The sequence below is a fragment of the Rosa chinensis genome, chromosome 5, assembly GCF_002994745.2.
Source record: "Rosa chinensis cultivar Old Blush chromosome 5, RchiOBHm-V2, whole genome shotgun sequence".
NCBI lineage: Eukaryota > Viridiplantae > Streptophyta > Magnoliopsida > Rosales > Rosaceae > Rosa > Rosa chinensis.
Window position 1 is genome coordinate 28,508,435 of NC_037092.1, and position 70,975 is coordinate 28,579,409.

The following is a 70,975-nucleotide window of genomic DNA, read 5'->3' on the forward strand; positions in this document are numbered from 1 at the left end:
GAGAAGCCCAGCTATATATGATCCCCAAAGGCTATTAGTTTGAAATTTTAGCCTAGTTTTAGTCATTGGGCCGGGGCATTTTGGATATGTATCATTGCAGTAATGCTACTTGTTTGAGTTGTTTCACTATATGCAAAAAATTCTGCATCCCGATGATTCAATAGAGCAGTCTCTCACAATGATTTCGGCCTCCCATTCTTGTCAAATCTCACTTCATTGTGAGAGGCTGCCCTGGATGTAGGAATTTGTTTTTGATCTATATTTCGTTTTGACGGTTTTGTGGTAGAGAGTCCAATTCCTATGAATCCGACCATACATTAGCCAACATTAGCCACATATGGTTCCAATGGGTATAGAGATTAATTCACATTGGTGTTTGTGGTTTCCGGCCACCATTCTTATATAAAAATCGGGCACTTGGTAACTCTTTAGTGTGTGAGCTGTGATATCAATCATATACTCATTATTTCAATTAGGATTACAGCAATTGTTAATTGATTGCCGTATCAATATATGTTATTGAATTGTAATCGTACGAATGATTAGTGGATGTTAATTAGAAGTTAATATTTCATTATGTTTTTGTCCATTTACCCCATTTTTAAGGATTTTTTTTTCACTTACCTCATTAAGTTTTTTTAATTCCCTATTACCAAAAACACTCTAAGGAAGTATTTCCTAACACCCCATTAAGATTTTTTTTAATACCATTTTACCCTTACGTACTCCTTTGTGACTTAGAGAGAGAGAGAGAAGCCATAGGAAACTTCGCCGAAGCCCGTCACCGGAATCCAGTCATCGGTCTCCGGATTTCGGTAACTAGTCGCTGGATTCCAGCCAACTTTCGCCGGAATTCGGTCACGGGGCACCGCCTACCGAAATTCTTTGAAAACATCGCTAGAGATCCCCAAAGAGGTCATTAGAGATTTCATAGGTCGCCGGAAAGGTTTATTGCCCCAATAGACGTCTATTGCCCCCCAATAGAACTTTCGGTAGCCGGAATAAGAATTAATCTTCCTAAAATTAGACAAATAAAACATTGATTAAAGAAATAAAATGAAGAGATTATATCAATTTAAAAACCTCTATTGCCCCCCCAATAGACATTCAAAATATTTTTTTCCTTTCCTTCTGTCCCATTACTTAAAAAAAAAAAATTGCTTAGGGCACCCAGAAAATGATCTGGGCACCCACCGCTGCACCTTTCTTCGCCAATTGCAGGCCATAGATTGTTGTTTTGATCCCAATCAATTAATTGAAACCGGAGCATGAAGATGTCTGAATGTCAAATTAAGCCCTCGGTTGCTGTTGTGAAGAGACCGGCGAGATGGAGATCAAGACATTTGTTGGATCGTCGGAATCTGCAAGAGAGAGAGAGAGAGAGAGAGAGAGAGAGAGATGACGATTCAGATCGGCTCAGCTACCGGAGTCGAAGAAACGACTACTTGAACAGCATCGTTGCTTTCTGATGGATCAGCGCTGGGAAACGCTATGAATCCTCTGCCTCCGCCTCTGGATCAGCGCCCGAAAACGCCGCAGTCGTGGAAATCCACCGGTGTCGTGCTCCTCGGGAGAGAGAGAGAGAGAGAGAGAGAGAGAGAGAGAGAGAGAGAGAGAGAGAGAGAGAGAGAGAGAGAGAGAGAGAGAGAGAGAGAGAGAGAGAGAGAGAGAGAGAGAGAGAGAGAGTGGCAGTGGTTGAAATTTCTTAATTGAGTTGAGGGCAAAATGGTCATTTATTGTCAAATTGTGTAGATGGGAATAAAAATCTGTTATTGAGGTAAGTGAGATAATTTTGGTGCTTTGGGTCAAAGACCCTTATGTTTTATATATGTGATGCACGTAACACTATTTAAATTTCTTTTGTGAGAAGGGATAAATATTTTAAATTACTCGTCTACTTATTTGATATTTGATATGTTACCAAAGTGGGTATTCTTTTCAATCATGTCTTGGGCACGAATTACTGGGCTCAAGGAAGTTGGGCTTCGAAAAGATGTGCTAACCCAAACTAGATTGGGCTTCAAAAAGATGAGTTGGTTCTAGTTAAATTGTGGCTAGGCTTTCAAAAATATGCATCAGCTCTAATCTATGAATTGACAACCAACTTCCGATGTGAGAATTGGTTGCCCGTGTATACCTAATAGTTAGGTTGTATGTGAGAGGCCGTGTTGAGGATCAGAGATCACATATTAGAAAAAGAGAAAAATGCACCAACAGTTCCTCAACTCTTGTGTACCGGCCAGTTTGATACTCAGAGTCACAATGGTATCAATGTGATACCTAAACTCAAAATTTGCTATCAATGACATGCTTCCGTCAATGTTCCGTCAGTCATCCGTCAAATATGATGATGTGGCATGCATATGGGCCAAAAGACAGGGGCAAAAATGTCTTTTTAACTTGTTGATAAAATAAATTGAATTATACTAAAAGATAATAATAATAATCGGTGGTCGTGATGTGATAATATTGACTTTTTTTTTGTTCTCTCTCCTTTTTTTTTTTTACTTTCTCTTGCTCTTTCTTACCTTTCTAGAACGAGTCCATCCCTTATTTTTTCCTCTCTTCTTTTTTGAGCTGTAGCATGGATTCTTTCTAAACCCAGCAGGCTATCAAACCAAAACCCAATTCACACCTTAAATCAAAGAGTCAGAAACTCAATACAAGCAACCCATTTAGAACCAATGAACAACATAATCTGTCTTATTTGAAACTGAAAACCCAAGTAGAGACACCCATCTCCATAAAGTTAATCACAGAAGCAATAATCAAAGCAACCAAAAGTCTTGTTTTTGAAGTATCACTCTCTTTCTGGATTGAGCTAAATTATAAGGCTTCTGGGTTTGAGTATTGACCCGAAATCGGCCCTCCATTTCAGTAAACCATTGCCCTCTATGCCCAGCTCGCCGGAGGGAAGCTCGATCCGGAGGAATCGAACCTCATTGAAATTCTTGAGCACCTGAGTGGGGGAGTGGTGCGTGACGCCGGCCTGCTAGACTCGTCGTTGTCGTCTTCGTTCCCGATAGGCAGTGATGATGCCAATGAGGAAGATCCGCGGGGACCGAGAAACTGGGCGAGAGCCTGGAGAGGCTTGACAAAGCCGCCGAAGACCAACCGGAGAAGAGGCGCATGACTTGTCGAAGGCGGAGGGTGACGAATCATCGTCGGAGATGATGCTCAGGGACCGCATTAGGATTTCAATTCGGACAGGGCGATCTTGCCGTCGTTGCCGATGTCGAAGAGGGTGAAGGCCTCCTTGATCGTCGCTTAGATCCTTGCCCAATTTTTTTAGGTTTTTGGGTTCGGGTCGCAAAGAAACATCTGCGTTTGAGTTGTAGCAGAGGAAGAAAGGAAAAAAATTAAAATACGAAGAAGAAAAGGAAAAGGAGAGAAAAATAATAAAAAGATTTATTTAAATAAATAAATAAATAATTTCAAGGACATATAAGTCATTGAGGCTATTGCTCTAGGCTATTTCGGTCATTTCCCCTCTTTTTCCCCTCCACATGCTTGCCACGTCACCTATTTAACAGAGCCGTCAAAGAAATTTGACGGAAGTATGTCGTTGATAGCAAATTTTGAGTCTAGGTATCACATTGATTATTGATATCATTGTGAATCTGGGTATCAAACTGGCCGGTGCACAAGAATTGAGGGACTGTTGGTGCATTTTTCTCTTAGAAAAATGATAAATATACATAAAACTTATGAGGGTCAGTTTACAAGTAATTTTATCGAGGTCTTTTTGATAAAACTCAACATTTAATAAGTAGTTAAGTTAAAACAGTATCAATGCAATAGTAGACCATGTATCACACTTACCGTTGTTTAACATTGCATCAGATGACTCCTTACTTATTCTTCTTTGATATTTACATCACAACTTCAAAAAAAGAAAAAAAATCTGTACTTAATTAGTGGAAGTAGAATTACACAAACAACTCCAATCCAGCCACTTTGTTAAAAAAATCGGCATTTTCCAGAGTGAGTAAGGCGCAGTTAGGTACATATGTTAGTCTAGCTTTTAGCTTATGAAACTAGTCTCTCCATAACCTGCTATCAAAGTTTAAATTTTTTAATAAGCTGCTTTTGATTAGCAGCTTTTTATATAAGTTAAGCCCTTCTCAAACTGGGCCTAAAAATATATATGTTAAGATGGGCTGTAGTATGACTAGTATCCAGATCAAGATTCATGTTTGTTTCTGGAGCTACATATTTTGGTTTTGACACATTCACTAACATCCAAAGCAGAAAGAACTCAAAGAAGAACATACAAAAGTGTGGAGTACCGCGCACTAGGCCTGCAGAGACCAACTTTGAAAACATAGCAAGAAAACCCATGACAATGCAGTAGAAATTCTCAACGGACAAATAATATAGGTCCTCACTCTCTTGCTGTCCTTAATCGCCTCTAAGCCAAACCTTTAAAATGAGTGAAAATAAGAGAACAATAAATCTCTATACATGTCCGCAAAGAAATTTTAAAGTGCCTCTCTTGATCAATAATATCACTCTATTGGGATTTGAAATCCATGAGTGATCGATGCAATTACTTACAGGGGGAAACCAAAACATTTAAACATTTAGTAGTTATAACTAAGAATCTTGTAACAAAATCTAACATCAAATTATTGATTAATCATCAGTCCTTGCAGCTGGATTATGGAGGACATTAATCGTTATAAAATAGGAGGAGCCAGAGCGGTGAAGATGCATATGGAGAAGTTAGGATAGCTTTATAGTCAATCACCTAGGTATCTCCAGTTGTATCATGTGGTATAAGATGACAAGCAATTGGTTTTTTTTTTTTTCCTTACATATGTCCATGAGAATCGAACCCATGATTTTTATAATGTTAGAATTATAACTTATCAACAAGTCACAGCTCACCGACATAACAAGCAATGGTTTTCTATTATTAATATTGTATATAACAATCAGAGAAAAATTCACAAATGTCAAACAATACAACTATAATACAGACTAACACCAACTACACAGATATGAAACTCAAAACATGCAATGGGATGTCCAGAGTCCAGACACAGTCAAATGTATTACAAAACGATGTTCACCATAATCACCAATCACATCCATGCATCTATAATGATGGTGATCTCATTTAAAGGTGCCGAGACCAACAGCGGCCTCTCCAGTTCCATACGACTGAAAGCTTGCCCTGGCTCTGGAATAGTTAGTGTAGTAGAACGAGGACACAATTGTGTTCAGGAAAATGAAAGCTGCCCCTGCCCCAAAAACTCCCTTTCTCAATGTCTGGCAATCTGGAGGGTCTTCGCCGAAAATGGTCCTGTACTTGGTGTGGTAGGCGTTACTCACGGAACCCGCCAGCAAGCACGCCTCAGCAATGAAGAAAAAGATCCTGAAAATGTATAAGAAAATCATATCTATCACACATTGCAAGATCTGAGGCTAAAACATTACCGCAAAAGTTAAAATCAAAACTTAGTCTGCAATTATTAACATCACTGTTCTAAATAAATTGTTAAATTATACATTGCCTTTGTCAAACTCAGTCTTTAATTAATGATGAAAAATCATACCAGCAGGTTATGAAAAGGACGACTGCCCAGGCTCTTGCTCCTCCAGGGCTCAATGGCTTTCCGCAACAAAAGCATCGGCTTACCAACATTACGATGACCTGAGATACCAAGAGGAACAAAAATGCTCCAACACCGTAGCCTGTTGCAATGTCTGAGTCATAGACACAATAGTTGTAGTTCTTTTCATTATCTTGCACGATATTTGCCTGTCATGGAAGAAATAATCGGCTTATTACTTTGTAATTAAGCAAGCACCATCTTCTCTTTTCGGTGAAAGATGCAAAAGATAAATAAAAAAACCAATCAAATGTTTATGGTGAACTGGATCTGTCATCTCAATACCGCAAGAATCTTGAACTAGGTACTAATTTTTAACCACCATGAGCAAATCAAAGAAAATTGCCTCGAAAAAAAAGAGAAAGAAACATTTTCACTTAATCATATGCACAAGAAAACCATCCATAGAATCAGATCTGGAACTTGCACTAGGATTATCAGCAAGAACACAATTTTTTTGCCTCTCACTTTTCTGGGAAATCCCCTCTTTGTTTTTGGTCCAAATTGATCCAACAACCCAACTAAATGTATTGTATCCATCTTATTCCATCCAATAGTCACTAAAATTCATTCCAACTTTCTCAAATTCCCAGCAACTCTTAATCACAATTGAGTGAGTTCCCTTTTCTTTATACATTTCATAGCAACCAAACCCGACATATATCAATAGAAGAACATAACTTTCACAAAACCCAAAAAAAGAACAACACTTTATATACAAATCAATCCAGTATAGACATTTACAGCCTAAAAAGACAAGCTACAACGTACAATGGAGAGATAGACTTGGTGTGAAAATAAACAGAGACAACTTACATGGCTTCTCCTCTGCTCAGCTGCAACAGCGAGCCCAAAAGCGATGATGTTAACGATGACGATTGCGATCAACAACAGCTTTGAGGCCATGGTTAAGCAGACCCAGTTCCTAGATCTGCCTTTCTAGTCTTGGGGCTCTAACTCTTACCTCTTCTGTGTGTCTGTTTTGGACCACTAAATACTGGAAACAACTGTAAAAAAGTATTGAATAAGCAAAGTGAAGAAGCTAGAGAATAAAATAACAATGACGAGTGACCAACAGAAAACTACATTCCACCGCTTCCTCAAGTTGAAAATGGCTACCTCACCTGTAATGTCGAAATTCCGAAATTAGCCATTGCAGGAATGCAGGCCAAGAAGCCATTTGAGCGCAAAATAGTGTCAAAACTTTTCTAAAAGCGCTCATTTTACAAATTCACTCCTTATTTCACAATTCACATTTTATATTTCATTTTTTAATATCTTAATATCACATTTTTACAATTTACATTATAAATCATGCACTAATTGGATGGATTGTCATCTATATGAGTAATTCTAAAACTTATTATTATCAATTAGTTACATTTCATAAAAATTATATTATAATTCAGTGAGTCATTATTCGGTGAGAAGATACTTCTATGTTATTTTTTATGGTTCGATTGAAAATTAATAAGTGAAGCCATGCTACTAGAATCGAATATGCATTTTTCTTTTATCTCTTTCCTCACCCACTCCATTAGACCTCACTTCTTTTTTCTCATGATGCAATTGAAATTTAAACATGTGACCTCCATAATATTAGCTATTCTAAACAATCCATCATCAAACAAAGATATAAAAGAAAAATATTTTGCCGCAACCAATATAGTTTGAAATGTCAATTTTTTTATCTAGGACACTAAAATAAACCGTGCTGAACTTCGATTTGGATTGGATGAAAGCTTTTGCAATATTTCAAAAGTCTTTTACAATTGCTGTCATCATTAATGTTGGAAAATGAAATTTGCACACGCCATAATGACATATATGCATGTGTCTCATGTCATAATTTTGGACATGATGTTTATATTCAAAGCACTCTTTTGCCGGAGTTGAGGGCAATTTTGTCATTACAGATCCTTACAAGCTCCCATACCTCACCAACTGGAAAGCAGGTCGCAACCAATTGTCGGTGGGGGTATGAATACTGGGTTTATTGAGTGCTTCAGGAATCAAGGGATGCTTATTCAGAGGCCTAAAAGTGGAGCCCTTCTTTTTCATCTACAAGTCACCAATCAGATCCAACGGTAGATCCGGCGGTGGTTTCAGTAGGCGTGAAGCAGACGAAAGTAAACTCCAGAACCTCGCTTTCGTTGTTGGTTGCCTTTCACTGTCTCACTGTCTCTTTTCTTCTTTCTTCTATCCTCTGCAGCCCCGTGCCACTCAATCATTTACGTCCCTCATCGTTTTGGGATCACGTGATTCAGACTGCGCAGTGATTTTGTGGGGTCCACTTCATCCGACGGTTGCCACATAAACGAAGACATGAGAAAAGTTTTTATCATAAATTGAAAAGACCGTAAACCCTAAGGATGATCAAAGTTAAACTGATCTAGATTGAAACTTAAAAGAGTGTAGAATGGTAGCGGTTTAAACCAAATTTGGAGATTAGTTTTATTGTGGCCAAGAGATGTAAATGTATCGGTCTCAAAGTTAGCCTCTTAAAAATTATGGTGGAAGGAAATGTCTTCAAACTTGACAGCTCTTGATTATAGCATAAAAGCGCATGGGAGTTGTGCATTTGTTGTTGATGTCATTGATAACAAGTTTAGAGTCTCTTTCAACACGAACTTGCTTAAATTTATTTTTAGAGAGCTTAAATAAGGCTCATTCTTGAGAAAGAAAAACTTGTACTTTCAATTTTAACTCGGACATTATATAAATTAATTTGCTTATTTATTTATTTAATTTTTCATATGTGAAGCATGTTTAAACAACATGCTCGAAGTTATTTCAATTGGCTTTTAATTGTACCTAAGGCGTACTGCTGCCGCCTCCAAACCCAAAAACCCTAGAACGCAATCTCTGCTGATCATCCTCCCCAACCTCACTGATGTTGTCCATTGAAGACATCACCGCCAAATTCACCGCCTCCTTGGCTCTTGCAGGGAGTGAGGTGGTAGACTTGACGCGCATGAATGACACCGGTGTCTGCTGAGGGTCGCAAGCTTATCTGCTTGCACGACCCTTGACAACAAAACCCTACGGTGCTATAGATCTTCAACGTCATTGCAGAAGGATATGGGTGTTGGACGGTGGCTTCAAAGTCCAAGACAGATCCCAGAACAAGTTTGTTTTTGCTTTCAATCTCAGAAAGGACTGAAACAAGGTTATCAAAGAAGATCTATGGTATTTCAACAAGGTACCAGTAGTTCTGCATGACTATAATGGATTGTCAGCTCCTCATTCCATCCTACTTGACATCATGTTCTTCTAGGTAAGGATCACATATAGGCCCCGTAAAATTTCGTACATCACTTTTGGACAGGATAATTTTTCGCGAACTCTAATTGGCTAAAAACTTTGGAAAGTTGTTTGGGCTTGGGCCTTAGGCCCAAAAATAGCTTAAGGTTAGAGTTCGCAATCGACTTTGGACACCCAACAAACGAGTATGCTAGCGAACCTAGCACAATAAATTAGTTGACCATTGACCCGAACATCTCTCTTGACCCAATAAGGTTCTTGTAGCTTATGATAGCATCCGTGCATAATTTTGAAATATACTTGTGTGTGCATTTACGCTTTTCTTATTTTACTTTATTTCTTAACAATTGGTGGAATTCCTATTCGCCTTCCCCGACGCTTACTTATCAACCATCCTTCTGTCTTTCAAAAATACTATTTATTTACTCAATATAATTTTCTAGCTCTAGCAAATTTTCGATGAAACTTACCTCACCATTTCTCTGTTTAAATACAAGTTTGGTAACGCCAAATTCTTATTTAGTCTTGTCAACATTTTAATTTTGAGTTTTTTTTTGTATTTTTCAATTCTACTTTTATCTCCCCATCATTTTAATTTTACAACCTATTTTCTTACCCATGATTTATCTGATTCATACTCTTCTACTGCCCCCAAGTTGAGCCTTCTACCCCACACGCAAAGCCCAAGTCTTTCTTTTCTTGTTCTCGTCAAAAGGGGGCAGAGAGAAAGGAGAACCTCGTTTAGCTCCCTCATCCCACGTTGCCACCATCCATAGGGCAACCTCTCCTAGAAAATCATCCCAGGCCTTCAAAAGGAAGTATCCAAACCAGAAGTTGTCATTCATCCTTCTCCTCTTACATTTTCTCTCATTCCTGTGCTTATCAGTCTGCTTCCATGTCCTAGAACGCCTAGTTCGGGGCTTTTGATCAAAATTCCTTCTTCATCAAAGTTGTTCGCCTTTGTCTATTCTATCTAACATCTAAATTTCAGCCCTATTGGAGTCATTTTGAGACATTTACCCCAATCGAAGTGGGAGCTGCTCAGAGACGAACCTGCTCCGAATTTCTGCTTGTAATCCTCCTCTTGCTCTACCCGAATCCCCCAAACCTTGTTTGAGACTGACTCCAATAATTGGTAAGGTCACTGTACAATCAAGTTCCTATCCATTTCCTCAATCTTTAGGATCAATACATTTAAACAACTTTTCCACTTATGGAGGAAAATCTGTTTCACTTTGCATGTCCAAATTCAAGCAAACTTCTTGTCATGCAACTGGGCTTGATCAAAATCTATTCCCTCAGCCCTCTTTCCAGCTGAAGCCCTCAGTAAAACTCACCTCTTTGGTTGGTCTTTGGTGAGTATAATGCTTTCCTTAACACCATGTTTGATTTGGTTGTTGTTACGAATTCTTGATGATTACTAGGCCATGGCTTTACCATGAGTATTAAAATCGTATTTGGTTCAAAGGTTTATTTGTTATTCATAGCTGTCCAAACATCATGTTACGATACATCATATCATTGATCTACAACACCTGCCCATATAGTATCAGAAAGTAACTCGAGCTTTAGGTCTTTAGAAGCATTAGACATGTCCCTTAAATGTGTTGGGTTCTCTTTGACTGGTCATATTGGGTACCAAAAGAACTTTGAACAAAAGAACAACTTTATGTAGATTTTCAGTTTTCAATACATTCTGACCCAGCTGCATTTATTTCAAAACTGGTGCTAAACTGTTGGGAATTTGGGATCAGTTTCTTCTAGAGAAAGATGGTAGACAGAAAAATGAATGTTTCAGAATTTGAATCACTCCAGAAGCATTTTTTCTAGAATTAGTTATGGAATTTTGAAATATATGTACAGAAACTTATATTTCTAGAAAAGATCTGCACATTGTTTTACTTTGACCTTGAAGTCCTTTACTCTTTGAATGGCTTAGCTTGAAATTCAATGACCATTTCAATCCTATTGATTTGGTTGTTAAACTCTTTTAAAAATTTCTCAATAATTTACCCTTAGTATTTTGGACAATTTTCCTTGACCTTTGACAGTTCCTTTTTAAGCTCTGTTTTCAGCTTTTTCCTAACAACAAGCTTCTTCTTAGAATCCAAATGGTCTGGTTATTAGCTAGTAAATTAGATTAGATGAGGGGTTTTCTTCGGAGAGCATTGGGAGTGAATTGCTAGTCTTGTTTATCGTTGTTTATGTTGCTTATTTGATCTAGGCTCGGCATCTTGGTAGAGTCTTGTGAAGTTGGTGGTTGCTACAAGGTTACATTGAGGCCAAGTACTGCAAGAGAAAGCTCGAATTCTAGGTAGGGGATGCCTTTAACTCTATCTATGCTTTTCTTGCATATACTACGTTTTATATGAGGCCTCTTGCATGTTTTGGAAATTATCAGTTTTTACACTTGAAATGGTTTGCATGGTTGAAATGATGTGTTGGCAATTGATGGGGATGTAAGGAGATGGTTTTGACCCTCCTTGGGGATCAGAAATCCCAAACCACTGGTGGTGGGCAGCGTACACGACCCTTGTTATTGATTTTCCTCTTTGTCGCTAGCCTTGTGATAATGATTGAATTCCAGAAAGTGATTGGCTAGATTGACAGTTATGATGGAAGTTGTGGAAGGAGATCAATTGCTGTGGATTTATAATTACGTGGTGATAATCATGTGAGATCGCAAACCGGTTTTATCTACTACTTTTTTTTTATCAAAAATATAACTTATGTTTTCAAACTTAGATATAGGAGTGGGCATGGGCAATGACTGGATGTAGGAGCCTAACCCCTACTTTAGTTTGTTTTGCAGGTCGTTGCTGTCGAAGGTTGGGTACGAGGGATTATCCTTGGAGGCTACAAATTGTTTTATCTAAAGTATTTTTTTTCTCTTTATTTGACATGTTTGATCCCGTCAATTTTTTAATTTTTTTGGTAAGGATATGTATGGTTGATGATGCGTGTGATTGCTTACCACCAAAGTGGAAGCTTAGGGTTAGAACCCCTACTTGAATGTAGGTCATAGTGGGCTAGACTTAGAAGACTCACATTAAATTCTATTCCTCAATGAACCTAATGTAAACTTGGGCTAAGAATTAAAAATGATGTAGGTTCTAAATTCAACACAACACCACCTTCCTTTTCTCTTCCTTGCCTAGTTTGTAACCTTGTGATTATGAGCCAAGCCCACTATTCAAGCCTAAGAATTTTAGGCTTATAGATTTCTTGTTTTTCAACCTAAAGGCCTTGTCTCTTTGAGGAATTTTAGGCCCAAAACACTTACTCCTTAAGTGTCGCTGGTGGAGGGTTCCTTGAGGAGGCGGCGTTGTGGTTGTCCGATCTCCGAGTTGCCACATCACAAACAACCCGCTAGCCCTTGAGGTGGAAGAAACAATCATGAATGTGGCATCCATTGTAGGCAAATTCTTGAAAATAGATAAGAAACTATTTGATACTAGAGGCCTTATTCGAGTGCATGTGGCGCATGACATCAGAAAAATCCTCTGCCTGAACAAAATCCTTAAGCTAGAGTCGGATGTGATCGAAGAAATATCTTTCTTCTTTGAAAATATAATTGGCACGTGCAAGGTTTGCAATCTCATCTTCCATGATCAAGGTGTATGCCCGGCTGTAACAATTGCAACTAAACCTAACACCAAACCTGAGAATTCTGTGGCTAACCGGCTTGAGTTGGTAAGTTCCTTTATTGGTTTCAAGGAACCGCGTTTCACTAATGGGGAATTTAGGTTTCAGGGTATACATATTCTTGTATTGCCGTCTGTGGCAAGGAATCTGTTTGGCAATGGTGGTCATCACAAAAGCCACAAGCCTGTGGTCATCAAGCCCACTGAATATCGCCTAGAAGAGCAGCACAAATTGGCTAGCAGCAATGAAGACTTGGCTTTGGTACCAATGGAGGATATGCAGCATACAATGAAAAGAGGACGTCCAACATCCCTATTCTCATCCCTAAAAAAGTTGAAATTTTTCTTTGAGGAAATGCAGGGCAACAAAGTGCGTGACATGGCAACAAAAAAGGTAAAATTGCCTGAATTCCCTACCAAATTTACTGCCAAATCAATGGGCCTTGTTGAGACTCCAGGTGGTATTTTGGTACCAAAGGAAGTGATGCTACTTCTAGCAACTGTGCCTAAAGTAACAGTCACGGCGGAGTAAGCTGGCAGTAATAAAAAGAGAGGCAGACCTTTAGGGTCGAAGAATAAGAACCCACCTAAATCAAAAAGGTCCCGGCTGAAGATGTTCAAAGTGTTCTGTACTCAGAGCAACCTCCTAGCCCTAGCTTGAAGGGCGGAAAAAATGTAGTTTTCTTTTACATTAGCCTATAACTATGTCCTAGTATATTGTAGTTGATAGGCTTGCTTGAATAAGTGAGCACTGGTTGTTTAATGAATGGGTTTTTTACTTCAACAGTGTCTGAACTCTTCGAGGACTTTTAAAATGATACCTGAACTTTCAAAGTTATCAATGTGATACCTGGACTCATTTTTTCTTATCAACGTCGTACCTACGGTTAATTTTCGTCACGGTGTCGTTAACTATGATCACGTGTCCCGCACATGAGGCACAAAATAAGGGTAAAAATGACTTATTCCATTTCTTTTGGTTCTTCACATGTCCCTTTGTACCTTCAGTTCTTCTGCTCCATTTCTATTTTCTTTTTCATCTGCAAATTGCAATCGGATGGGATGATGGCATTTCCTAGCAAAGACAATCAACCAGACGAGAACTTATTTCAATCAATGCAAAACCATAAGCAAAACCCGAATCCAATTCTCTGACGAACGGACACCATCGGAGACTCCATGGAAATTGAGATCAAAGCAGCAAAGCATGGAAATTGAAAAATACCCAAAGTGTTCTGAGATCAAAGCCATAAACACAAGTGTTCTGAGATCAAAGCAACAAAGCATGGAAATTGAAAAATACCCACAACCCAAAACCAGCAAGACTAGTCAAACCAATCCAAAGCAACAAAGCATGAAAATTGAAAAATACACAAGTGTTCTGACAAGCTCGTTGCTTCTTCCCAGGCCGTGTTTCAACACCTCAATCTCACTATTGTTTTACTCTTCCTCCCCATCCAAAATCTCAGAAACCTATCTCGAGGGAGTGATTCAAAAATCCCCAGAATTCTATGTGTCAATCTCGACGATTCCATCAAACCCAAAATCAAATCTTTTGAAGATTTGGGCTTTTCGAATTCTGACATTGCCGAGATCGGTGCATGAATAGGGATCCAAAACCTCCACCACCATCAGGCTCACGGCCTCCGTCGAGTTGAGCCCGGCCTCCACGTTGTCCGGCGACGCCTGAATGCTAATTCACTCGCCGGCATACTAGCACCGAGAAGTGATTTGGACACCCAGATTAAATCTTGTTAATTTTTTCTTTTTTAAACAAACCAGTTTGGTTTTGATTTCAAATTTGATTGGAATCGTTCAAGATGGATTCTGAGTTATGGACCTCCCGCCTCGCCGCCGCGAAATGTCAGTATATGTTGCAGCACCATCACCAGATCTCCCACTTGGATCCGTACGGCGATTTGTAATGGAGCTTCCACTTGTACCCGAGAGAATCTAGAGTCACCATACGTGATTGTAATCTTCTCTTTGTTTGCTATGTTGGTGGCAAAGAAGAGAGAGGTGATGTATGAGAGAAATGGTCAGGCATGGTTAATGGAGGTAGTGGGTAGAGTATAGAGTGAAAGAGATTGCAGTTGAAGAAGACGAGAGGTAGAGAAGGTAGAGGAAGAAGACGAGAGGTGGAGATGGTAGAAAAAAATGATTAAAAAAGAAAAAGAAGAATATAAATAGGTAAAATGTCAAATATACCCCTACGTTTAGGGCAAATAAGTCTTTTTATCATCATTTAATGACTCACATGCGTCACACGTGCTCGGATTAACGGCATCGTGACGAAATATGGGCGGAGGTATGACATTGATAAGAAAAAATGAGTCCAGGTATCACATTGATAACTTTAAAAGTTCAGGTATCATTTTAAAAGTCCTCGAAGAGTCCAGACACTGTTGAAGTAAAAAACCCTTTAATGAATGGTGTAGTTCTATATACCATTGTGGTACCTCCCTAACCTCTTATCTATCTTTGAATGGTAGCATAGGGGTATGTAATGGTCGTTCTGGCTTGCGTTGTTAATGACAATCATTGATGGATTGATTCAAAAACAACATGCTCAAGCAACGTTATTAACCCTCCTTAAATAGGAGGTGATTTGGTATAGTTATCTTAATACGATTTTACTATACTTAGTTAGTTTGGCTACAAGAGTTGATATAATTGGCCTAAAAATAGGAAGAAAGAAAAAAAAAACACACACACACACACACAAATGACTATAGAGCCATGTAAGCTCTCAAACCTAACTTTCAACTACAAAACGTTACATAGAGCCGGTCAAATTAAGCCATAGGCAGGCACAACAATTTTACTACTCATGAGAAAAGAAATGTAACCAAAAATAGAAAAGAAAAGAAATGTAACATATGCCCTGAACATTACTACTTATTCCCATAATCTTTACCAATTCTCTGTTGATCTACGCAAATATTTTACAAAAGGAAGGATATAATTTTGAACAAAGGAATATAATCTTCAGAAATAATTTTGACAAGTATAATACGCGTGTTTTCGTTGGTTGTAATTAAGTAACCCTTCCTAATGCGAAAAAGATATTATCTTTTGCTTAATTCGGTGAGGATTGTCCATGCATGCCTTAGTAAGTTCATCATCTTCTTCTTCTTTATTCAACTAGAAAATAAGGTGCATTCTGTAAAAGCAAGGCAGAACCAAGAAGATGGTCCAAATTCTGTCAAGGAAATTATTAACAGAACCAAGCAAATCACTGTGGTCTAAGGCACTCCTAGAAGCATTTATATGGACTAATTAAAGCTTCAGAGTGGAGAAAAGTGGCCAAATGGTAAGCATACTGGAACCAAAAACTTGATCAATCGGACAGTCTAGTCGTTCAACTTGGTATGGTTCAACATGGTAGAACAACGCCTCCATAGATTTCATATACCATAACACTCGAGTACTTACTCACGCCATTTTCATCTACACAACAATGGTGTAAATGGTTTGAACAATATGGTGGAAAAATGAATGTGCTACATATTTTTTTTGGGTGAAATGTATGCATTACAGATATTTTTATGGTTGTAAATTGTGATTCATGTTTTTCTTTTCTTTCATGTGAAATATAGATCACCATCATCTTTTGATTTCGTTCGGCAAGCCCATAATGGGTCGAGTTTGCGGGGAAACGGGAGGCAGGGCTGAGACACGGCCCTTCATTCTCCCCACCCCCCTTACAATTTTACTTTGAAACTTGATGTTTAAGGAATTAAGTTTTTGACGTAGTTTTTAGAGTTGTGTTGATGTGCAAGTTCTATACTATCTATTAATTACTGAGTCACTGACTGCAGCAAAAGCATAGTTGAGCGACTTCAGTGTCATTTGATCATCGAAAAGAATAGGAGGTAAGCTATCATAAGGCAGGAACGTACCGATATCGGTCAGCTCCTCCAAATTGGGCAGCTAGAACAAGCTCGGGCTAGGGTAAATGATCTATTGCTATTCAAGGGTATTGTTAATTACCAGCTGATATTTTATCATTTAATCCTGGTGTGATCGTTTGGTTCAGTTTTTGTTTCATTTTTAGATCGAGGGAAAATTCTACATGTTAACGTATGACATGCATACAATTGTCTTAAAAGTGGTAAACTGAGTCCTCAAAATAGTAATATTAGTCCTCAAAGTGGCATGAGTCCTTAAAGTGATAAATTTTCTTAGTTTACCGTGAGTCCTGAAAATAGTAATATTAGTCCTCAAAGTGATAACATGAGTCTTTAGAGGGATAAAAATAGTTGATGTATGAGAAATGTTAACATACCATAGCTTTACCTTCACTGTACAAGGGCCAGTGCCTATTGGATGCATAGGATCAGATCGACTCTTTCTGCAACTGCATTACCACTAACATTGTCTATATATACAAATACAAACACAGGTAGGTTTCATAAAACACACATTCTTTATTTTGCGAGATATATATAGATTATGCTATATTGTCAAAATGTTAATTGAAAGTCTAAGAACAATCTGCAAAAGCAATTTATTAGTAGTTGATATTGGTTCAGTGCTTATATTACAGATACCTTTCGACATTAAACCCAACCGAGGTAGGACTAGGCCATTTTAATGTCTCAGAGTGTTGCAGCAGACTTATTTTACATTTTCAAATGTTGCAGTGCCTTACAAGACTTGCCTAGTGATGTTGGTGAAGCGATGGCAAGTTTGATTTATGCTGCCTCAAGATGTGGTGAACTGCCAGATCTACCCCGAATACGTTGCCTGTTCAAAGAGAGATATGGATCAGAATTTGACATTACCAGCGCTGAACTGCGGCATGGGAATCTTGTGAATCCTCAGTTGAAAGAGAAGCTAGGCATAACTCGGATTCCAGACGAGGTGAAACAAGAGCTGATAGGAGATATAGTTACCAAGGCCAATATCCGTCTGGCCCTCCAGGATGTCCAAGACACGATACACCAGGTGGGTATGCACTACATGTACTGGACGCATAACTAACCACATCTCTTGTAGAGGATAAAGCTTACTACATCTGATCAATAATATTCTTGGTATTGCAGCATTGTTTTTGTACCATATATCTCTATCTTTGTTTTTTAATCTCTTCTAATCAGAAATGTAATTTGGTGAAATGTATGGCCCTGCAGAACTATAGCTTCCCAGACAAAAGTTTCAAGTATGAGCAGAAAGCTGATGGGATTCAAATACAAGTTCCAAAATCGGAGATGGGGAGGAAACCTGATGGGATTTTTTGTTCTTTGTCAAAAGGTAAACTTTCGGTGGCCACTGCATTCCCTTCTTATATTGGCTCAAATAATGGTTCAGGTAGCTCAGGCCCTATGACTGATTTAGCCAGAAAAGGCTCAAATGGGAAAAGAGATGGTTCCAAGAGGGTGATGAGTCACCATTCTTTCAATACTTCAGTTGATGAAGTCAAAATGCCAAACGGAAGCTCTCCCTTACTCCAGCCATGTCCACCCCAAGTTTCCGGAATATGATGATGTGGTGGCCAAACTTGGCCGTCTCAAGGCAGAACATAGTAGGCGTAAGACCTTTGCATTTTCTGACATTTTCGAGGAGGATGTAGCAATGGGATATCTCAAATACGTTAGGTCAAAAGTGAAGTTTAGGTTGGAGTCGGGTGAATGATGCCTGCTTGGTATTTTTAAGACACTTTTGTTAAAGAATCAATAAGTACTTCTTAATCTTCCATGAGCAAAGTAATTAGTTTACTATCAACCCTCTGAAAACAGACATCAAATTTCCCAATAGGGAAAAGAAAAAACCAACCCTGTAATTAACATTCAATTGTCACCACAGGATCTTTAAATTTTCTAATATTTGTACCATGTGGTAGATCGGCAAGTTGAGCCTGTATGGATCATGCTCTGACCTCCCAAACAATATATACTCGCTATTAACATTAGGTACAAAAATGTCTGCTTTCTTACACAGACAGACAGATTTAATAGAAATTTACAAGGGATACAGAAATAAATCAATGTCATCGATGCAAATGAAGAAGTAAAATCAAATAAACACATGATTTTGGTTCAATTTTCTTTGGATATACAAAAACTACATAACTTACAGTGCTCTTCTCATGTGGCAGCAACACCCTATGCCTTATTGTGCATGAAAGCCATCTCAGTTATTTACTTGACAGCCACAAGGTATGCATCAGCTTCTTTATCAAGCAATTCAATCATCAGGTCCATCCCTTGGACTTGAGCAACCCAGAAACCTATGCCGAAGTATTTGGATATGAACTGCACTCAAAAGCTGCTAGGAAAGAATAAGTAACTAAGCTCCACAATATCAATTGACGGGAGTGTTCTTGCTCTTTCGTCCAAACAACAGAAGTTTCCTAAACCCTTTGGCAGCTTTAGGAGAGTTTTCATCACCATTCCATTTCTTCCTGGAGTGGAGTTGTTCTGAGGCTGTTTCGTTATATGGTGGAGTAGAAATTTCTATCTCAGAAATTTCAGTAGAGACTGGAAAACCTTTGGTTATATCACCATTTTCATCAATGTTCACAGCTGAAACAATCGAAGGTTTGGTAGGTGATTCCAGAATATGAGGTTCTACACTCTCTTCAATAATGAAGTTTCTTTTGTCTTCACTAAGAACTGGAGATTCCTGAGGTAATTCTTCAGCATCAGCTGTTAACTGATCAGGCTGTGCAGAATTCTCTTCAATAGGTGCAGGTGAATGCTCATTGCAGCTTCCTTTATCTAATGCCTCTCTTTGCAACACCAAGTTTCCCTCATTCTTTTCAATGGAAGATGTACTATGGAGTTGCTTAGTCTCTTCCAACTCAATGATGGCATTAGTGGGTTGAGTTGCAGGTACAGCCTTAGGTGTCGGCTCAACTGGCAGTGCTTCTGTGTCTTCAATGCACACTTTTTCCTGGACATCAGAGTTGGATGACTTACTTGAATTCTTCAGGCCGTCTTTCGCTATTGATGGATTGGTTTTGTTTGGACTTGCTTTCTTGTTCTCAGCACCAGCTGCCTTCTGTGATGAGGCAGCTGCAGCTACCCCATTTGCCTTGATTGTTTGCTTTTTGGGTTGGCCAGAACTCGGCAGAGTTGTTGGCAACTTCTCAGTTACCCTTGCAGTTGCAAGGCGTTCAATGGTGGAACTCCGCATGAGAGGCTTCTCTGCTTTCTTGGTCTCTTGGGTTGGGGACTGAACTTTAAGCTTATCATTCTTTGTCTTAGTCATGGTGGTTTTGGCATTTTTAATTTCTGCTGGGGCCTTCTTAGATGTTGCAGTATTAGAACCACGAGCAGCACTCCTCTCAGCAATTCTCTTCTGGCGTTCAATTACTAACTCTTCCATTCTCTTTCTTTGTTCTTCATCCTAATAAATATTGGAAAACGAAAAAATCAATAAAACCAGAAAAACAAGGAAATTGTTTGTACTATAATTATGTCAGCAACCGCTTAAAACAAATGTTGGTCACGTACCTTTTCAAATTTGCTTCTGTGGACTGTGCTTTTGCTTACAGAAGAAGGTTTCTTACTTCTGGATAAGATATCATATCTGCTCTTCCCCAAAGATCCATTTGCAACTTTAGACCTTGCTTCTTTGGTTGGAACTTTTCCTCCAGGAGTTCCACTGTTTTTAGCATTCTTGCCCTTGCAATTAGAAGGCTGCTCATCACCAATAGAATCAGTTGTTTCAATTCCAGGATTCTTTTCACTGGCTTCAAGTGATGAAGCATTAAGTTCGTAGTCCATCTCTGGATTCCATGGTGCCACATCCTGGTCCACAGCTGAACTGCGATCAAGCACCATGAATAGGTCATCTGGTTCATGCATGCTAGAGGCTGCAGGCTTATCATTTAAAATCTCTGGCTTGCTATATTCATTTTGAGTAGCTCCAGTGTATTCTGGGACGAAGCTTAAGTTGGTCCTGAACTGAGAATCAGATTGATGATCAACTGTTGATCGGTCTTGAACCATGAAAGAATCATCCACTAGAACTTCTCTCTTTTTCTCAGCATGAACACTATCCATAGCCAACGCTGATGAAGCATAAACCCCATCAAGCAATTTCAGATCATTGCTGGCAACCTGATTATCTGGTTGGTTGCTGATAAACCAATCCCCTTCTTTTGAACATTTGGTTTTGTACAATTCATTTGCGCAATCAGATAGAGTATCATGGGAATTGATCCTTGACTCTTCATTTCTCTGTGAAAATAATAAATCCTCGTATGCACCATTTTTTTTGGTAGTGCGACCAACATCATCGCCACCTTCGAAGTATGGGACATGAGTTTTACTCTCATTTCCTGTATCCCTCTCTGTCACCATCAAATACTCACTTGAAACTGCTCTTTGCTTCGTTACTTTCTCATGTTCCTGGTTAAATTCAAATGATCGTCCTTGACCAGTGTTATTACTTGAAAGATATTCATCCTCAATCCGCACATTATGTGATTCTGTACTGAAAGAACTTGGATCCTCGTCCCTCATGAGAAGATTCTGGAAAGCACTCCAGTTGTCATTTTGCTTTTCTCCCTCATGTTTATTTGCATCTGCATTTTTAAGTTCCTCTCCATTTGAATCATCTACACTGCCATGCAACTTGCTTCCACCTTGTTTTTGGTGACGACGTGAGCTTGATTTATGTCTCTTCTCCAATGAACCAACAGCTTCCTCTACCTGCTGTTTAATGGATTTCCCATCAATGTATCCATCCTCATCAGATGAATTTCCCTCAGACCCACTTTCTCCATCCCTCTTAGAGCTTATGTAATTGATATTGCGGATAACAACCTTTCTTGAGGACTTCTGCCCATGCTTTTTCCGATGCTGCTCCTCTGTTCCAGAGTGCCTTTTACCATTCTGGAAATTATCATCAGATTCACTTTCATAACTTGAACCAGTGTTTTCGTTGGATCCATCTTGTTCTGAAGTTTCCAGTGCTCTTTCATGAGAATGTTTCTTTTTAGTTCTATGAGATCTATGCTTCCAACGGCCATCAGATTCCTGATCAAACATAAAGCCAGAGTCTTCCACATTTGGAGGCCATTTCATATTCCCTGGATAGTATGGTGGAACCTGCATACCAGGGAACATGTAACCTTGATAGGGGTGCATTTGTTGAAATGCAGGACCTTGAAAAGTTTGCATGTACTGCGGAAGATGGTTTGGCCATGGGTTTGGTACTTGAGCCTTCCCATCTGGATTGCCATTTTTAAAAGCCATGTTACACATAAGTAATCGTATATATTGCACAAGAAAATTTCAGTAGAGTAGATCACATCAAAATTTCAAACTTGTGTAGAAACTGCAGAGACTATGGATGTCTAACTATACCTTGGTTCGCATCCAGACTTCCATGACTTGCAGTTGAATCAGACACTGAAGTATCTAGTGAACCATTCTTCCCAATGGAGAGAATACTTTGGTTAAGATTCTGACTGGGCTCATTATCTTCTCCAGCAAGAATGATTCCTGATGTTGCCAAGTATGGCAGTTGCGGCTGAGAGAGTGCCTGCATTGCTGCTATTTCTTCCATCCAAAACCTATCTTCGTTCTTTTGCTTGTATAGATTTATGAAATTTATGCATGCTTCCCTAAGAGACAAACACAATTTCATCTTTTAGCAAAGATTCACTCACCGAACTTCAAATGGGAACAAAAAAGGATAACTTAATTTGAAAAGCACAATAAACCTTATTAAATTAACTTGCAAGAAAAGGATAAAGGCATTAATTGCCATTATCCACTATTGATGCTGCTCCTGGAAAGAGAAATCTGGATATGTTTTTTATATAAAGTGTCCCAACACCTTTTTCTTTGAATTTTAAAAGGTTCATGTTCAAAAACTCTAGGAATATAGCAACAAGTGCAAGTCAAGTCAGACTTCATACCTTAATCGCGAAGCTCCAAAAGTATCAGCAAAAGATAAAAGATCATCAATATAGTCCAGTTCAAATCCAGCAACTAAAGCACGAGCATAAGCCATTGCTTGCTCTTTGCAGAGTACTACCTTGCGAGTTTCCAGAACACGTTGGAGACGAATCCTGTTCATTACCCGCAGATGAATATCAAGGCATGAAAACACATTATGTTGCAACTTGTAACTAAGTAACTAGAACAATAAATTATGAGGATTTAAAAAATCCAAATAAGTTACTTGGAATTCTCTTCTGGCACAGCATCAATGGTCTCATTGGATTCACTGTTTGGCTAAATGCACCATTACAACACAAAGAAAACAAGTTCAGTATGATGTCAAGAGCTTCAGAAGGAAAGTTTGTTTTATTTAGATAAAACTGCCAAAGGGTGCATACCTTAATGGCTGTTGATTTACTCCCATCAGCTGTGGATACATTATAAGAAACTAAAAATTAGAACATGCATAAATCAACTGTAATGGTATATTACTATAGAGAAGGGCATTCTATTGTATAACTCTAGCACCATTGCAAGATCCGGGGAGGTTCAGATGTATACAGCCTTACCCCACTTTGTGGGGGGGCTGTTTCCCATTTTGAACATACAACCTCAGTGTCATACTGGTGAAGATTTGTAGTAAGTATGTGTTACTATATTTAGGGTACCAATGAGAATCCAAGTTTTGTTATATTAAATATACTATTCAAAGGTAAGTGAATTGAAGAATATAAGAAGAGATCAAATCATAGTCAAGTATCTGCAAAGTACCTTCTGCCTCAGTTAGTTCACTTGATTGAAGCGAATTCTCAATCTGCAAAATCTCTTTCTCAATAGTCACAAATCTCTCAAGAACTTCTGGTGTGCTAACAAATCTCACAAACCTGTTGCATTTACAACAATGAAATGACATCAACTACGCAATATATCAACACACATTTACTTGCACTTCACAACAACACGAAATCCACAACATATAACAAGCTAAAGGTTACAAATTCAAGTCTGTGTGTCCACCCAAATTTTTGAAATTGCGAATTCTCTTTTGGGTGTATCAGGTTCTCTCAACTATGACAATTTTTTTTTTTTTTTTAACTTAAATAAAAGACACTATAGGACCCTGTTTCTGTAAAGGACAAGTACTTCTTGCAACCATAAATTCATTGGTCCAAACCCAGATCCAAAATTGGTCAAAGAGTTTAGAACATTTCACCCAATCATGTTCAATGCGTGTCCCATTGAATTAGCTTGGATCAATAAAGAGTGACTAAGCTGAACCTGAAAAGTAAAAATAAAGACAGACAAGCATTCCTCATACAAGTAATTACCTCTGGAGAGTGGCTTTGGTGAACCAAGAGGCACCGGAGCCGGAAGGACGGAGAGTAATGGAGTACCCTCCTTTGGAAATCTGATCCTTTGCACATTTCAAATGTGTAAGAAATGGTTCCAAAAACCCTGAAGCCAATTTCTCATTTCCACCACCAGCAGCAAACATTACAAGTTCACATCTTTTCAATGACACAAAACTCAAAGTTAGCAACAACCCAGAAAATATGGAATCGCATAAAACAACATGAAAGAATATGGCAGCAAAGATCACAAGTTGACATCTTTAATAGAAATTCAGGACACAAAACTTAGTTTTAGCATGAACCAAGAAAATGTTTAATTCCATAAAACAAACTGAACCAATAAAAGAATGTGTTAAATGGTGTGTTAGTGAGCAAAGTACCTTGTTCTGGTTGGAGTGAGTTGGAAGAGAACATGATCAAGGCGAGTCCTGGAGTCCATTGTGTTTAAGGACTTGAGAAAGAGAAAGAGAAAGAGAGAGCTGGAGAGGAAGAGAGAGAGAAGGGTTTAGAGGTTCATAATGTCAAGTCTGAGATGGGTATGGAGTTTTGGCTCCAGTGCACATGAAACTGGAGAGAAGGAGAAGAAAGGGGGAAGTGCCAGCAGAATGTGATGAAGATGAGCACATGGGAAAGTATTGAGGGTTGGAGTGTTTCTGGTTGCGGGTCCCACGTGGAAGTGCCGACACAAACCTCTATCTTACGTTTCTCGATCGCTCACCATCTCACATTCACGAAAGAAGATTTGAATCCAACAGAAAAAAAAATTGATTCAAATTACATGTGAATCATATTGCAATTCAATTTTATCCGAGTTGGACTATAACAAGATAGTATATTAGATAATGCATGTCATCATCATTCTTAATGGATAGAAAGAGAAGTATTCATGGTATTGTTGAGTAGTCTAATTCGTTTCTCCCTTTTGCAAGCTTCTCTTTGAAAGAGCAATAAGAAATTAACAAAGGAAAAGAGGGTCCCTGGCCCTTCTTACACACACTCTATGCATGTCTCAGATTCATGTTAGATAAGATATATGAGAGTGAGAGTGAGAGTGAGAGTGTGAGTTAAAAGCCACATATATGGTTTTGCTTTACTGATACTGTTGGAGACTTTGAACCTAAATAGAGTATCGAGTTGGGCAAAGAATAATGACACTGAACAAGCACCAACCACATAAAGCTACTCCAAACTCCAAACCATTAAATATATCCAACTATACATTCCCTGTCACTCCCCTCCTTCTTGGTCTGAACTCCTAATATCATTATCATCCGGCTACCTTAGCTAGCTTAACTAGTACATTTGACCATTATAAGGGCGCTAAGCCTTTGAGATCGATTTGCAGCGGAACTCTTAGGGTCCATTTCAAGAGATACACCTCTGCATGGGGTTGACAAGCGGTGTCAATGAGGTTGGCGTCCACCGGAAAGAAATCCCGGCAATTAATCACTTGTTGAAAGAAATACAGCAAACCTCCTTTGTCAAAGCAAATAAAGTAGTAAATCGAGCACTTTTTGCTAAGTGGCGCATGTTAAAATATGTTACTTATTGTAATTTTGGATTCAGGCTCTATATCCCCCCCTTATATTGTATGGTTTCATTAATCCCCCCTTATATTGTATGGTTACATTAATCAACTCTTGAATGCAGCTGCACCGGCCCTTATTCAAAAGAAAAAAACCAAGAAAAAAAAAATACAGCGAACCTCAAGAGCTTAACTAAGATAATCTTATGTTGTTTAACCATTCAACCACAATTTATGATTTACAAATCATGTTCCGAAATTTAGGGTTTAGGGGTGGCTGCCTCATTCATTGGCCAGCTACTGGGTAAATGGTTTATGTGGGTTGGGGATCCACAGTATGTAATTCTTTCATTCTAGAATATGTCAAATATATGCAAGTGGATATTCATGCTGATTGTACTTACTCTGTTACTTATGAATTGAGAAATGTCAAAGTTTAGGGTTTGAGTCTACAACTTGTTCACAAGCATAGTTATTTGTAAATTCAATTAATATTATAGAGATTATAAATGCGAATCTCATAAACATATAAAAAGTGTTAATAATTAAGTGGGTGAGATGAGGGAAAACAGAAAATAAAAAGGATTAAGCTTACCAATTCGCTTTCATACTTTTAATTTCTTATTAATGAACCAAAGATGATGCAATAATTGGATCCAATCATCGGGTGCTGATTCCTACAGCAGGTTATGCAAATCTTAACATCCATGATCACGACCAAAAAAAAAAAATGATCACACCAGACGAATAATTATTCACAATAATCAACTCACACTGTCGTACCTTTTTCTCATCCATTTTCACATATTTTCTTTTGCTAGCTCCAAAATTTAGGTACGTTGTTGATATACATGAAAAAAAGTTATGAAGTACTATCAAAGGGTATGCCAAGAATAACCTAATAGAAAAGAATTGGCTTTCCAGCTAGCTAGAGATGGTTATCTTTTTGGTTTCTCTGGGCATTCATATTCTGCAGCAAGAAAACAAATGTAATAATTCCTGGATTCTTTTGGAACTACATAAAGCAAAGCCACTTTGTACCAAATGCTGAGACAATATGGTTAACCAATTTAATGATGCTTCAAATCAAAAGCTGCTTGACATGATTTTATGGAGCTCATTATAGGGGAAGTTCTCATGATATCAGTGGTGCCAATTAAAGGTCTGGAACTGGGAACTGAAAAAAGAAGCACGCTAAGTCCCCATCCATTTCTATTAATTCTTGGGTACCTTGGTGTTTGCCATACCCTCATTTTGTTAAATATTTTAGACCATTGGTTTAGTAATATATCCAATGGTTCAAAATATTTAACAAATTGGTAACTTGTTTAGCCCTTAGCCTTTCTAATTATGCTATTCATTTCCAATAAGCAAAAATGTTAACACAAACTACTAATTGAATTGAAAACAATAAAGCCAATTAATATTTGATTATCAATTGACAATTGACAATTATGATTTTTCCTTTTTCAAAAAAAATTAAAATAACTTTAATTCTATCCTAAGTTCACCGAATTACTATTAGTTAAATAGTTTATATTACTAATTAATTTTATTATTAGTGAATTAATGTTTGATTAATGCTTGTTATTAATGGACAATTACGCAATTGAAAATTATGTTTTTTCCTTATTAAAAACAAAACCTTCTAACCTAAGTTTGCAAAATTAGTATTAGTTAAGTAGTCTTTATTACCAATTAATTATATCATTAGTAGTTTCCTTAACCAAATATAATTCTTTTTACATGCATTTTATGACAACCACAACAATTAGTGTAAAAATAAATAATATTTGTTTTAAATGTAATCAAATGAGAACTTACTTTAGGACTTATTTACTCAAATGAGAATCTACTTTACTCTAATGAGAACCTATTACAATTACCACTTTTAGGACTTAATTACTCAAATGAGAACCTACTTTACTCTAATGAAGACCTTATTTACTTTAATGAGGATTTTTTTTCTAATGACCACATGTGTCCTCAAAATGGTTACATGAGTCCTCAGAGTGGTAAATATTATATAAAATAGAACATGTATGAGAAATGTTAATGTCCATAGCTTTACCCGTTCTCATTTGTGTAATAAATTTCTCCCTTGCGTAATGAAAGTAATATATTGTGTAATGTCCATTGTCGAATTAGTAATTACTCTTAATCGATGTAATTTACCATAAATTCCAACAATTGACAAAAAAATGAAAAGTTTTGTTCTAATTATAGTAATTACTTCACCTAAACTAATGTACTAGTTTATGGACAATTTAACAAGTATGACAACAAATTTGTTGTCAGAGTGGTAAATTTTTATGTTTTTATCATTAATGAAATGATTACTACAATGGCTACATATTTGACCACAATCACAACAATTGATGTAAAAGTGGTAACTTTTGTCCTATTTATAGTAATTACTCAACCTAAACTAATGTACTAATTTATGGACAATTTAACAAGTGCAATAACAAATTTGTTGTCAAAGTGGTAAATCGTTATATTTGTATCATTAATGGAATAATTACTCAATGACTACATATTTTACTATAACTCGCAACTATTGGTGTAAAAGCGGTAACTTTTGTTCTGATTGTAGTAATTACTTCAAAAACTATACCATTTAAAAGATTACCAACCATTTTACAATTCCGACAACATTTGTGTTGTGAACATGGTAAAATTAAAATTAGACCAAAAGATATGTAACAACTCAGTATTGTAAGGAGCTTCTCCACTTGATAATCAATGTTCTAAATTTGATAAAAGTTGTCCAAATAAGATATTTACATCTTTGACCACTCAATTACAAGAACCACAACAACTGTTGTCATAAGTCGTAATTGTAGTTCAACTATGTGTAATTTATTATTTTGACAATACTTGTTACATGATTTTGAACAATGTTACATATCAAGAAAGAGTGTGTTGTTAATATGGTAAATTTTATTTTTAAAAATGACACATGTTGATATTTAATTGGGTAACCTGTTGACCAGTTCAGTAGGTTTCCATTATATTAATTTACTAAAAGTAAAAAAAATAAAAAAATAAGGGTATGGCATACATCAAGGTACCTAAGACGACCCCCATAAAGCAAAGCCACTTTGTACCAAATGCTGAGACAATATGGTTAACCAATTTAATGATGCTTCAAATCAAAAGCTGCTTGACATGATTTTGTGGAGCTCATTATAGGAGAAGTTCTCATGATATCAATGGTGCCAATTAAAGGTCTGGAACTGGGAACTGAAAAAAGAAGCACGCTAAGTCCCCATCTATTTCTACTGATTAAAAGAGAAAGGTAAGCTTCATAATTTGATATTATCATCTGGTTTGTGAAACAACATTCTACCTTACATTAGCTGGATACATTATGACTCTTGGTCTATGATGATGATGACCAAACACCCATCTAAAGCTAGCTAGAGACATTACTGGGTCCATTACTCAATTTTCTGTTCTATTTCGTGTGCTATTATTAAGCATTGATATGAAATCCTAACCACCACTACCTATAGGACAAGCAGAACTTCCATTTCCACTGCTAAAACATCCTTATGTTTCTTCTGAGGAGTTGAGGATATCACAACCTTGGATACTGATCTGTGCAACCCTTGAGGGCTTTCTTAAATATATATATTCCACCATTGTTTTTTAAAATAAAAGTGTCTCCATGTATATTAAAATTAAACTATAAGTGAATGATCTCATGCAAATAATGCAATATTAGAGGAGATATTTTGTAAAGGTCGTTGACCTAGCTGTACATGTGAGTGTGAGCAGTAACAAAATCTTGTGCCATGCATGAGGCCAGTAAGGTAATTAATTAACTAACCCTGTCAAAGAGTGCATCTTATTCCCCATTTGGGCTTGTTCGAGTCCAGTCTCCTTAAGCAGCAAGTTATTACACTAGCCCAATAGAAGAATCTCGGTGCCTGGCATGGCTGTTGATAAGCAATAAGTAAATTTCGCAGGTCTCACTCAAATCGAGTAGAATGTGCTTAATTGCTCCAAAAGAGTTATCTTAGGCCCAGTTTGGTATTGCTTTTGGTCCAAAAGTGCTTCTGGTGCTCAGTGAGGCTGTTTGGTAAACTCCAAAATTCTGGCTTTTGGGCAGAAGCGCTGCCTCCCACAGCAGGAAATCAAAAGCTAGTTTTAGTAGCTTTTGAAAATGACTTCTGCGGAACCGAGCTGAAAAACACGGAGGTATTAATGAAGTTGATTGAACTACCTTATTTGTCCTCGTCCTTTTCTAAATTTTACATTAAACATTGATTGCCAATCTTTTCTCCTCTTCGACAACTCAAACAGAGATGACCCAGAATTTTCTGACTCTTCACCAACCTTCACAAACACTGAAAATTAACCACAAATAAATATCAATAGCGATGCATTAAGGTCAGAACCAGACCAAAGCAAACCAAGCTGCGACCCTACAGTGGCCTTGGCGGTGGCCGAATTGTACCCAAAACGTTAATCATCCTAAATTCAACTATAATCAAAACCAAGTATATCAATACGTAGAGCGTGAAGAGGAGATCGACTTTCGTACCTTATGCATTGCAGATGATCGCCAGAGTTGCCAGAAAACGTCGAAATTCTGCCGAAAAGGCTGGAGCTTCTTGGTTTCAAATCGCCTTCATCAGAGCTCGTCGGTGAAAACCCAAGCCATAGGCTTGGTCGCGACGGTGATGGGGTCCGAACGCCTGTGTCTGACGCCTAGAGATGGCTGGAATCGGAAGTGAGGATCGGTGACTGTCGAGGATACCGGAGAGACAGAGAGGCGTTTGAAGTTCTAAATTTTTCTGGAGGTTTCTGGGTTGTTGATACAATCTCGGCCCTTATATAATTGAAAGCAACGGATTAGATTAAATGGTGATTGAAATCTAAGGTCCATATCGCACCATAATATTCTTTTTATTTAAAATGAATTTCCTTATTTCCAAACTTTTGAAATATGAAATAAATAGCTCCGAAGTCCAAAGAATTTCACCATGGACTCATTGTGCCGCGTACTTTACTATCGGGTTTTGAAATTGAAGATTTAACTTACTAAATTTTTTTATAGTTATTCCTGAACACTATATTACTAATTATAGAGAGCGCTATATATATATAACAAAAAAAACCTAAAATTTTCACCGATATTACAAAAACTCTAAAATTTCTTACATAATTTTGATTTTGATGAAAGTGGAAATTACTCGAGTGAAGAGACTAGTGAAGAGATTGAGGATAATGAAAATAAATGTTTTATTCTGTCTAATCAAAGGTATAAGGATAATACATGAGAAATTTATTTTATTTGGTATGATTACATAATCAAAAAATGAAATTATATATTTTAGCAGCATATCTTAGCATATATGACCATTTTGGTAATTATACCTAGCTAAAGCACTTTTGCTTTGCAACTTACCAAACACCTAGAAATTGCTTTTCGTTCTCACAGCATTTTTAAAAACAGTTTACCAAACACCTCAGCTGCTTCTTCTCACAGCAAGTTTGGAAGTGCTTTCTCTCACAGCAGGTTCTGAAGTGCTTCTTCTTACAACACAGCAATCCCAAACTAAGCCTTAGTGATAAGGGGATGGAATCCTGCGCTTTTTAGATGAACACTAATTATCAATTTATCACATTCATCTATGCATTTCTCTGAATTAAATAAAATAATTGTTGTGAGACTTAATATGTAACTCGCATGGGAGCGCTACAATTCGCACTCACTTCTCACCTTGTCACGACTCACGACATGTGTGGAGATGAAATTAGGCTTCGTTTGGATGCCGAAAAGGAAATTGATTCCTTGGTCTTTCCCATGAGCATAATAAAGTAAATTTTCCATTAGTTTCCTTACCAATGTTTGGCAACACCGAAAAAGTAATCGGAAAATGTACTTTACTTTTTTTTCCGATGTTTGGTTTGTGCATGAATAGGAAAATATGTAACATCAATTTTCCCATAATATCCTTATTATCAAAACATAAAAAATTCAAGATTAAAAGGTTTTTTGGATAATAACAATCATTAACATAATCTTTAAAGTAAGCAATTAATGCAGGAAAAGTGTAAGAGAAAATGAATCCCATGGGTGTGGGAGGATCCATTTTCCCCTCTATTGTCCCTTCATGTAGGAAAGTTGCTCATTTCCTTAGGTTTTGGTGTTTTGCCAAAAACAGGAAAGGAAAAAGTTTCCCTTTCCAACCTTCCAATTTTGCAAACCAAACAAGACCTTATAGTGATTATAATATTTTTATTTCCATTTTTTAACCCCAGATTAAAAAATTAAAAAACTTTATCTTCTCTCTCACTGCTTTTTGCCTTTCATTTCCACATTTTTTCTTGATCAGTCAGATACTGTTCACAAAAAATCACTCTGGGTCACTTTCTGAGTCAATTTCTTGACCTGCCAACTGACATTTGGTGACTTTTTGTGAACAGTATCTGACTGGTCAAGAAAAATGATAGAAATGAAAGGCAAAAAACAGTGAATAGTTTTGACTAGCCAACTTCAACGGGTGAACTTGCTCTCAAGGTTACAGCTCTCCTAGATTGTAAAACACTTGCAACCTGATCGCCACTCCCCCCTGATTCAAACCCTCCATCCCTAGCTCCAATGCCTTCATGGCTTTACCTCCTCCCTCCTCCCCACCGACTTCGAATCCTGCTTCTGCAAACTCAAGTCTTTCCCAGTCATCAAGCACAAGACCATCGCCTCAAACCACCGATTCGTTCTGCCATAAATTCGATCAAGCTGAAAACCCATATGAGAAAACGGTTCCCAATCCCAGATCACAATTTGGGAATGAGTCACTACCTTTGGAATTGTCGGAGTTTTCACTGGAGAAGGGAATTTCGTTGTCTTTAAAGAGGGGTTCGAAACATAAACCGAAACCAAAACCAAAACATGGGTCAATTTCATCTCACTCGAATTCTTCGAATTCATCTCTGGAGAGTACAATGTTCTCACCGGCCAAGAGAGTTTCAGGCAAGAAGCAGCCTCTGGTTTTGATGGTTGTTCTTCAATTCCATGAACTGGGTCTGCTTCAATTTCATGAGATTGACTTTACCAGTCTTTTTTTAAAATCAAGATATGGAACTATATATGTTCTCTAATTGGATGATTTGGATCTGCGTTGTCATCGGCCGGGGTGAGAGAGAAGATAAAAGAGTTTTTAATATTTTTCTTTAATTTACAAGGGTATGAAGGAAATTGAAAAATTAAATTTCTATGAGTTTTTCTCCACACTACGTGGGCTGTGACAAGGTGAAAAGTGAGCGTGGCTCATCCACACTCAAGGTGAGTGTGAACGTAGCACTCCCTAACTCACATTGTACATATTACTATCTATGTTGCTGTCCATGTTAATACTCATTAGTTATGTACTTTAATGTAAACTCTACCTCTATATAAATACTAATTGCTATGAAAATGCTTCTACTTCTCCCCAAACTATTATCTCTTTATCTTTTCTCTACTTTATAACAAATTTTGTTTTGTAAGTAGAAGGTCTCGATATCAAAGATTTTTTTTTTTTTTAAAGTTAGGGATACCAATTATGTCCATTTTAAGTTAGTTTCTATGGTTGCTACTATTTGAGAAATAGGTTCGTACTGTGAAACTCAATATTTGATTAAAATTTTAATTTCTATGTGATTTTTCTTTCTTTTGGTTTTAAACCGAAATTTAAAGTTGTAGAGTCTAAGGTCAAAAGGCTTTGAACGCGCTACTATGGAACTGGGGCTTTGTAGACGCATACATGAGTTGAGTAACAAACCTTAAATGGTGATCTTCAAGGCTTGGGAAAGTCTAAAATGTCCAAGTTATAGTCCATTTATATATATATATATATATATATATATATATGTCTGAGATTGGAAATTCAAAGCTAGTTGCTTGAAAATTAAGCATATAATATAGTCATAATTCTCTGTAGCTAGTTTTTTTTTTTTTTTGAATACGGGCAAATAATTCTCTGTATCTAATTTTGCAATATTGCAATGCGTCACAGGGTGTATTTAAGACCTAGTTTATTTTGTGACTAGTATGACATCCAAACAGTCAAAGAAACCCTTCTAATGGTTTATACTGGTGCATAAAGTATCACTATTAGCTCTGTTGTTTCTTTTATTAAACTAAAAACTTACAGGCCAGAAGTTACTTTGAATATAGGTTCTCACATTCAAAGATATTGGGTATCTGTCAAGTTTTCCACAGGCATTTTATATTTAGTCCAAAACATGTCCAAACATGTTTAGACGGAAAACGTGCAATATTTTAGTCCAAAACATATCCCCTGTGAATTTGAATACATATATTTGTAATTCATAGCACAGTGGAGGCAACATTTCCACTGCTAAATGCGACGTTCCTAGCTTTAACGTGTTTGAAGGGTCTTATTTGAGTTTCTCCAAAATGGATTTGCTTAGTGGTAGTCAATATTTTCTTTCTCTTCGTATGCAGGTTGATCTTTTCTGTCAAAATCAAACAAGAATAGAACATTTGAAAAGAAAAAAATGGCTTCTTTACCGGGCTTCTTTTTTTATTTTTGCAATCATAGATACATCAAGGGTTCACATTCGAGGATTCAGATGTCCTCTATATAAGCCACGCAAATCAAACCTAAAATCCTCATTACAAAACACCTACACGCACAAAAGCAGAAAACCAAGGCTCATAGTTAAACCATGCATCGTTCAACAGCTACTAGCTTCCAACGCTACCTTTTCAGCCATCAAAACCAAATCCAGTTGGCCAAACACGTTACTAAACCCTGTGATGTTTTCCTCAATCACAGAGGGATAGACACAAAGCGAACAATAGTATCTTTGCTTTACGACCATCTTTCTCGACTAAACCTGCGGCCTTTCCTGGACAACAAGAATATGAAACCTGGAGACAAACTGTTTGATAAGATTGATAGTGCAATACGGAGTTGCAAGGTCGGTGTTGCTGTGTTCTCGCCGCGCTATTGTGATTCTTACTTTTGCCTTCATGAACTAGCTATGTTCATGGAGTCCAATAAGAAGGTGATTCCTATATTCTGTGACATTAAGCCCTCTCAGCTTCGTGTCGTGGACAATGGGCAATGTGATGTGGAGAAGCTGAGAAGGTTTAGGTCGGCTCTTGAACAGGCTAAAAGCACCGCAGGTCTGACGTTCAACTCCTCAGAAGGGTAAGAATGATGAATTCTTTGACTATATATATCTATGAGGACATTTAATCAAAATAATAACCGACTCAACCTTTGGTTTCTTGCAGGAATTTGGCAGATGTTGTGACAACTGCTGCAAATTGTGTAATCAACAGCCTGATCGAGATCGATGACCAAAAGAATTCTATGCAGCGTCCAAAGACTCCATTTCATTTATAGCTCATATAAGACCCACTGCAACTGATCCTTGATTACTTTGGTTAATTCGTTCACTACATCAATTTTTTTATTTGTATTCCGGCCAATGTTGATTATCCTTGAGCCTGCTTTCTTCACAAATATAATGTAATAAAGAATCATTTAATTATTTACTTATCCTGTAACTACCATCATTTGGTCTCTTGACATAAATCTTTTCATTAGATATCTAGAGTGCACTAAAGACCAGTCAATGTGTAATTGTAAATGGTAATTTTGTAAGCTAATTCATTAATTAATTTATCCTCGACAGAAGAAATAACTTTTATTTTTTGCATAAGATGCCAATATTACTAATGGGGAAAAAATTAGACATAAAACTCATTCCTTAGGGGTGCGACATAGAGACTCATTACCAAAGTGATTTCACATATTTACTTTTATAGCACAGAATGGTAGAGAGATACAGAACTGTTTGAGACAAAAGAAAGAGAACTCATAGTCTATTGTTTCTTATGAAGCTTCATTCTTCCACAGAAAATGAGCAGTGGAAGAAAGAAAGAGAACTCATAGCTAGTCTATTGTTTCTTATGAAGCTTCATTCTTCCACAAAAAATAATTTTTATTTTTTGCATAATTAAGATGCCAATATTACTAATGGGGAAAAAATTAGACATAAAACTCATTCCTTAGGGGTGCGACATAGAGACTCATTACCAAAGTGATTTCACATATTTACTTTTATAGCACATGCAGAATGGTAGAGAGATACAGAACTGTTTGGGATAAAAGAAAGAGAACTCATAGTCTATAGTTTCTTATGAAGCTTCATTCTTCCACAGAAAATGAGCAGTGGCAGAGGTAGAAACATATTGACATGGGGGCGGAAATAAAACAAACGACTACAAGATAAAACTTCGATTAATGAAAACAAAACTTCAATCAGTACATCTTATATCAAATAGATTGATTGATTTTCATTTAGTACATGAATTGAGAATAAAGCACCCAAATAATTAATATCCTAGACAACTCAAAGTAGATTATCTGAGGAATCAAGCAAACGAGCAAACCGAAACCATCTAATCCAAATACAATAATAAAAGTATATTTTATTACCAAAGCAAAAATGAAGTTTCTTCATCTTTCTATTAATGATGGTATCATCTTTCCCTCTCCTCCGAAAACCATTTGTCTGATCATAATGAAGCCACATATTAACAATATGGTTGCAGGACACCCATCTGCTTCGATCAAAAGAGAACTAAAGCTTACTTGTAGAATGCAAATCTACATCTTTCGTTGCTGCCGTTTTCCAACACTCAGTGAAAAATGAATCTTTTCAGTTATCGTCTTCAATTTGTTAAGGGTAAAAGTGTATTTTCACTATTTTGTCAACTCAAGTTAGATATATTTGTATAAATAGCTGTTAGTACTCTCCATTTTGTAATATGCTCTCGATCGAATACAGACCCTCTTCTTCTTCATTTTCTTTCCTTCTCTTCAAGATAATATACAGAGCTTTCACAATTTGGAGTCTTGGGCGATAGTTATTGGAAAAATTTGCATCTTGCTTGCTGTAGAAGGGGTATAGAAACGATCACAAAAAGTACAGAGGGGTAGATCAGGGAAAGGAAGATACAAATGAAAGTTTTAATTTTTCAATCGGGTCCATTTAACAACCGAAGCAACCCAAAAGATCTTAGTATCAGTAAGCTCTATACACTATTTCTACTTCTCCTTTAAGATGTGAAAACCTTTGTTACAATACATAGATACGGTAGTTGAGTGGAAGACACAGGTGAAGAGGAACTAAAATATGAGAAGTAGATGGAGGTGTGGATTAGTGGATGCAGAATCCAAATCAAAGGGTCACTTAAGCAAGGGATACCAGAAAGGTCAGCATGCAGAGGGAATTAGATCGGAGGAAAGAGGAGGAAGAAGGAGAACAAGTATTTGGATATTGATTATGGGGGCAAAACGGAGACCGGAAAAATTTAAAATCACTGGAGGCTACTGCCCCCACTCATCAGTCATCCCTACATGCCTCCGCCGCTGCCGCCTAGAGTCCAAAACCCACAGATCATGGATTAGACCCAACAACTTGTATTTCCTATGAGAGCCATGCTAGCTGTGTAGCTAAAAGTAACAGTTAGTAAGGAAAGTACATGTTCGTAGAGTGTCCGACCCGGAGACCCCGAATGGGGTTAGTGCGATCCATTTAAGAAGTTAAATTTAATGGGTCAAAGCCTCCAAAAATGTCAGATAAAAACACTGCATTCAACATCAGTATTTACAACCGCAACCATGGCAAGAAACTCTCTTTTCAACAAGCAAAAAGTTGAGCTCAACCGACTCTATGAACAAACTTACAAACCCACCATTAGAGAACCATGCAGGTTCGGACCTGAGGTGAGGCCCAAGAAGGGGCCACTTCAGACCCATTCCATCTGATGGACTTAAATATATTATTATAACAACAAATAAAATTGATTGGGTATACATGCATAATAGTGTTGCAGATATAGTGCGTTGGCTGAGCTCTAATATTATGCAGACCACATTTGAAGGTGACAATGTCATCGTGCCGTTGTTGAACACGTGATGCAATGGTGAATTCAGCCAAAAAAAAAAAGGCCATCTTTCACTTAATTCAAAGCTAAAAACTAAAGCACTATTCAAAAGTCCAAATCAAAACTTCACCTAGGTTCCAAATTCAATTCCAAAAAGGATATTGTGACAATCCTGTCAGCCGGGCCCCTATATAATAATTAGCACATAGTTAAAAGATGTTCTATGACAAACATGAGGGGATTTAACAATCATCCTACGTACTATTGTAAATTTATAAGTATTGCTTTGTTCAGAGGTTATCACCCAACCCACACTGTCTTATTAGTTTTAATTATATGTTTGGCTTACCAATTAAGAGTTATTCTTGAACCATATCAGGGTCACCTTGAGGGGTGTGATCTAGCTGCCTCATACTACCGGTCTACAACATTTTTCGGATGAATAGTTAGTTTGTAAAGAAATTCTGTCGCATTTTGTTTTCTTCTGTAAGTTTTAAAAGGATCAAACATATCGTTTTTTGTAGTTACTCTCAACAACAACAACAACAACAACAACAACAACAACAAAAATCGTTTTTGCAAAAATTTAATAGTTAGTTTGTAAAGAAATTCCTCTCACATTTTGCTTCGTCGTACTGATTCTTGTATTTTTTTAGCTAATGGATAAGAGTTGTAGGCTACAAGTTTTAGTGATGCATGCTTATATAATGCAGTTGAGCATTTCCAACAACATAAGTTATATTTTGAGTTAAGTTAACTAAAAATCCAAAATATAGTCCACGATTTATCTTCTTCACTTAGCTTAACCCATTCGTTCAGTAATGGTCATACAGAATTACAGATTACCATTCAGGCATTCACTAATTATTTGTTCTTTTAAATTCCTAAAACCTTATCTTCAACCTCTAGTACTCCGATAACATAAACAGCAAGCTTTTCCAGATGCATGAATTGCCGATTACAAAGACAGAAACAGTGATCAATTAGTTTATGCATTGCTGATCTTTTCAAAAGAACATGCTATATCTACCACAGCCACAAGCACGCACTTACTTGGAGTAAAACCATAGATATGTCCCCCTCATATGTAGGATATGGTACCACAACCCACATGTAATCGGACGTGTGTATAACACTATCATCTTCTGAACTTCGATCACGCGTAAATGGACCTTTAATCTGCAGAAATAATTTGTCTCTCCACCTTCTCGCAAAAAGAAATGGCCTCTGCGAGTCTGGGATTAGGTAGCCTCCTTTTAGAATGGAATCCAGCTACATATATGCATGTACTTTTCAATCCCCACTTTCATTTTGGCATTTGACTTCCATGCCAAAACAAGTCCACCTAATTAATCCAACATCCATGCAAAACTTAAATAATATATCATCCATACACTAGCTAATTAATCACTTCAATTTGCATGTTAATTTTACCTTATTATTTTGAAGTCCCAATTCCGTTCCTCAAAATTTTAGCTTAATTGCAAGGTTTTGAAGTCCCAATTCAATTCCACGCGTTTTGTTGATATGTTATTTCACTTCAGTACTTGACTTACCGTATGCTTTGTAAATAAGCCGAAACCTATTGGAGAGAGCTGTTTGTTTGTTTACAAACATTGATCCCACCGAAACAATCTATTACATTTTCATTTCTTTTAAGATTTTTTTCTTTTGGGAGTTAAAGTCTAAAATGATTACTTCCGTTTAAGATGAATGGTGATCGACTTATTGAATAATGGAGTCAAATGGGAAACACTAACCTTAGTATGAATAATTAGTCCCTCATCCAACTACTTGCGTGCATTGTTATGTGTTTATGATTAATTAATCTGGCTAGCTATTGTTAATATCTTAGTGCTAATTGTGCATTTGTTACGTGTACCTACATGCAATTAACATGCATTGATATACGATTATTGCATTGACCATTAGCTTGATTGGGTGGAAAAATGATCATAAACCACTACTATCTTCAACCTTTTTTCTTCATATTTTACTTTCAGTTATGGGCGGCAACTTTTGTCAATCATCTTTTGTACTTTTTAAATGCCATTTATTTTGGTAAATAGGTAATAACTTTTTTGCTTAATCATTAGTTTGCATGTATATATATTCGTAATCCGTTCCCTTCATTCTACATTCTTCATATATTCTACCAACTCTCCTAGATCGTCCCCTATCCGGCTAGTTAGGATATTAGAATTTATCAAATATGGTGATTGCTAAGCTTCTTGGTGTGCTTCTACTGTTGGAAATGATAAGTGGCCTCAGGTTTGGAGCAGATGGTTTGAGTATGGGGTATTACATTATGAGTTGCCCGTTTGCTGAACCAATTGTGAGGAATACAGTCACCAGAGCCTTGCAAGCTGATCCAACCTTAGCAGCAGGCCTACTCAGAATGCACTTTCATGATTGCTTCATAGAGGTGTTCTCTCTCTCTCTCTCTCTCCCCTCCCCCCCCCCCCCCCCCCCCCACACACACACAATGACAGACTAGTTTTTGTTCGATAAACTAGTGGTAGACTACTAGTCCACTACACAGAGTTGGTCTGCCACATGAAGCTGGTCTACAATCATATATCGATTCATCAATGCATCGAAGAGCAATCCTTTGTTACATCATGCATATTCAAGATCGATCACCTTGTTTACTCGCATTTTGATGTACTTAATTTCTTAAAGAATATCTTGTATGTTATGTTGAAACAGGGATGTGATGGGTCAGTTCTGCTTGATTCAACAGAGGGTAACACAGCAGAGAAAGACTCCCCTGCAAATTTGAGCTTGCGCGGCTTCGAAGTTATTGATGATGCAAAGAAGCAGCTTGAGCAACAATGCCCAGGTGTAGTCTCCTGCGCTGATATACTTTCAATGGCTGCAAGAGATGCCGTCTTTTGGGTATAAGGAAAACTTCTCTCTCTCTCTCTCTGTCTCTGTGTTTTTTTCTTTTTTTTCTTTTTCTTTCCCTCTTTTGTTGTGATTTAAAATATATCTGACTTTGTACTGTGGTATTAATTGCTAAATCACATATAGGCTGGAGGTCCGGTATATGATATACCCAACGGTAGAAAGGATGGGAAAAGGTCAAAAATAGAAGATACGATCAATCTGCCTGCTCCCACCTTGAATGCTTCCGAACTCATTAAAATGTTTGGCCAACATGGATTTACCGCCCAAGAAATGGTGGCTCTGTCTGGTAAATATATATTATATAGATGTTATATATGATACTCTTTTGGTGCATCTTATATGAATCGAAATATATTATGACTCTATTAATATTTTTGCTTCGATACTTGTGCTGTCATTAGATAACCACGTTCAAAAATTATGGCCACTCACATTTGAAACTAAATGAATGTAACTTTAGTGTTTTAATGAATTCTAAGGTAGAGTGACACCACCATAATCATTGATTCATTTTGATAATGTGTGTTTTCAAATTATATATCTACAAAAACAACTTGTTAATTTCCTGAATGCTTTCGTCCATACATTTGATGATAAGATTTGTTTTGTACATTGTAGGTGCACATACACTAGGTGTAGCGAGGTGCTCATCATTCAAGAACAGATTGAGTGATACTGTGGATCCAAATTTAGATTCAGATTTTGCAAAGCAATTGACCAAAACATGTAAAGCAGGCGATAATGCTGAGCAACCCTTCGACTCAACAAGAAACATTTTTGACAATGCTTACTATAATGGACTACAAAGGAAAACTGGAGTTCTTACTTCCGACCAAACTCTGTTTGCAAGTGCAAGTACCAGAGGCATTGTATATGGTTATGCTTTCAACCAGGCCATGTTCTTCCTTGATTTTCAACAGGCAATGGTGAAGATGAGCAAGCTTGATCCTAAGGAAGGTTCGAAAGGAGAAGTGCGAGGAAATTGCCGCAAGATCAATTAAGGAAGGATATTTGTTTGAAGAAATTTGAGAATGTAACTCTTCTTCATCAATATCAATGTGTATTATTGATAAAAAAAAGCAGTCTGTCATTAATATTTATATTCACTATATTACACAATAATGGTCCTTTGAGTTAATTTTGACCTCTTGTAACATGAATGTTATCTAGAGAAGTTTGTTTGGTTGGCGATTTCAGCACCTAGAATTCCCATGGTTGTCTCTTTTTCCATGGTTCGAATTCCCATCAGTCATCAGTGCTTGGGTTGGGAGGAGATCACCTGTCCCCAAATTTGGTGTGTCAATTCTGTCACTACTATAATCCTGTTGACACCTGTCAGGCCACTAACGCCGTCAACTCTATCGGAAGACATAAAATGAATCTACGACTTCTGAGTTTCTCCTCGTCTCCCTCATCGCAATCTGCCAACCTCTGACTTAGGCGCTCCTTGACAAGGCCGACTTCGACGGTCTTCATTGCTTTCGGCACCTCTATCTCCGACTCTGGTTGCCATGGAAGATTGAGTGGATGCGTGTTTAGCTATTTTGGGAATTGATGGCTGGGAAAGGACTGATTCTGGATTGAAATTGGTGCAAGTTACTAGACTAATTGAAGTCTATTTTTTTTTCAATTGGTGCAAGGTCCTACCTATTTAGATCTAATTCCAGCAAAATGGAATGAAGGATTTGAAATTAATTGGAGGGTAAAACATGGAGGTATACCAAATACAGTTGATTACTTTTTCTCGTTCCCATGGATCCAGTTCAATAAAGTCGGGTGCTTTTTGTAACTCAAGCAAAACCATGAAATCAGTTTGATTGCTTTTGGGGTTTTATGTTTAATACTCGTGTAGAGTTTTCCGGACTTGGTAGAGTTTCTGGATACTTGATAGTAGAGTTTCTAGATACCTGATAGTAGAATCTGTTGGAAAACAATTGCGCTGAGTTTTCCAGCGAAGAGGTTTGAAAAGAAGATGAAATCACAGAATGAAAAGGAAGATGATTTTTGTATTCGAAACCCATTCGAAAGAGCTCAGGATGAGTGCCTGGTTAAGGTGGTCTAATTTTGGATCATTTTAACTTTTTTGTAGGGCTGGGCACGGGCCGGGTTTAGTTTATCATTTGCTGGACCCGGGACCGGCCCGTTTTTTACGGTTCGGGTCCAAAGCCCGTTTTACACCAAATAGGAACTGGCCCGGGACTGACCCGTTTCATTTCGGGCCGGGTTTCCTGGCTTTCGGGCCCAAAATACATTTTTTTTTTTCATTTTTATCTTTTTCTTTTTCTTTTTGATCTCAGCCCTCTTCCAGCCTTCCTCTTGCTCTTTGGGGGTCTGGGAGTGTCGAAGTCAGCCTTCCCATCTGCAGCCATGGTACAATCTTAACAGGGAGAGGAAAAATTATATGAGAAATACCCAAATGAACTAAAAATTTACTTCAATCTACACCAAGAACATAAATTTACTTCCATCAAATTTCAACATAAACTACACCAAGATTCAAAATCAAAACATGCATCAAACAATCAGTAAAAGCAAGCATCGATCCGTTGAATCAAAGCCACCAGTTACAGACTTACAGAAAAGTGAGAGATTTCTGAGAATGGAAGCAATTTCAAGGCGAAATTGCATAAAAGAAAACAAGGGTTTCGAATAAAGCTACTACCTTTCGGTCATGTTCTTCGGCGAAGAACTCTCGATTGACGTCGCTCTTGGGAATGGCTTCGTCGGAGCCAATAGCGAGGGCGGTGTCGCGGACCTGGATGGGGAGGCCGTAGTCGAGATCGAGGAGGCAGACTTGGCAGACTGGACGTCGCTCTTCACTTTCTTGGCGAAGCGGAAGAGGAAGATCCGAAGAAGTAAAGAGGAGGAGGAAGAAGAAGAAGAAAAAACTGAAGGAGAAGGAGAGAAGAATAAGGACGCGTGGAGAGAAGAAGCGGAAGATGAAGATCCGAAGAAGTAAAGAGGAGGAGGAAGAAGAAGAAAAAACTGAAGGAGAAGGAGAGAGAGTATTTGACGCGTGGAGAGAACTCAGAGAAGAATAAGGACGCGTGGAGAGAACTCAGAGAAGAATAAGGACTTGTGGAGAGAATAAAATAATCAATAAATATCTAATAATGGTATATACGGGCCTGACGGGCTTTTTTTGTCTGAAAACACAAGGCCCGGGCCCGGACCGTTTTTACCTACTTCAAGCCCGGACCGGACCGTTTTGAGCAAAAAAAATTTTGGGCCCGGACCGTACGGGCCGGGTTGTGACGGGTCGGGCCAGTCTTTCGGGCTTTCGGGCTAAAATGCCCAGCCCTACTTTTTTGTTATAAAATCTTTTTTTTTTTTTTGAGTTTCTATTCATACCTCCAAAATTGACAATTGGACCTCTTTTTTCTTCTTCAAGTTATAGTTAACTTTATCAACTCATATCAAATTACCAATAAGGACACAAAATAGGGAAAAAAAAAATTTCTTTTCTTACCTCCATGAAATAGTACAGAGTCTTCAACTTAAAAGAAAACTTTCTCCTGCAATGTAAACCCTAAAATATGCATCAAATTCTATGGAAGAAATTGATGATGCCGTAATTGAGCAAAGCATCCTTTTGGAGTCTTCACACAAGGTATATATGAGTTTAGATGTTTTAATTATGTTCTTTTTTTCACTATCTCAATTACAAGGTATGGCTCAAGAAACTTCAATTAACCATTCTCAATGAACATCGTTACCTATACATGTGATTAATAGAGATTTTTTGGGTGCATAAGTGGAACGATGGATGAAGATTTTAACTACTCTTGTTTTTCAATAGGAACGGGTCAATGCGCAAATTTTTGTTTAACTTGAGTAATCGTTGATTTGTTGAATGGGTGTTCAAATATGTATGTATAGGTAATTATTAGGTTCCTACAGATGCTTTGTCATGGTTTTAAGGTTGGCAGAGTGCAATTTCATTAATTGTGATCGATCAAGTTGTTACAATGGAATGGTTTAATCTCTATGGTTTATGCCTCCAAGACAATATATCTTGGTCTTCAGAGAGTTTATTCCTAGTGTAATACTATATTATAGTATATTATATAACATGGTTTATTCCTATTGTAATACTATAATAGTAAATTAGTTTATTTAACTTCAGGAACAGCAACAAGAAGACAATGAATCTAGTCAAAGTAGAGTTGGATTGGAGACCAGAGAAAACTATACCAACCAATTTACAACTAATCAGGTGAGTGATGAATACTATTACGAGTTGTATATTGAAAGTTGTAAATTTTATATATATATATATATATATATATATATATATATATAGACGAAGACACACACCATTATACATGATAAAACCTGCTGAAGTAGCACTACCACAAATATGGGCTAAAGATACCATTTAGCCCCACATTAGATTAATGGTGACAATACCAAAAAAAAAACTCACCAATCTTGTTTTTTTTTATCTGAGACTCACCAATAGTCTCATAGGTGTCATTGCAATTTAAAAGAAAAAAGAGAAAAGGAAGATTTCAAAGTCACCAAACACAATTTTATTTAGATAAGTGGACTGACTACCAACACAAGGGCAAAGCCCTGTCTGTCCTCAGAAACAAAAAAGAAAGCCGATATGAACTCTCTTTCCCCTTCTCCCTTCTCCCTTCTCTTTCACCGGCAACTATGGTCTCCGACCATCAGTTATTGTCACCGCTCAACCCATCTGCCGTGGGAACCAATGATCTACAAACTATCCGCATGCGTTGGATCTCCCTCTACTCAATCTCTGTTCTGGATGTCGTCGTCTATTGGTAAGTCAATTTGCAAGTGGATCTAGTTATTTTTGCCTTTGCATGTTCGTTCTCTCTCAACTTGCCTTGGGTACAGTCTCTTGTGGTGGCTCTCTATTCTATTGTTGTTGGAGTCAGCTTGTTTCATTCTCATCTATCAATCTACTTAGAAACCAATTGGGATTTTTCTACTTTGGGTTTATTTTTTTCTCAAACTCATTGCTGTCTAATTTCATTTCAAATCTTAAACTCCTACGCTTTTTGCTCCGATTATTTTCAGGATCGAAGAATAGGTTCATCAGTATTCTTCACTCTCTCTTAAAAAGTGGGTGTTCGTGTTGGGTTTTCTAAGAACATGAGAATTGCTACTGGGTCGTGATTAGGCAATTTCCATGCATGTTTCTATTCTTTATAGGTTGTTGGGTTTTTGGTTTAGACTCTCATAACTCTTATGAATTTCCAGAATTGGTGTGGGTCTTTAGTTTCTTACTTTTTCGTTTTCCATCAGGGGAGCCGGTTCACTTTTAGTTTGTCATGTTTTTCCTCTTTTAGTAAAACCAGTATTTAAATTTGTCTGTGCTTTCAAGTTTATATTTCGGAATATGAGAATTTCGCCAAGTTTACATCTCGGCATTGAGAAGCTGTAAGTGATCGTAATTTAATCTTCTTCTTTTTGTTTGAATCGAATTTTTTGAATGGAATTGGTATTGACTTCGATACCGATATAGGCATCCGTTCGATTCGGCTAAATGGGGTTGGGTATGTAGATTCTTGTCCATGGATGATGTTGTGGACAAGAATTGCATTGTAGAGCCAAAGGAAGCTGCAAAGGAAGATCTTGTGGTATATATTCATGTGAATTTTGATTTGTGATTTGTGTGTGGATACTTATTAGTAACTTTAAGCTAGATTTACTTACTATTGGTAACTTTGAGCATTTGCATACAGAAGCATACTTGAATATCTAAAGGAAAGTGCAGATGTGGCTATGATAATTGAGGTAAATGCCTTCAAATGGACTATGGCAATACATTCTTAGTTGTACTCATAACTTACAGCTTCAGGATAAGGATCAATGGTTTCTGATGATATTTGTTAGTTTCAAATTATGCTATGAAGATCATGACCAATTTGTTTCATCTGCTTTGATTAAGGTACCTCCTGTTGCCCTGTTTCCAAATTGCCTTGTGTAGCAGAAAGTTCTTAGTCCTCCATTTCACAACCAGGCAATTCGTCATCCATCTTACATTTTTTTATAGTGCTTTCTTCTACTAAAAAGGGAAGAAAAGAGAACAAGGATTTACTGTGATTGTATTATACTGCAGGTAGGGGAACTATCTTGGCTGCAAAGCTTGCAAAAGAGCGAGGATGGGCCATCAATGTGGGAGGACTGGGTTTTATCATTGTTGTAGGGGAAAAGGAGGTGGATTATGTGCTTATACCGATATTTCTCTTTGCATACATTTTCTGCAGGTGCCGTTAAACATACTCAAGGTACTAACTATTGCACATAAGATGAATAGCTACATTATAAGTTAAGTTTTGAATTTAGTACAAAAGCTAACTTTCACTCATTATCTGTATAAGCAGGGTGATGATTATTAATCTTGATGCACATCAAGGAAATGGCCATGAAACAGATTTTGCCAATGACAGTATGTTTACCTTTTTGTCCTGAGAACGTTGTTTGAATTAATCACCATCTCTTAATCTCTTACAAGTACTTAAATGCTATTTTTTTTTTATAACATGTCAAGTCTATATCCTGGATATGTACAACCCTGGAATATATCCATTTGTAAGTTTTAAACCTCATCATCATGCAATGGATATTCCCTAAGAAACTGCAGACTTTATTCCTTAATGCAATGGTGTGTGTTGAGATGCAAGTTGTTAATAGCTAAGTAGTTTGATTGCTGCTGGTAAGGACAGGCTTTTTTAGACATTGTGGTAGGGAGAAGGCAAACTTTCCCTACTGTCTCCCGTTATTGCTGTTTCACTACATATTTACTTCTTGCTCTTTTTGATTGATCAGCCTCAATCTATAGTGTTTTCTTATTAAGGTTTTCAATTATGCTATTGGCCTCATCATCATGCCTTTTCTTCCTTAAATGGTCTCTTCTTTAGGATTATGAAGTAAGGAGATTCATTGATCAGAGGGTTGAAGTAGCGGTGAGGCGATGAGCCTTCATTATCCCATCATCAAATCAGATTTTAGTTGTTTTGTCCATGGCTTTCTGCAACATAATCCCTGTTTTTTTATTTTTTTTATTTTTTATTTTTTTAAATTTAAACAGAGTGGCACTACAACAACCGAGTATTTGAGAAAGATGAAGCTCTTGAGGTATATACTTAGAAGTCATGTGCTGCCATGTTCTATCTGACAATCTTTAGCAATAGTTTTTCTTCTAGACACTGTGTAGTTGCGTAACTTATTTGATTAGAAGTACTTCCATGTGGATTGAAGAACCTGATATGAATGTTGGGTTGCTGCTCATAATTTTGCTCCTGAGTTGATGGTCTACAATGCTGAAACTGATATTCTACATGGCGATCCTCTGGGCAGGTTGAAGGTAACATCTTTCTCTTGATCTTTTTCAGTCTTGGAGAATATCACTTGCAGTCATAACTGTATGATCTATGAATTGCAAATGTGATCTATGTTTATGTTTCTTGCTTATGTAGTCATCTATGGAGGAGAAGAGGAAATAGCAGATATGATGCCTAGAAAGCCAATTTTCTTTTCACAGAAGTGATTTGATATTTTGATAAGGGGATTTGAGTTTGTATATTAATTTTAATTATTTTTAATTTGAAATATTGCAGTCACCATTGCAATAAAAGTGTGTTTTCTAGTGATGGGGCCCACAGATTAAAAGTCACCAAAAAAGTGATAGTGCATTTTTGAGTCTTTGTCACTCTAGCAATGACAACCTTTCCTTAATTGGTGTCTAAGATAGTTTCTATTGCCATTACACACCAATCATGGTTGTCTTTTACTTCAATCCACACCATTCACAATGGTGCTTATAGCTCAGTTTTGTTGTAGTGTAGTATATACTTTATAGATCTCACTAATCATAAGCTGGATAACATTGAATGGATTGAAAAGTTTCAATGCCCAGCACTATGCATGTTATCTCTTTATTTGTTACTGTAACTGAAGGAAGTACACTACACCAAAAACGTTAACACACAACACTTTTTGCACAACGAAAAAAAAAAAGTGTTGTGTGATGAAGAAAAGTGAATCACACAACACGTTTACAAAACTTGCATTGTATAAGATGGTTACAATTCTGAACTTTTTAGCTAGTAGATCATTGCACAACTGTTATAAGAATAGTTCGTTGTGTGAATGAAAAAAAAATAGCGGTAGATTTCCCTCCTAGATCAACCCCAAATTTGGCTCCAAATTGATACTTCATTGTACAACAGAATAGTTATATCTGTTGTATGAGTGTGGTTTGCAAATTGTCACACAACAGTCTTTGTTTTTGTGTTGTATGATCAAGGAAAATATATTGGAGGTTTCGATGCGTCTCCATACACCACTCATTCCTTTGCTCCCAAATTGAACCTTACTTACACATAGCGGGAACTTTCCCTCCTTGCCGCCACAACTCAAATTTAATTTGTGCGGAATCAGACAACACATAGCAAAGTTATGTTGTCTGATACATGAATACAAAATAAAAATAGCCAACAACCAGTGCGTTTGACAACTTAATTGGCTGGGGCTAGTGACTTTTGTCTCCCACTTTGTTTATTTCCAACACCCAGACAGATCACCTCAAAGCACTATTTCTTCATCACTCTTCTTCTCTCCCCGAAAGACAAGTGCCTTCATCTTCATCAACAACCAACCTCCGTGTCCGACTCAAATGAAAATCGGGCTTCCAATCTAAGCGCCCAGTAGATTTCACCATCTCTCCACTGAAAGCTGCATCCCCGATCCCTAATCATCAACCCCTCAGTTCTTGACCCCAAAATTTCGTCAACCATCAAAACCCTAACTCACTATCTCCAACTTATTACCCATGCGGGGTCCCCATCGCTCTAAGCGCAAGGTCAGTGAAGCAGCAAAAATAAAATTGAAGCTCTAGAGGTGGAGAAGGACTCCCTCATCAAATCGAACAAGGCCACCTAGCAGACCATGTGGGAGTGTGGGACTGGAAGCAACAGCTCTACGCTGAAGCCAACACCGACTCTGCTCCCATCCCTCTCACCAAACTCAAAGCCATCTACAGCGAAGCCCTACTTCCCCAATCGGTACGCTGTCACTGCTTTGGCCTCTTTCGCATTTGGGTTTAGGGATTTAGGGAATCGGGGTCCGATTGGTTTATGTTATTTGATTTGTTTCAATGCATTTTTGTAGCAGTTAAAGAGGATTCCAAATCTACCGAAGCTAAATTTGTGGCCTCCATTCTCTCGAAGAAGCAAAAGAAGAAGCAGAAATCACCAAGCTCGGAAGCTCCAGAACCCACATCAACAACCTCCCCAAGCTCCTCTCCTACGTCGCCCTAACCTCACCGCCTTAGTACGTCGTCGAATCTCTCCTCTCCATCCAAGCCTTATTCACTCCCGTCTTGCTTGACCTCCCTTCCTCTTCTTCCAAGCCCAATCACTCTCAGGACGACGACCCCGAGTTCATATACAGCACTTGGCTCTGGTCCAAGCTTGACGAGCTCGTCGAGTCCCTCATCCAACTCCTTCTTTTGCCGGAATCCGATGAAACTCTCAAGGTTTTTTTTTTTTTTAATTTACAGCCATTCAGATAATTATAGATATCTTTACTGCTTCTAATTTGAAATTTTATAATGTTGTTAGGAGGTGGTGTTGGATACACTGATGGAGTTTTTGAAGTTGGGAAACAGAAGAAGGTTTCACTCTGCTATATTCCTTAGGTTTCTTCGTAACATTGTAAGTTATGGTTTTCTCTATAGACTTGACCAGGCTTTGATTTTCCTCTATTGCTATTTGAAGAGATCTTTATGATAATTCTGTTGTTATCACTAGGTGTACTCTACAACATTGCCGAATTTCTTGGTAGACTTGCTTGCATCAAAGTATTTCAAGTATATTGATGTCCGATAAGGTCACATTGTTGTTAGGACTGATAATTGATAAATTTGAAATCAAATTGCTTCATTTAGTTCTTTGACAGGTATTGAAAATGTAATTCATAGGTTGTTTTGGGTATGGGGGGTTTTTGGGTGGCCAACCGCCGCTGGGGCATCATCCTCTAGGTGGACCGGGGCTGTCATCTATGGGAAATCAGGGACCGGGGAATGGTGCTTAAAATTATAGTGGGTCGGGCTTTACCAGCCAATTTTCTTTGTTTTGTCACCTCAACATTCAAAATATTTGGTATTCGTTCCAATTCCTATTTTCCAAGGAAAACACATTGCACTTCTTGTCGATTATTTACTTCATTTTGGGTGAACTCTGATTTGCATGGTTGTTGTGTTGAGCAGTTTGCGTGGTTTATGGTTGAATTGAGTTGATGAATATTTGATTCAGGTGTATGACTGCTTGTTGGGAGCTGATGCTTTATGTGATTTTGGTGATTTGCATGATTGCAGAGAATATGCTCTCGTTTGATGATTGTATTAGCTGTGCTTTTATCGCCACTTCCTCTGTTCATCTGCACCTTTTAAGATGTAGGTCAGTACTCTCTCACCCCTCGCTAGATTCAAAGCCATCTACAGCGAAGCCCCACTTCCCCAATTGGTACTCTCTCACTGCTTTGCTCTCTTTCACATTTGGGTTTTGGGATTTAGGGAATCAGGGTCCAATTGGTTTTTGTTTTTTGATTTGTTTCAATGCATTTTTGCAGCAGTGAAAGAGGATTCCAAATCTGCTTAAGCTAAATTTATGGTCTGAGGGTTGCTTGCATTTTTGTTTTGCCCACCAGGTGTTTGTGAAAATGCCTCAGATCTTCTTCTCTGTGTTTCTGCTCTGTGCGTCCTCTTCTCTGCTGTATTTTTTTTTTCTTCCTCCTCCATTGGGAGATGGGCACATAGCATTATATTTCTTTGCACCAAAACCAACTTGCGAAAACAATTAATATTGCTGGACATTGCTTTTGTTGTTGTCTTCCACTTCAAAAGATGAATTAATTATCATGCCATATTTATATTGCTTTGATTGCCACTACCGAAGAAAGCACACATCCACCACTGAGTGCTTTGTGTTAAAAAAATTTTCCACCATTCTTTGTGTTTGCATACTTGAATAATTAAACATGGTCCTTTTCTTCTTGTTCACTACATCACTTTTGACCACTGTTTCAAGCTGTGATTCAATTGCATTTTTTGTCTCTTTTCAGAATAAAGGTGCGGCATGAAGGCTTTGATTCATTCTTTGAATCATGCCTTAATTATAAAGATTCTTGATTCTTTATTTTTTGCATGTGAAGGAAATTTATAGCAGCCATATATGTAGCACCAAATTTTTTTTTTTTTTTTTTTTTTTTTTATCTCAACAGCTACCCCCTCATCGAATTGGATTTGTGAATATTTTTTGGTTTCAACAGCAGCCATATATGTTTATGTTGATCATTGTCTCAGACTCAGGGTTACTGCTGCTGCTAGAATAACGTCATAAAATGCACTATGTGTCTGCTTCAAATCATTTTTTTGCTTGATATTCTTTCCTCTTGATTTCAGGTTCATGCCTTATTGAAGGAGCTGGCTCAGAAGTCTTTCAATGCGACCTTGGTATGTTCTTGAATATACTGAATTTACCTAAGAGGATAGCTATTAGTTATTCATTATATCCTAAATTTGTTTAATCTATTATTTTTAATGGGATGTTTTCCCTGTGGTGTGTAGGAATTAAAGCAGTATCCCACTTTAAGATTGGAAGTTGGGAATGCAAGATTTGAATCGCTCGATAGGATGAAAGAAGAGAGCAAGGAAGAAACTATGCAGCTAGTTGATATGGAATCTCTCCCCTAGTGTTTGGTAAATGTCTTACATGTGTTACTCATGCATTATCTAATTATCTTGGTACCCATTTGTTGAAATTAGATGTCCATGGAAAACATGGAGCCATAAAGGATATTATTCTTTTTGGAATAATTTTCTGAGTTTCTGCTATGTACTAGTCTTGCAATATATTTTGAATCTTTAATCAACAGTGTAGCAACTTTGGTTGATTACTGTACGGGAGGAAGCATTAATTTACAACCTGCTATTGTTTTAAGCTAGTTATTTTCACATTAATTTTTTTATACGGTTATTTTCACCTTAATTACACTTCTAAAATATTGACTGTAAAAAGTCACAGTTAATACTTGGTAGTTGTTGAACTTCCAGGAATTTTACCTTTAAATGGTGATCTGGGTATGCTTATTTCTCTGATTTTGGATGTCAATGATTGGTTTTTTATGTTTTTGTCTTTAATGTACCTTGCTTAGTGTGGAGGGTTGTCTGGTTTTTCCTGTATTATCCATTATACGTCATAGATTTAGTTCTTTTTTACACTCTGGTCGATGGATTAGCAAAATGTGTGAAGGAAAGAGTGACTATTGAATGTGGGTTTTGGGAGTCCTGGAAAAAAGGACAAACGGAGACCTGTTGGGATTTTGGAGAGCTTTTATTTTTTCTATATGTGAATTTTTCTGAGATCCATGAGGAGACACATATCCTAGAATCACTTCTTCTTGCTTCAGATCTTCCTCTGATGAAAATTCAGTCGTGGGTGATAGATTTCTGATTGAATCTTAGGAACTAATGGAGTTGGTATTATTTTCCTTGGTAGTCTTTTGTTCATTTAGGTAATTTTGTCAAGTTTCATAGGTTTCTACCATTTCAATATTGGAATTTAAATTACATTTTAGTAGATACATTTGTGCCTCCTAAAAAGAAAAGTTCTTTTGAAGTGATCTTTGAGTCCATGCCTAATATCTAGTATATGTTCACAAACTGCTAATACTTTGGTTAAGTTTGAAATCTGAGATAGTATAAAGAGTTCAGTATTTGATCTTTACTATATGCTGGTGTGGCTGATTTGGTCGTTTCTCAAAATTTATCATTTCACAATTGATAGTTAGCTCAATTGTTCATGCTAGTTTATGAATTATAATTAAGAATAGTACTTGACTATCCCTCTATTTCTCTCTCTCAATAGGACTTTGAATATCTCATCTCTTAGATATCTATCATCTCGTATATCTATTCTACGACCGCCAGAGAAGCTTGATGACTTCCAGATTCCCATCTCATCAGATTAGCAATGGTCTTTACGTGTTAGGCAGGCCTGAGTAGCCAAAAGAAAGAGCACCTACAATGGGCTCACTGCCATGCCCTCTACTGTAAGTTTAGGGTTCTAAATCACTTGGATGAATTCAAATTTGTGGAAGAATTCATGGCCGCCTCAGGAGTATATCCCCAGGAACACTTTAGAATTGGTAAGCTTCTCTTCTCTCTCTTCTTCGCCTCTCTTTACTTCCTCACACAATTCAAAGATCGAAACTTTTAAATGAAATCTACAATTTACTTCAAGGTACACTAGTATTGAATTTACCATGTTTGCACGGAAAATTTCTCTTGGTGACTGGTATTGAATTACTGTGTAGATTAAATCGTTCTTATTGGTCAATGTAGTTAATAGCCCATCTTGGTGGTACAGGTTAGAACTGTATATGCCAACTCAATCAAATCTTACTTTGCGCAATTTCATCTTTTATAGTGCTTTGAAAAAGAAATTAAAGGAGAAGATGGCTGAATTTTAGGCAGTTCAAACTTACATATACTTTTAGCCTTGTTTTGTTTCTTTTAGGCGAATTTTTATAGGTTTAAGCATTTAATTGCCCCTTATCTGTGGCTATGTAACTTCCTTTGACCTGAATATTGGTACCATTTCTCCTTTTTTGTGATTTTCAGTGACGGGCACAAGAGCTGATGAAGAGGTGAAACTTGATGCATTGTTCAAATTTTTTTTTTCCTCCCTGCCCCCTTGAGACCACTTTTTACTGTCAACACTGGGATACTTTGAATGAATTTTTGACATATTGAACAATTTGTTCCAACTTCCTATCACCCCTACAATTGTTTTACTTTGAGCTGTTAGATTTACTAAATTGGAAATTAAGTTTCTTTTTAAAGAAAAATTATTAGTTTCTGGAGATGTCCTGTCACAGTATCTTTCTTGCATGCTTAGTTTGATATTGTCAATCTAATTAATGTTATCTTTTGCTACTGTAGGAGAATCATTGGTTCTAAATAAGCAAAGACTCTTAACAGAGGTCAATACTCAATATCTTAGTTTGAATGTTTCATGTGTTAGTAACTAGGTTCTAAAAGCAACTTGTCATGCTCAACTTGTCCTGTCTTAGATATATATTGCTTACTATATATATATGGACAGATGCTGCTAATTTTGAGTTGAAAGGTTAGAGGAAAGCTCAATGTTATCAGTTGGGTGACAAGAACAAAAACTTAGTAGAGATTAGAGAATAGCAAAGGAAATCAGAAGAAAGAAAAGCAAAGGAAGTTATGTTTGAAGAACAAAAAACTCAGTACTAGCACTTTGTTATTATGTCCATGCCTCATTCACCAAAATGATTAACTAATCCTTTTGATATAATAAACTGATTTCAGTGGGAGATGAGAGGCAGCAGCCAATACACCCAAGCAGATATTGATCAAGTGCGAAATGAGTGGGGGAAGTTTGTTGTCAACACATATGCGCACGAGTCATGAAGTAGCGCACTTGTTGCTGGTACATTTTAGATAAGGAAAGCATATTTTTTGTGCTTCTCTGCTGGTACATTGTCATGCACCATGTGTGGCATGTTTTGGAACAATATATATGTGTATCAGCTTTTTGATGTCCCAAGTAGATGGGCATGCACTAGAATACTTTTCGTGTAAAATGTTGGTTTCAATGATTGGGAAATGGACCCCTTTTGCTTTTGAAGTTTAAAGTATTGGTTATATGAATCATTTGATGGTTTGCAATGTTTGCATTTGATAGAGTACTGTTCATTTGGTAAATGGACCAAATGAATGCACAATCTAATTCAGGAATGGGATGTTCAAATGATCACACAACAGATTAGATATAATGATCACTGTCTGTTGTCTGAATGGCCAAAAATGGGACAAAAACACATTGTAATCAATCATATCACACATCGGTTTTTAACGATTCAATGTCTTCTGATTTATACTCAGACAACAAAATTAATTGAACTCTATTATCCTAAACGTTAATCACACATCAGAATTAATTGAACTCTGTTGTCCTAAAAGTTAATCACACAACAGAACCAATTGAACTCTGTTGTCCTAAAGTTAATCACACAACAGATATAGTCTAAGAACTGAAGTGTGAAGATCAATCAGACAACAGACAAAATAAAAAAATGTTGTCTGATGCGCTTAACATACAACAACTTAAAACTGACACTGTTGTCTGAAGACAGCGCCTCAACTGCTGCGCATCTGCGCTTGGCATCTGCCGAGCTATCACACAACAGTTATAGCACATACATGTTGTCTGTGTGTTTATCACACAACTGTGTTCCACTGTTGTCTGATTTTTCATCAGACAACGGCTCACTCTACAACGGTGGGACTCCAAATTCCACATTGGTTTTCTGCCGTTGTCTGATAAGATTTTTGGTGTAGTGGTACTACGTCCTAACTATGCATCAAGTGAAAAAAGTGCTGTTGAATAAGGAATGTGATGCTACCATGTCTTTGGAAGATGATTTTCTTGTTTTCTTGTTTGTTTTCTTATTTGTTTAATAATGGTTATTGACTATGTCCTTCTTCTTCTTCTTCTTCTTCTTCTTTTTTTCTTACTTGGATCAAGTGTTATATGCAAATTAAAGTCCAAAGTGGTTTGTGAAGATTTTTGAGAGTAAAGATGCATTACTTCAATGGGTCCGTTTGTTGGCAGGAAGAATAATATGGTGATTATCATTAGGAGGTCTGATACAGGTGCTATTGGAAATAATAAAAAAAAGACCTAAATTGAGATTTTGATGTGAACGGGTGGTGACTATAAGCGAGTTGTAAAATCCAGCACCAATACTGAAAAGTCTAATGCAGAGAGTAAGGAAAAAGTTGATGGATCTAGTAAAAAGAAAGAGCATCCAAGGGCTAGTGGTACAAAAAAATGTGGGTGTCCATTCGCATTGAGGGGCATAAATATTGTTGGAGACGAATGGATGTTAGAGGTGACATGTGGAGTACATAATCCCCTCATTCGCAATCCCTTCATGATCATTCTTATGCTGGGAGATTATCTAAGGAAGAACATGCAAAGTTCGTAGGGATTTATTAAACGAGTTGCATAGTATGCGAGAATTGTATGTAATTCTCTTTGGTGGAACTGAAGTTGAGAAGGTTCAGTAGACGCTTAACCATTATGGCTTTGGAAATGCAGCGGAAAAGTATTGGATGTACTTTCCGGAAATGGGGCATTTAATTGCAACATGTTATGGTGTAGTGGTAATATTTCTATCAGAAGGGCAATGCATAACATTCCTCCCCCTAGTAGAACACAAGATTGGGCAGTTCAGTAATGATGAGCTCAAAGAGATTGGAATTGGCCATGTGAACAAAAACCATTTTGTGCATGTATGTCATATTTCATTATTCTACATTTTCTTTTTTGTCCAACTTCTTTTGTGTTTTCACGTGCTCACTATCTTATGTTATATATATAGCTTAAATTGTCTCGTGGACATCCCTTGCCATATCTTGTACCAAATTGGGAAAGAAATGCTAACGTCAAAGTTCGACGTTTGTTTTCTATATATCAGGACCGCCTAAATCGTTTCAAAGAGTGTTGTCCAAGAAAAGTACATCTAGAATCGTTCACAATTGACGATTGAGTAGCATTTTATGTAATTTTGAATGATTATATAATTTGTAGACGTTGACTTTTTGATGTAATTTTGAAGGATGATGGAACTGGTAGACATTTAAATTTTTGGTTTTTCAGTTTCTTATTCTACCAGTTTTCTTTTGAGTTTTGAAGTTTGATGCTTGGTTTTATTGGGATTTCGTTTGGGGACCTTTTGTTTATAGTTTGCTTCTCAATTATATATTTTGTTCATGTACTTAGAGACCATTTTTGATAGTTCCATAAATCAGCTATGTACATTGTTCAAAAGGACTAATACAATGATACAATCAGCCACGTACTGACTTGCACTCAAATGCGAGGTTAATATCAATTAATTAACTAACTAATATAATGTTGTACATACATCGTTGATTCAGCTTTGCAAATTAAGAGGCAAAATGCTATAATGTAAATATACGCTGCATGTGTGTGTGTGTCTATATGTCTATATATATATATATATATATATATATATATATATATATATATAAGAGGCAGCCTACAATTCTCACATACTGTTGATTCTTTTTGTTCAAAAATTGAAAATTGAAAGGGAATTGAAATAGGATTGTGAAATGTTCAAAAATTAAAGGAAGTCCAACTACTGATTTTAGAGGTATAAATAGAATATAAAATAAAAAAAGGCTTTTATAGATTTTATTAGACAACGGGCATTTTAGAAAAAGTAGGGAGGTGTAGATAGCATATTGGTTATTCATACAAGTAAGTTGGAGGTCTATTAAGTAGGGAGGTCTAAATACCAATTTTGGAGGTATGAATAGAAGCTCCATAAGTTATTAACTTAATTGAGTTAGAATAGTTAATAAGAAAACCACCTAGTGTGGTAAAGTTGGTCGAGCTGCCTAATATGAAATCCTCATGTCTAGAGTTTGAATCCCAACTCCACCAGTTTGTGGCCAGCAAGTTTGAGGGGCCTTCTGGTTCGTGCGCCTGCGGAGGGAGATTAGTTTAACTTTCCTAGGATACTCTCATGGACCTTGGTCCAAATACTAATTGGGTGTGAGTGTTACTAACTAACTAACGTAACCGAAGTGTCTTGCTACCTCACTCCCTGTAAACACGAATTTCTTGCAACGAATGAAAGAAGGACATACAAAATAATGTATTTTTTTCATTAATGAATTTGAGGGTTACAATCTCTGTAGATGCTCTTTCACAAGAATCTCAACTGATTCGATCTCTGACGTTGATTTGATCCAAGGGTGGCGAACACTTGATCTTGAATCAAACGGTTGTAGTGTGAACTTCTTGTTATGTTGACGATTTGAGGAAGACGATTAACCAAGGGCTGTAGAGGCTTGATCTTGATCGGATTTAGGCCACGAGTGGTGTCACGTGGTAAGTGTTCTTCGGCTTTGGTAGGGGATGAACCAGCACGTGTGTTTGGTGCTTGTTGATTCTCCACGAGATTGATGAAGAACTTGTAGAGGATTTACTTTGTTGACGACTTGCAGAAGGTAGTTGATCAAGGGATGCAGAGGCTTGCTCTTGATCAGACCTGAACCACTAGAGGTGTCACGTGGCGAGTATGGCTTTGATGGCGGATGAATCGGCACGTTTGCTTGATGCTTGTTGATTTTCCTCGAGTTTGATGACTTCTGAGCTTGCATGTGATTTCCCTTGTTTGTCTGAAGTCGGTGAGGTGAAGAGACCGACTATTTGGTAGCTTGATGGTTCTTCACGAACTTGGGAGACTTCTGAGCTTTGGAGAGGTTTCTTCCGTCTGCTTGCGTCCCTCTGTCTTCCTCCCTTCTCAAGAGAGAAGGAGTATTTATAATGTCGACGTCTCCCTCAATTTGGAATGCATTGATGACATAGCATTAATCACATTTCGTAAATATGTAATTAAATCAGTCAGTTTTAATTCGTTGATTTAATTACCTTTTATTTAAGGAATATGCCAATCAAATATGATTTGATTTAATACTTGATTTCAATTAGAATTAAACAATTTAATTTGATTGATATTTGAATTTAATACTTGATTTCAATCAGAATTAAACAATTTAATCTGATCGATATTTGTATTTAATACTTGATTTCAATCAGAATTAAACAATTTAATATGATCGATATTTGTATTTGATGCTTGATTTTCATCGAGATCAAAACGATTGATCCGCTTTAAATGCTTAGCTCGAGCAACAATCAATCAACGATAAATTGACGCTTCCACAATTGATACTTCCGCGTCATTCAATCGATGGATCACTCGTGTTTTGACATGTGTCATCCTCGAACCTCACATAATTTTGATGATGTACGAGCCACGTATACCTTTTGTAGGAGCCATGTGCCAACTAAGCTTGTTTAGACAAAATTTTAAAGATTAACTGATTTAGTTAATTAATTTTATTTTCATTAAATTTCTTGTGTCTACACTCCCGATAAAAAAAAAAAAAAAAAAAAATAGTTAATGAGAACATGTGACAAAATTTGGCAATTGGTTACCTTGAAAACGCTTAACAAATTGGTACTGAAGATGTGTGGTAAGATCACTGATGATGGGATGAAGCTTTTGAAGAAAATGCGTAGCTTGAAGTAGCTGAGAGAGAGAGAGAGAGAGAGAGAGAGAGAAGAAAACCCAAAATTACTCTTTAAAAATTGAATAATTGTATAGAGTTAACGGTATTATTGACGTTATGTACTAAAAGTGTATTGGAATTGCAACTTCATGTACCAACATTAGTTCTTTGAAACCTGATGTACCGAACTTTGGAATGGCCCATATGTCGTGTACAATTCTTAAAATTTTTCCTATTTTTAAATTTTCAAGATCCTGTATTTTTTTACAAAATCATTTTTATATTAAGATATTTTGGCACTCCTTAATTAATAATTAAAGCACAAATGAATTATATGATATTTACTTATTTAGACAAGTTGTAATTGTCAGTTTTTCTTTTGGGTGCGGCTATTGCCACCATACCATTTTTTTAGTTCACCCTACAAACATTTGAATTATTGAAAGACTATATTACCCAGGTGCAAAATGACTAATAAATACACTAATTTTTTTAAATCGTAATCTGTATGGAAAATTAAATACATAACTAATTAATTAAATACAAAGACTACTTAATTTTTCATTGAATAACATTAATCTTCATCTTCACCACCCAAATTTGAATTTATTAATATTTTTTTTAATATTTTTGTTGCTCCAAAAAAAAAAAATTCAATCTCTTTTTCATTGCTCATAGCTGTTAACTTACTAATATTTTAACATGAATTAAAATAGATGAACATTGAAATTGAAAGAAAAAAATTAAACCCTAGTCCAAATTAAAGGCCCAATGGGGTATCAATGGAAGTGAATCAGATTATAATATTATTAGGAAATTTAATATATTTTATTTTATTTATTGGTATAAATTGAATGAGATATTTTCATTAAAAAAAAATCTTTAATTGGATATGTCATATAAGAATATTTTTGGAAAGAGAAATGAGTTAGATAAGTAAATATAATAATTGAAATTAATATGTATGGTGTAATGAGCAAGTAGGGTGAACAAAGAAAATGGTAGGGTGGCAATAGCCGCACCCTTTCTTTATTCACCTTACTTGCTCATTACACCCTATATTTTAATTTTAATTATTAAATTTACTTATTTAACTAATTTCTCTTTCCAAGAAGAAAAATGCTAGAGATCCCAAATTTTTCTACCAAACTCACATACCAAATGACATGACAACTGCCATATCATCACTTTGTAATTTCCACTTGTCTCCAATAATTACTTTTAGTTTGTATTTTTTTTTCTTAACAAATAAAAAAACATTGTTTTGAAACCCTAAGCCATCATTACTGGTACATTCCCAGGTAATTAATCTACGTGATTTTGGAAGGAGACTAAAATTTCCTTGAAGTGAGTGAAAACCATCAAAGAAGTCTAAAGAAGAAAATCTCTCACCCAATCTCTCTTTCCAAAGAATTCATAGACCTAGGTCTCACCATTGGAATACCCAGTGAGATCAATCTCCTTTTAGATCTAATTATCCCAAATGTGGTTTTCACGTTATCTCTTCCTATTGGAGGCAATCCAAATTGAAGAGTACGTTGTATCAAAGATGGATGATGATGGCTTGTGATTCTAGGGTTGAGTATTGGGATTGTGGGGAATTTGATTACTTGATTGCAGGGCATATTTAGTTCCTCATCTTCTTCGTTTGGCCAATTAGAGATTTAATTCACAATACTATTTCTAATAATTTTTTCCTTGAAGACTTAATTTTCATAAATACACATAGGAAATTATCTAGTCAAAAGTGATTACATGGCAGTTGCCATGTCATTTGGGATACAATTTTCGTATAATAATTTGGGATCCCTAGCATTGCTCTTCAAAGAATATCCCTATATGACATATCCAATAAAAAAATAAATATTTTTAACTAAAATCTCTTATTTAATTTATACTCATAAAAAAATTAAAATTTATTAAAGTTTCCTAATAAAATCATAATATGATTTACTCCCATTTTTAAAATTTTTTCTTTCAATTTCAATGTTTTTTTATTTTTTATTTTTTTAATAAGGAATTTCAATGTTCTCTATTTCAATCTATGTAAAAAGATTAGTAAATTTACAACTATGATCAATGAAGAAGAGATTGAATTTTTTTTTTCTTCGTGTTTTAAATTTTTACTTTCGGTGTTCACCATGAATATTGCAAAGATTTTAATAAAGTTAAAGGTAATGATTTTGTGAATTAAATAACGAATTAACGATGAGAATGCAACAAAAAGACAAAAAAATAGTAATAAATTCAAATTTGGATTGAGAAAATGAAGATTAATGTTATCCAATGAGAAATTAAGTAGTCTTTGTATTTAATTAATGACTTATATATTTATTTTTTTCTTACATATTTGGATTTTAGAAAATTAGTGTACTTAATAGTCATTTTACACTCGGGTAATATAGTATTTCAATAATTTAAATGTTTGTAGGGTGAACTAAGAAAATAGTAGGGTCGCAATAGCCGCACCCTTTTCTTGTTTTAATGGTGGGAATTCATCTGTTGGCTAGACCCTCGTATCTATAGTTTCATTAGTACAAAAAAGAATATATTCGTGGGGTGAAAGCACATTATGCTCACACTACAAGAGCTCCAGGTTCACGAGATTACAAAATTCTTGCGCAATACACTCCATAAGCAATTCTAATCGTTCCTCTATCGAGACGAGCTAGGGATCCTTGACTTCATCCACTTTAATTCTGTTAACGTGAGGGTCGGTTAGAGAGAGAGAGAGAGAGAGAGAGAGAGAGAGAGAGTAAATGAGACACAAGAAGTATATTGGTTCGTCTCCCGCCTTAGCGGGAGACTACGTCGACTTAAATGTTTAACTATGTGCGTTGGGCCTTGCGGCCCAAGGATATTACATGAGGGTGTAATGGGATATTGAGTAAGTGGGAAGGAGTCTCCTTTTATAGGGGAGGGAGACTCATTCCTTTACATGTTTTCCAATGTGGGACAAGAAACACTAATATAGTGTAGAAAGCTTATCATGGAGGCATCTTGGCAAGGTTGGGAATATTGCTTCTCGGCGAGGTCTTGTCTGCTTCCGACTATCACGGGGTAGGTTGTATGCCGGGCTACAACATGTATATCGCGGTTGGGTCCCACCATGGCTTGTGGAACCACTAAGAGGGTGTTACTTATGCTTGGTGATGTAACAAATCGTCCATAATATTGGAGGTATGTACAAGTCCCCGAAGTCATTCTTACTTGGGGACTTCGGGGACTTGTACATACCTCCAATATTATGGACGATTTGTTACATCACCAAGCATAAGTAACACTCAAGTAAGAATGACTTCTTGGTTGGGGAGTTATAAACATGATGTCATCAAGCATAAGTGACGTCCGAGCGGCGCCGAGCCTCTACAAGTCCCCGAACTCCGTAAGCAAGAAGGGACTCTTCAACCTATAAAACAAATATAGGAACATGCGCACGTAGGATGCTTGTTGTATTGGGCACCGTATGTGAGTTGCATTGATATGCATTAGGATATACGAATGTATGAGGTGCATGATACATGTGAATGGCGTCGAGTACGATTGATTATGACGTATAAACTTGAGAACGTGTATGGTTTTGTGAACATATCACGAATAAGCATATGAATTGCATATGATGCGCGTGGTGCTCGCAAGAGAACGAACGATGTCGCGTTGACGAGGTTACACTCGGTGTAAGTTGCATGAGTGCCATGAAGGCAAGCGTTTGTAATTGGTGAACGATGAATACGTGAACACTTGTGTATGTTTAGTTTTCGCTCGTATTAATGGAACGCGAAAAGAATTCGATTTGTGGAAGAAATCAATATTCCATTAATGTGTATTATGTCGAGAAGTTGTGAGTGTGAAGCTCGAGATTTCCTTTAGAGCAAAAGCGTGAAAGCTCAAGGGTGCCGGGGAGGCATGAGCGTGAAAGCTTGGGGATGCCGGGAAGGCATGAGTGTGAAGCTAGGGGATGCCATGAGGCATTAATGGGTAGCTCGAAGGTGATTCCGTAAGGCATGAGAGTAAAGCTCAGGGATGCCATGAGGCATTAACCGGTAGCTCAAATGTGATGCTCTGAGGCATGAGCGTAAAGCTCGGGGATGCCATGAGGCATTAACTGATAGCTCGAATGTGATGCCCTGAGGCATAAGCATAACCGTTGCTAACTATGCTGGGCTGTATGTGTAAGTCCCCGAAGTCCCCAGTCAAGGAGGGCTTTCTCGCGGGGTTGATACCAAAGCGTAGCTTTGTGCCGTATATCGAGCATAATTAGTGCAAGTGCGTCGTCCATCTAGAATTTGTTGGAACGAATGCTTATGACCTTTCGGGTGGGCCCCTGCTAGGCCCTCCAAGGAGTCCCCCACTTCTGGCTATAGACCTCCGTATGGTCAGAAAATTGTTTGATGAGGGGAGCTGCATTAAAGCAGTGGGCGTTAGGTGGCGAACCTAATCTTTGATACCCAAGCTTCGGGGGTTAACTGTCGAATCAATGGCTTCCGTGAACTACGTTAACCGGTCCCTTTACTCTTTCCCGGAGGAGAAAAGCTTGATTGCAATGTCGCGTAGCGGTCATCATCATTATGAGGCATTTGCCTTACCGCGCGGCGGTTGGTCGTGGACCATAGACTCGTGGAGTCTAGACCGGTTTAGGTCTTTTTCCCGTGGGGAGAGTTTGACAAAGTATGGTGCCCGGAGGCTAGACTACATGTTTACATATATAGTATATGTAAAGTTTGTAATTGTATATATGAACAATGACGAATAAGTATAGCAAGTAATAATATATGGATCTTATGGCCATGTGACATGCATATTAGATAGTTGCGAGTGTGATGGGTGTCCATATAAAATTTTGGGAATAGCTCCCGATGAAATCTATGAAGTATTGTGAACCTAGAGCTTAACTAAAGCATGTTGGATATGTTTGAGCGAGTTAGGTTGTGTTCGAGCAAGGTGGGTGTAGTTGAGCGGGTAGGCACTGTGCGAGCATGCGGGACGTGGCCCAAGCAAGTCGTGGCCATGCTCGATACCCAAGCAAGTCGTAACCCAAGCAAGTCGTTATCCAAGCATATTTAATTAAGTCATATGTGTCACAAGTTTCTAGATGTGGCATAGTTTGTTTAAGTGAGTGTTACATTTAAATTGATTTAAACATGTCATTTGTATAGCATGTGCTAGTAGTGAAGTTGCTAATAACATTATGTATTTTTGTAGTCACATATGCTTAAGGGTCATGGAGACATTTAAATCATGGCTTTGAGCATAGTAGATGTACTACTTAAATTGATATATGGTGTAAGCATGCTTTAAAAGTCATAGAAGCATGTAAATTTATATTGTGTGATATGTTGTGAGCATGAAGTCATATATGCTTAAGGGTCATGGAGACATTTAAAGCATGGCTTTGAGCATAGTAGATGTACTACTTAAATTGATATATGGTGTAAGCATGCTTTAAAAGTCATAGAAGCATGTAAATTTATATCGTGTGATATGTTGTGAGCATGCTTAAAAGTAGTAAAAGCATGTAAAGGCATGACAAAGGCTCTAATTGCAAGTGCGTAAAAAATAAGATATGGTTACTTATGTTATGCCGATTTGGAGTGGGTTCGAGTTGGAATTGATAAGTACTCAAATCATGTTGGAGTTGTCCAAACATGACGCTCCATTGCCTTTAGCGAGTGGACCGTAATAAATGGCCAATGCTTCATTGATCAAAGAAGTGTGCGGTATGCCTCTTAACAAGATAAGCGATTAGCATATAATTTTGTAATAATTGTTAAATGCTTGTTAAGTGCATTGACGGGAGTGTGATGGTAATACATTCAAGTGATTGAATGCAGCTTTAACTCACCATCTATACATATAGCAATTTTAGGGTAGTCTAATGGCAACTTGCCGTATGACACGCATATACGTAAAAGAGTAAAAGCAATATAGACATATTGATTATATGCATACCTAACTTGAATTTCAATTTGACAAAGTGAACCAAACTTTCATTAAAGAAAAAGGAAAATTACAACAGAAGCCCAAGAAAGGGCTGAAAAACACAAAAGAAACAACAAGAAATTAACAAAGCCCACTCCAGAACAAGCTCCAGTCCAGAAGCCTCCATGTCGGTAGACGCCCGCCACAAAAGGAACACAACCCCGCAGAAGCAGGTAGCAGAGCCAGCCAATCCTTCCAAAGGAACACGCCAATAAGACCAGGATCCAACACCGAGAGGCACCTAACTCGTCCCTCCGACTATCACTGGGTAGTCCGAAGTAAACAAGCACCGAAAAGAACACATAGAACCACGGAAAGGTAGTATAAGTAGGAACCACAAGGGTAAACTGCTCGGGGGAAAACTGCGGAACAAAGCCGCTAAGGGTAACGCTCCGAAGAGCGAAAGTAGTGATAGTGATTGAAGACGAAGATACACCGGTGGAATCGGTGGTACTTAGAAACATGTAAAGGGATGGATGGTGGACAAGAGACAGAGAAGAGATTAAGAAGATGGAGAAGAAGTGGAGGAACAACAAGAGAGAAAGGAACTGGGAAGAGTGAAGGAAGGGTGGAGAGTGATGGAAAGCAAGATAGGGAGGGTAGCGGACAAGGAGGAAAGAAGACAGAGGGACCATAACAAAGACAACAAGAGGAAACAAAACAACACACAGAAGAAAAACTAGCCGAAAGAGGCAAGAAGCCTCAGATCTGGGATAGATCCCAGGGAAAATTGCCCATGGCGGGCAGGAGGAAAGGCCACCGACTCTCAACGCTGTAGAGAGGAAACCCAGAGCGAGGGGTATGTGGTAATTTGGTGCGGCAATGAAATCTTAGAAAGTCAAATTCTAATATGTGGCCAAGCTACAGGCTAGTATTATATTTGGTAGGTATCAAACTATATATGTACGCAGCCATAATAATCGATGATTTGTATGACGCTCAGGTGTATTTGGCAATGAAAGCATATATACCATTGATCATGCACTTGAGATAAAATGAGTTTTGTCTGTGAATGGTTATAAGCATTGTAAGTCAATTAATTGAATGTTTAATTGACCTTCTACACTAACATGGCAAGTGTAGCAACATGAATATTTGTGGCAAGTGCATAGGCAGACCAGGCAAAAAAAAAAAGAGGTGTCAAGTATATCATGATGATGATATTGATAAATAATAGATTCATGATTGACAAATTATAATAGTTGGGTTATGTAAGATAAGGGCACGTGGTGTTCGTATAAGATTTAATGAACAGTGAGGAGAAACTTAGCTTGTTGGTTGCTCTGACCGTCAAGCCGCAACGAATAGAAATTTAGTCTGAGCCCAGAGTTGAAGGTAGGGTGGAGGTGAACGCAGAGAAGTGTACATTTGGTGATGAGCGCCGAACGGGGCTGATTGTTGATTGCCGTGCGGCGTGTGCGTCCATATGGGTGCGTCAGGAGGGGAGCGCAAGGGTGAGTGTGCTAGGTTGTTCATCAAGACAGAGCCAACGCTAACATCAAGATTGAGTGAGTCAACGCTGCGTTAAGGTTGAGTAGCCGCAAAGATTAGGTCGCAAGATTCATCCATGGCGGCAAGGATTTAGCTCCGTAAGCAAGAAGTGAGCCAACGCCAGCACTGCGCCATGATCCAATAGAGTTTTGGGTGTCCAGATCAACTTTGGATTGTGGATGGTGTTGATGTTTTGCGCATGTGACCTCTGCAATTGCAGATTGCAGATGATACTTGATCGATGGACGATCAAAGGGGCCGATTGCGCTCGTTGACAGTGCTTGGCGCTGTTGTGTTCGTTGACAATGACGCTGCTGTGCGTTAGCTTCACAACTTCATGGGTCGGACTGTGATCATCGAAGAAGATGTTTGGGGGTTTCTAGCGTGCCGCCAGGTTGGCTTTTGCCCCTGGTGCCTGCAGCGCTTGGCTTGACGCTAGCGCTTGCCGCTTGGGCTTGCTGCTGGCGCTAGTGCTCGGCGCTGAAAGAAAGGCGTGCTGGGATTTAGGCCTGGTGCTATTGGCTGCTGGGAGTGACGTAGCAAGGCCGAGGATTGGCGCTGAAGTTGTGTCGCTGAAGGTTTGCTGCTGAAATTTGCCGCCAGGCTATTAGCGGGTTTGCCGCCGAAGGATGCCATTGATCAAACGCTTGACGCGTTAAGTGGCTGCTGCAGTGATTGATCGATGAAGCGGTGAATAGTGTTGGCAGAGCACGTTTATCTTGACGCTATGGAGGAATGAAGTTGTGGCGGACAAACTCTCTGGGTGTCCAGAGTAGATAAATTTTTTTTTTTTTTTGGACCGGCTGCTAGCATGAAGTTGCCATAAGAGGCCAGTGTGCTGCTTGACTTTGGCGGACCTCGGAAGGCTGGACGCCCAGGTTGCTAAATTTTTTATTTTTTTGGTATGCTTGCTTTTAGGCAAGGCTTGCACTGGGGACTGGGGCCGATGATTATCTAAGGAGATTGATAATCAAAAAACATTTGAGTAGCTCAAAGAAGAAATAGAATAATTTTCTTTGAGCTCCGTTAGCATGGAAAATGACGAAGCCTTTGTGTTCGTTTCCCACAGACAACGCCAATGTTAAGGTTAGGGTCGGTTAGAGAGAGAGAGAGAGAGTAAATGAGACATGAGAAGTATAGTGGTTTGTCTCCCGCCTTAGCGGGAGACTACGTCCACTTAAATGTTTAACTATGTGTGTTGGGTCTTGCGGCCCAAGGGTATTACATGATGGTGTAATAGGATGTTGAGTAAGTGGGAAGGAGTCTTCTTTTATAGGGGAGGGAGGCTCCTTCCTTTACATGTTTTCCAATGTGGGACAAGAAACCACTATTCTAGTGTAGAAAGCTTATCACGGAGGCATCTTGGCAAGGCCGGGAAGGTTGCTTCCCGGCGAGGTCTTGGCTGCTTTCGACTACCACGGGGTAGGTTGTATGCCGGGCTACGGCATGTATATCGCGGTTGGGTCCCACCATGGATTGTGGGCCTACTAAGAGGGTGTTACTTATGCTTGGTGATGTAACAAATCCTCCATAATATTATGGTGAGAAAAAAAGAAACACTTAGAAGAGGAAATGAAACAGAGAGTAAGCATAGGCAGAGAGAGATCAGATTAGAGCTAAAGAGAGAAAGGGAGGCAGAACAAACCGAAAAGTGGGTACTATGATGCTCCAGCTCTTTCACTCGCCGGCACCAAACTCTCCGCCACCTCGTCCCCAGCAGCGATTGTCTCCAGCGGCAACTCGAACCCATCGACGATAGCATCGTGGCGAGGTGATGTAGAGCGCCATGTAGATCTCCGCGTCAACTCGATCCAGAATCCTTCCACATCGTCATCATCACCGCTTGCCATGACGTCGTCAGAGCTCCGGTCAGTGAGCACAACTCACTTGATCTGTTCGTTAACAACAGCCTCACCCTAATCGAGGAAGAAGACGACAATGGAGCAGAGGAAAGAGGAGCTAAGCTCTCTCCGCGAGTGAGCAACTGAGACGAGGCCAGAGAAGCTTTGAAAAGCATGGTGACGATTCCAGAGAGAGGAAATTAGGGTTTGATGAGGGATTCAGAGGTTCAAGGAGAAGAGGCAATTCGAGAGAAAGAGAGAGAGAGAGAGAGAGAGAGAGAGGGTGATGGAGTTGAGTGGAAATATGTAATTTCATTAACTAAGTTGATGGCAGAATAGTCATTTTACTTTAAATTGGGGTTAGTAGAAATAAAAATCTGTTGCGGGAGTATGTGGGATAATTTTGACTCATTTTGGTGCTTTTGGTCAATGACCCATAATACTATAGAAAATATGATGAGAAATAGTTGGAATTAAAAAAATATTAAATGATTTAAAATTTTGAGTTCCTATATTATAATATTTTTTTGGATTAAATGATGTTTAGTCCCTGTACTATGACCTTTTTTTCGTTTCAGTCCCTGACATTCTCAATTAATCTGAAAAGTCTCTAACGTTACAATTTTCGTTTGATCGGTATACTCCGTCAATTCGGGCAGTTAACTTGCTGATGTGGCACTCTAACCCACATCACCTCAGCCGTTTGCATGCCACTTGACCTGTAAATTGTCCAATATATCCCCCATGCATTTTTCCCCATTCTTCACCAAAAAATAACTCCAAAGTGATTCAATTTTTCACTCCAAACCCCAACTGCAGGCTAGCATACCAAAACAGATGCTTGAATGCAACTATGATTTCATCATTTTAAAGCAACTACTGAAGCCAACTGATACAAACACACATATAGTAATAACAAGACAAGACTGAACAAATTAATACACTCTGCAAAACATATGCAAATTAACACACTTTGCAGAAAAGATATAAGACAAAGGCAAAACAAATTTCATATACAATTTTCATCTCATATACAAGGCAAAACAGATGCAATTCAAACCAAGCTTGAAGAAAGTCGAACCTAGAAATTGAACCAAGAGCGCAAGGTAGCAACTGACCAAGCTTGAAGAATCTGAAATCAAACCTAGAAATCTTCATAAGCCTTGAGGACGTCTATGCTTTGCTGTTTCACCGACTTGAGTTCGAGGCAATTGAAGACTGAAAATTGAATACCTAGAAGCAACTGTTCTTGAATTTTGATCACATGAATCATCCATCACTCTTTACAATACTTTCATCATCTTCATAAAACAAACAAACAAAACCAAACTACACTAACAATCACAGAAACTGACCCAAAATCACACCACAACAACAAATTGAATGCTTATTTCACTCACAAAAATACGAAAAACAACTAAAAGTTTCAAAATTTATCAAGAATTTTTCTTACAGAAGCTGAATTGTAGCTGAAATACTCAAGCTTTATGAAGATTTGGAGCAGAATCAAAAAAATTAGAGCAATGAAACTCCCCCTATTTTCGAGAAATTGAAGAAATTGGGAACCAAAGCCGAACCAAATGTCAAATTGATCGAGAAATTGACCTCCAAATGTAAAATTGATTCAAAAATTGAAATCTTCGGTGGCCGCGAGGACCCCAACCAAAACACCGGAATCTCTATCCTCAACTGCAAGGTCACCTCAGACCTCCTTCCGGTCAAATCCACATTCAGACCACTGTTCTTTCCGATCTTGAACCTCTCCTCAAACCTCTTCTTGGTCTCGTTCAAGGCGGTGACTTTCTTTTCCTTACTGGTAAGCATATCGGGGTGACGACCTAGAGATCGACGTCGAGAGTGTAGAGCGTGGCAAAGGGTCACAACCCTAAAGGAGGAACACGGCCCTTGCGACCGCCGTAGGGACCCTGAAGGAGGATCACGACCGTTGTGACCGCTGTAGGGACCCTGAAGGAGGATCATGACCTTGTTTGGCTTAAAAAATTTGACCATGGCGACAGCGATGCTCCCTCTCTCTAAGCTCAGAAAGCTCCCTTGGATTCAGTGTGAGGAAGAACATGTTGCAGCAAGAATAAAATAGAATAGAATAAAAAAAAAATTTTAAAAAGTTAAAAGGGGAGGGCTATTCTTGACATTTTACCATCCACTGTGCTTACGTGGCGCTGAGTTGGCATTTAAATTAGTGCCACGTCAGCCAATTAACGGAGCAATTGGACGGGGTAGACTAATTGAAAGGAAATTGTGAGATCAGGGACTTTATAGATTAAATTAAAATGTCAGGGACCGAAACAATATTGGAGGCAAAGTATAGGGACTAAACATAAT

The 70,975-nt window shown here is 37.6% G+C and overlaps 6 protein-coding genes across 11 annotated transcripts; 4 read left to right on the forward strand and 2 right to left on the reverse strand.

Moving 5' to 3' along the window:
* Positions 1-4,895: 4,895 nt before the first annotated feature.
* On the reverse strand, positions 4,896-6,641 carry LOC112201357. Its single transcript, XM_024342244.2, has 3 exons — positions 6,435-6,641; positions 5,562-5,767; positions 4,896-5,380 (listed from the first exon to the last, which is right to left on the reverse strand). Exons 1-3 carry the CDS (start codon positions 6,522-6,524, stop codon positions 5,119-5,121), a joined length of 558 nt encoding a protein of 185 aa, XP_024198012.1. The 5' UTR covers positions 6,525-6,641; the 3' UTR covers positions 4,896-5,118.
* A 10,413-nt stretch (positions 6,642-17,054) lies between these two features.
* On the forward strand, positions 17,055-18,163 carry LOC112201941. The gene is made up of 3 exons (XM_040505794.1): positions 17,055-17,476; positions 17,662-17,907; positions 17,939-18,163. The coding sequence occupies exons 1-3, from the start codon at positions 17,123-17,125 to the stop codon at positions 18,161-18,163; spliced, it is 825 nt and encodes a 274-aa protein (XP_040361728.1). The 5' UTR covers positions 17,055-17,122.
* Positions 18,164-18,398: 235 nt separating this feature from the next.
* On the reverse strand, positions 18,399-24,393 carry LOC112201940 (COP1-interacting protein 7). Its single transcript, XM_024342867.2, has 9 exons — positions 24,161-24,393; positions 23,757-23,936; positions 23,200-23,312; positions 22,827-22,855; positions 22,670-22,722; positions 22,404-22,556; positions 21,847-22,106; positions 19,987-21,710; positions 18,399-19,879 (listed from the first exon to the last, which is right to left on the reverse strand). The coding sequence occupies exons 1-9, from the start codon at positions 24,217-24,219 to the stop codon at positions 18,833-18,835; spliced, it is 3,618 nt and encodes a 1,205-aa protein (XP_024198635.1). The 5' UTR covers positions 24,220-24,393; the 3' UTR covers positions 18,399-18,832.
* Positions 24,394-33,962: 9,569 nt separating this feature from the next.
* Positions 33,963-34,776, forward strand: LOC112201638 (TIR-only protein-like). Its single transcript, XM_024342541.2, has 2 exons — positions 33,963-34,481; positions 34,568-34,776. Exons 1-2 carry the CDS (start codon positions 33,994-33,996, stop codon positions 34,677-34,679), a joined length of 600 nt encoding a protein of 199 aa, XP_024198309.1. The 5' UTR covers positions 33,963-33,993; the 3' UTR covers positions 34,680-34,776.
* A 4,585-nt stretch (positions 34,777-39,361) lies between these two features.
* On the forward strand, positions 39,362-41,330 carry LOC112201637 (peroxidase 47). The gene is made up of 4 exons (XM_024342540.2): positions 39,362-39,656; positions 39,941-40,129; positions 40,265-40,427; positions 40,760-41,330. Exons 1-4 carry the CDS (start codon positions 39,444-39,446, stop codon positions 41,140-41,142), a joined length of 948 nt encoding a protein of 315 aa, XP_024198308.1. The 5' UTR covers positions 39,362-39,443; the 3' UTR covers positions 41,143-41,330.
* A 3,382-nt stretch (positions 41,331-44,712) lies between these two features.
* LOC112167152 (histone deacetylase 2-like) lies at positions 44,713-53,900 on the forward strand. Of its 6 annotated transcripts, XR_005800545.1 has the most exons (10): positions 44,938-45,750; positions 45,856-45,907; positions 46,233-46,401; positions 46,498-47,480; positions 49,738-49,830; positions 50,493-50,574; positions 51,579-51,629; positions 51,744-51,875; positions 53,044-53,323; positions 53,799-53,900. XR_005800545.1 is itself a non-coding variant. In XM_040507102.1 (3 exons), exons 1-3 carry the CDS (start codon positions 44,801-44,803, stop codon positions 46,098-46,100), a joined length of 282 nt encoding a protein of 93 aa, XP_040363036.1. In that variant the 5' UTR covers positions 44,713-44,800; the 3' UTR covers positions 46,101-46,162. The 6 variants fall into 6 exon arrangements, 1 of the variants encoding a protein (XP_040363036.1); XR_005800549.1 differs by lacking the exons at positions 44,938-45,750; positions 45,856-45,907; positions 46,233-46,401; positions 46,498-47,480 and adding an exon at positions 49,539-49,652; XR_005800547.1 differs by lacking the exons at positions 49,738-49,830; positions 50,493-50,574; positions 51,579-51,629; ... (1 more) ...; positions 53,044-53,323; positions 53,799-53,900 and adding an exon at positions 47,593-47,801 and having other exon boundaries at positions 46,498-47,251; positions 47,375-47,480.
* The last annotated feature ends 17,075 nt before the right edge of the window (positions 53,901-70,975 follow it).

Coding starts and splice junctions, on each gene's coding strand:
- LOC112201357 (XM_024342244.2), bottom strand. CDS start 6,524: ATGGCCTCAAAGCTGTTGTTGATCGCAATCGTCATCGTTAACATCATC. Junction 5,768..6,434: donor CTGAGCAGAGGAGAAGCCAT/GTAAGTTGTCTC, acceptor CTTCCATGACAG/GCAAATATCGTGCAAGATAA. Junction 5,381..5,561: donor GTCCTTTTCATAACCTGCTG/GTATGATTTTTC, acceptor ATACATTTTCAG/GATCTTTTTCTTCATTGCTG.
- LOC112167152 (XM_040507102.1), top strand. CDS start 44,801: ATGGTCTCCGACCATCAGTTATTGTCACCGCTCAACCCATCTGCCGTG. Junction 44,929..45,635: donor CTGGATGTCGTCGTCTATTG/GTAAGTCAATTT, acceptor ATACCGATATAG/GCATCCGTTCGATTCGGCTA. Junction 45,751..46,061: donor CTGCAAAGGAAGATCTTGTG/GTATATATTCAT, acceptor GCTTTGATTAAG/GTACCTCCTGTTGCCCTGTT.
- LOC112201638 (XM_024342541.2), top strand. CDS start 33,994: ATGCATCGTTCAACAGCTACTAGCTTCCAACGCTACCTTTTCAGCCAT. Junction 34,482..34,567: donor ACGTTCAACTCCTCAGAAGG/GTAAGAATGATG, acceptor GGTTTCTTGCAG/GAATTTGGCAGATGTTGTGA.
- LOC112201941 (XM_040505794.1), top strand. CDS start 17,123: ATGTCTCAGAGTGTTGCAGCAGACTTATTTTACATTTTCAAATGTTGC. Junction 17,477..17,661: donor TCCAAGACACGATACACCAG/GTGGGTATGCAC, acceptor ATGGCCCTGCAG/AACTATAGCTTCCCAGACAA. Junction 17,908..17,938: donor AAAGAGATGGTTCCAAGAGG/GTGATGAGTCAC, acceptor TCAATACTTCAG/TTGATGAAGTCAAAATGCCA.
- LOC112201637 (XM_024342540.2), top strand. CDS start 39,444: ATGGTGATTGCTAAGCTTCTTGGTGTGCTTCTACTGTTGGAAATGATA. Junction 39,657..39,940: donor TTCATGATTGCTTCATAGAG/GTGTTCTCTCTC, acceptor ATGTTGAAACAG/GGATGTGATGGGTCAGTTCT. Junction 40,428..40,759: donor AGAAATGGTGGCTCTGTCTG/GTAAATATATAT, acceptor TGTACATTGTAG/GTGCACATACACTAGGTGTA.
- LOC112201940 (XM_024342867.2), bottom strand. CDS start 24,219: ATGGACTCCAGGACTCGCCTTGATCATGTTCTCTTCCAACTCACTCCA. Junction 23,313..23,756: donor ACCAAAGCCACTCTCCAGAG/GTAATTACTTGT, acceptor TAAATGCAACAG/GTTTGTGAGATTTGTTAGCA. Junction 22,723..22,826: donor GTAAATCAACAGCCATTAAG/GTATGCACCCTT, acceptor TGGTGCATTTAG/CCAAACAGTGAATCCAATGA.